This window comes from Scatophagus argus, chromosome 4 (assembly GCF_020382885.2).
Source record: "Scatophagus argus isolate fScaArg1 chromosome 4, fScaArg1.pri, whole genome shotgun sequence".
Lineage (NCBI taxonomy): Eukaryota > Metazoa > Chordata > Actinopteri > Scatophagidae > Scatophagus > Scatophagus argus.
This window is the reverse complement of record NC_058496.1, coordinates 20593892-20650497: the sequence shown is the minus strand read 5'-3', so window position 1 is coordinate 20650497 and position 56606 is coordinate 20593892. Positions and strand designations below refer to the sequence as shown.

Genomic DNA, 56606 nt, shown 5'->3' with positions numbered 1-56606 from the left:
CCTCCAGTTTCTCTCTCTCTCTCTCTCTCTCTCTCTCTCTCTCTCTCTCTATCTCTCTCCCTCTCTCCCTCTCTCCCTCTCTCCCTCTCTCGCCGCCCTCACTTGCTCTCCTTCAGTTTCACCCTAGCAGCAGAGCCCAGCCCGTCCTCTGATTGGTGGACAGACTGCCTTTGTGTGCTATCTCCAGCGTGACGTCTCTCCGGCGAGCTCTGTGTGTGTGTCTTCGTGTGTGTGTACATTTGCTCATGAATGTATATGTTTCAAGAGGAAGCAAGAGAGAGAGTAAGAGAGGGGAGGGAGTGATTGAGGGGGCATTCACATCATGTACGCAGAAGGATAAGAGAGAGAAAACTGAAAGAGGGTGAGGAAGGAGCGATAGCAATCACAGTGTGTGTGTGTGTGTGTGTGTGTGTTAGAGCGTGTGTGCAGTAGACCTATGGCATACTAGCGGGAGAGAGAGAGGGGGAGGGGGGTAGAGCAAGAGAGCAAGCGACAGAGAGAGAGAGAGAGAGAGAGAACGTGCGTACGAGGGCTCATGTAAAACCAGATTAAAAACACAAGATGGCTTCCTGAATGGGCTGCTGGAACACAGACGAGAGAGAGAGAGCGAGAAAGAAGAGTGGAGAGGTAGAGAGAGAGAAAAAGACAGAGCGAGAGAGAAGAAAGGAATAGAGGGATAGAGGTGAAGACAAGAGGGAGCACTATCCTTCTGATGGGGATTCGGCCAGCGGACGGAGGAATACAAACCAAGGCAGCTCAGAGGCTTGGAGGGTAAATATTCATCACTCCAGACTATTTTAGGATTGATGGGGGGTGGAATGGGGTGAAGGGGGTGAGGATGGCGGGACCGGGGAACAGCTTGAGACAAAACACATAATTTAACATTGAGACTGCCAGGGACATATAGACAAGGGGGACATGTTGTGCCAAAAAAAAAAAACATGCTATTGTTTTAAATAATCAGCCTGCTTTAAAGACCAGTTTCCATCTGATCCATCTTACTCGCAGCTAACCTCTCCACTGACACTTGTACACATTCTGCCAGTTTACCCTTTAAAAAAAAAACTGGATTATGCAGACCTGTCTAATGCATATATTAGGAAGGCTGCACCAGGTCAGGATACAGACATTACATAATTGTATAATTGAAATTGAAGCTGCCTTTGCTATCTCTCATTCTCTATCCCAGCAGTAGAGGGAAGTGCCGGCTCGCTGTGTGAGCACAAATCAGAGATTTGTGTGTGCTTTTTGATGATGGCTGAGGATGACAGAAATAATAAGGAGATTTTGTGTTAAAAGGGATGCACATTGTACCTGGTAGTCATGCTGTCCTTAATGACAAGTCTCTTTGAGCAGGCCCTTGTCGCATTATTCTATTGATTGTTATTCTCCCCCTCCCATCTCTCTGTCTCCTTCTCACTACCCCCTCTCTTTCTGTTGAATGGCTGTAAAGGTGGAATATTTTGAAGACGACAGTCGAGGCTGCTTGGCAGACCCTGAACTGGCAGCTAAGGTAAGAGAGAGTGTTGGGTGTTTCTCTGCTGTTAGTGTGTATGTGTGTCACCTCTGTCATTAGTGCATAATCTCTGCCTGTGTTGCTTTGATTCTCAGCTGTTGATTTATCAGTGCTGTGAGGCTCCAGTGAGGTGTAAATGTGGTTGTTAGTCAGCTCACAGACCAGTTCCTTTACTCTCTCTATGTGTCTGTTCACACATGCATTTATAATAATGCAACCTACGCTCTGCTAGTTCTTCATGTAAGTATATGCATATGTATTTGTGTGAATGGGTTTAACCATCGACAACTATTATGCAAACAGAAAAAGCTGTGGCTGTCACCGCTGTGTTGCTGGGATGCTATTTGAGTGTATGCAGCTCTCTTTGGCGAACACACGAGCTCGTTATATTAGCCCTGATATCATTGGTGGGTGAAATAAAGTTTCATTAGACGCTTCCCAGGGTCTGTTCTTCCATATGAGTTGCCCTGCTCGGAAGCTGACTCTATCAAATCAGCTACCTTGACTTTATCTCCAAGCCGCAGTGAGCTGAGCACCTCAGTGATGAAGTGGCGGCATCCTCAGTTTAAAGCGTCCCACGCTGCCCGCTGATTGGTGCCAGAGCTAGGCATGTGTAGATACAAGAGACCAAAGAGTGGAGGAGGGAGGAGGAGGAACCCTGCGTGCTGGCTCAGGAGCCAGGGAGGCCGTCCTCCTTCCCCTTGGTTCTGGAGTCAAATGAGGTAAAGGGAGTAAAAGTTAGTGGGTCACGCATGCGTACGTGTTGGATTGTCGGGCGTAGTAACCTGTGGCCACTGAGAGCTGCTCTGTTGCAGCTTGCCAAGTCGGGGCACACTCGTGTGTTTGTGTGGAAAGGAAATTTGAGTGGCAAAGATTCACAGAGAAAAGGTTTGTTGAGTACCAAAGAAGCTGTCTCAGCTATAAGATTCTTGTGATGTTCTCTCCAAGTGAAAGAACGAAAGCTTTGATCAGATGCGCAGTGAAACATTTCACTTTTATAAACCTAGACATGACTCGGTGACATGTATGCTGGCAGATACACTGAACTGTGTCACTACAGTGGTATGAAATATAGGTTAGTCGTTTAGTTTCAAATGTCATGAATGGGTTTCGCTCCAAGTTACTAGTGAGTACTCAGTAGCTTACCTCTAAGCCTGTTCTAATCCCTGGCCATGTGTAGACAGTCTTTTTCTCTGCAAGATATATACGACCATCTGGTTTGCAGGCAAAATCATCACTGAACTGTCCGTTCGTGAGAAGTACTGGAGTCTAAGTTTAACAAGTTTGTGTTATTTGCCTTTGTGGCTTTCCTGAGCTCCTGTTTGTAGACCGTCATGGTTACTGTGCGTGTCTGTTTCCTTGTCAAACTCGTTCCTGGTCACACAGTGACAAACAGTCTACACCCAACACGCTATGGGGAGTATTTTTGACAATAGTACAGTATCACCAAGGGTTTTCAGGACCAAAACACAACACCAAGATGTTGGGACATATTGTTATTGTGTGACAGTCGAAGTGGTTAAAAGTGACTCGAGGCAGCACCTTCAATGTTTTATTTCAGCTTTTACAACATGGTGTTTGTTTGAAAGTTTTCTTTGCTGTTCAGGAAGCAGAACCGAATCAAGAGTTTACCACAACAGGTTACAAGACAGACAGACTGCACTTGCGTGATTTTCTTTTTCCACGCCCATACACAGGACTTCCTCTTTGCACACGAGATGAACCTCACACAGTGCACTGGTGGGAAAGAGTCAAAAGCAGAGTAGAAATACTCAAACCACTGTGTGCGTGACAGCAGATGGAACATTTGTTAATCACATGTTTAGTCTGGCGTGGAATCCCCAGCCTCGCTCGCAAAGGGTTAACACTGACCTAGTTTCCGTGGTAACACTGAATGTCTGATGACATCACTGCTTTAATTTTAGCTCAAGTCCGGCATCCAAAGTTGGTCACGTGACTAACTAGCCGGCACCAGATGTGTGTATGTGTGTATTTGTGTAGTAGGTGGTTTGTTATATTGTAGAGACTCAGGAAGTGGAGGGTTTGACATCACCTCTTCTGTTCAGCAGTGACTTTCGATGTATTTACCACTCTGTAAGATTTCCACTCAGTCAGTAAAGACCTGCAGCTCTGCTGATCCAACTGGTGATCTTCTGATTGATTAAAATGTGAATAGAATGTGATCAGTACACAATTATACCAGTAGTCATGTTTCCCAAGATGAGACTTCTGCTTAGCACAGCATCTCCCTTTTGATCTTGAAGTCATGTTGTTTTGTCTTTTGATGATGAATGAAGGACACATGGTACTGGATTACATTAAAAAATGATATTTTTATATCTAACAAGACTCTACAACATGATAAAACAACAACAAAATCTAATTTAATCAATTACAAGAAGATTTCCATTTCATTTTTGATACAATTTCTTTCTTGGTCTTGGATGGTATATATCTTGGTGCTGTCATACTGTTGTGTGAACAAAGATTATTTATGTCCAGAAAAACAAAACGAAATGTATTCTGTGCCATTTCCTTTTGCAGTTGTAATAAAGTGACTTTATCAAAGACACTTAAGGGACTTAAAATCATCAGATCCTGTAAATCCTCATGGAATCGCATGTAAAGCTATGATCTATATGGTCACATGCAATTGCTTTACTTGTATGCAATCATTAATATATATGGACTTCATAAGCTCTGCACCTTTTGTCATGTTTCATCTCTAATTAATGACAGTTAGCAGATGTTTGTCTCTCCGCTGTCTGTATTGCTACACTGCTTGTACTCCTGCATTTACCAGTGAACATCATAGTGGACTGAGTCGACTAGGCTGGATCGACACCCAGCACGGCACGAGGAGCTGTTGTTGGTGGCTTGTTGGCATCGTTGGCGGTATATCTGTGTTTGATGTCTGAGGGAGGTTGTCAGCCGCCTGGTGCCGCAGTTAATAAAAAATGAATGGAGAGAGAAGTGGGAGGAGCCTTCAGCTGTTGCTCGAGCTCTTTAACTCTCACCTCTCTGGTGGTTGCTTTGCTGTTCCCACTGGGCAACACAGTTTATACAATCCTGAATCCCACTGCTGCCTGATGCAGCCAGGTTTTATGTAACACAGCAGTTTTCACACCATTGAAACACATACATGAAGATATTAATTTCTGAAACAACAGAAGTGTATTCATGGGAATTCAGAGGAGGTTGAAGTCTCCAAAAAAGGTACAGGACTGCACTAATAAGAGAAGGCTACAAATAGTAGTAGTGCAGAAATGCATGGCAAATACCCAGTTCTCAAAAACTTCAAATTTAAAGGATAAAACATTAACCAGCCATCATCTCTGTGATTGTATATCTGGTTGACTTGGTTGACATGGCTTCTCAGTGCACAGCCAAGTACTGGCCCTTTAAGCCCGGCTACGCCTGACTTGAACATATGGGAAGCTAATCTTAGCCCAAGTCCTGAGAGAGACAAGGCTGGCAACCAGCCACCGTGCAGAGCTGAGGAAGGTTTCTATTGCTTTATCTGTTTTTCTCTCTAAAGTCTGAGCAGTTTCTAACGTAACCCCCTAATATTCTCATCCCATAATCATTCGGGTTGTGATGTATTCTGTTAATGATTACATCATTGTCTGGTGATATCTGACTGCTCAGCTCTTTTTTCATGACTTGGCACACAGTAGCTTGGCAGGTAGTAGTACACAGTGTTCTTTTATTGTTTTAGAATCAACTCTCCTGTTTTCCATTTCCCTTCTGTCTTTTGTCTCAGGCACATTTCTTGTCTTTTGATTACATTCTACTCCTTCTTTTTATGTCCCAAACCCAAAAGTACAAAGAGCTGCCCTTTAAAACCATCTCCTCATCCTCCTCCTCATTATTTTTTAGCAGCTCCACCCTGCCCATCAGCCCCCTCCACTCATCACCACCTTTCCATTTTTTTTTCTCTCCTCCCCCCCAAACCACTCCTCCCTTTCTCTTTGTGAGGAGTGTTGGTGGCGGTGGGGGTCGGCTTTCCCCAGCTGGGCTATTCGTGCCGACTTGCACGTGCCGAAAGTCAGGAGGTATGACTCAGACTGGATACCCTACACTCAGTACTACAATCTATACCCAAACACACCCTGAACCTAACACCATCCTGCCTGGGAGCATGTCGGGGGTGGGGGCAGATGGCAATGAAAGCAAAGACAAAGAGAGAAAACCATCCAAACAGCCGGACGCAAGGATGAAATAATAAGACAATGCCTTGAATATGAACATTATGGTAACAGTATGTTACCCATTATAGACAGATGGAAACATACATTGATACAAATCCTCTCCTTACATGGGATGTGTAATCATTTTTATCACATCATAATTTTAATAAGAGCTTCCAGTAAGATATTAGTTTTATTTGTATAGCCAGGCTGAAACACTTCTGTATTGCTTCTACTTTGTTAAATGTGTGCTCGGTGCAGCTCTGCAGCCTCTTGTCCTGCCCACCAATAAACCCACTGACCCTCAGAGAACAATCCAATACTGTATGCATACTGGCATGTATATGTATGTGTGTGTATGTGTGTGTGTGTGTGGGGGGGGGGATCATTGAAGTGTGCCTCTGCATTTGTTTCAAGTATGCCTTTAGTGCCTTTGCCTCAGTGTGCATGTGATGAGAAACAGGCATGCATGTTTGGGGGGAAGGAAGAGAGAAAGAAAGCAAAAGATAAAAAGACAGAGAGGGAAAAGAGAGGGAGAGGGGGAAGGCGAAAGAGTCACAGAGTGTGTCAGATCAGATGACCTTGATGCCATTAGACTGCAGGGCAGGGCAATATGGATTGGGGGTGGGGGTGTATGGAGGTAGATGGGAGCAGTAGCGTTGGAGGGAGGCGGAGTCAGCTGGCAGGAAGAGGTGGGAGGAGGGGAAAGGACCCTCATGTCAAGACTGAGACGCTCATGTGAGTTGTTTATGGTACAAATCTTCCCACTGAAGAGAGGCGATGAAGGTGCAGAAATGGTGAAATCTCAATAATTCTAATAAAGACTACTTACCTATGGCACTGTATCTTTGAAACAGAACAAGATGTTCTTTTTGGGCTTTCATGTGTTTCACACACAGAGACCTCCCACTACTGATGTGCTGGTAAAATTTTAAAAAGCTTGTTTCAGTGTGTGAGGGTTTTATGTCAGGACTTTGAGAAGAAAAGACAAAAATGACTCAGGCTTAGTCATGCAAGCCAACCCAACACACACTGCTGGGGATGGACTTTTGTTGTCAGTCATCCCTCCTACAACTAAGACCTTTCCTCTGCTCTGCTGAGAAACCGTGAGCAAGAGACAGAGAAGTGAGAGAGATGGAGAGAGATAGACGAGGGCGTGAAACAACTCATTTGGACGGTAATTTGACTAGATTGTGAGATGAAGTGATCGGTGTGAGAACTGAAGTCTCCATCCTCTCAACCTCTCTCTCAATGCCGGGTTACAGCAGGTTTACCGTAAGTGAACGACATACTGGTTCATGTTTTCCGTTTAATTTCCACTGAAAGGTTGAGATATTTTGATTGATGTTTTTCCAGTGTCTCGAGGTCTTTGTGTCATGTGAAGTGAACATGGTGAAGTGAACTAGAAGTTAACTGGGACATAGCTACAGACTGTTTGCCTTCCAGTTATAATGTGATCTGTGACGTCGTCGTGTTGAAGAGTAACCCATTGTGTTCAGGAGGTAATTTCAGGACAGCTCTCCTGGACAAACCTGAATGGCAGCATCATGGTATTGCTTCAGCGCGTGACTGTTATCACACAGAAACATCTTAAAGCCAGGAACATATTTTTGTCTGTTTCTGTCATTGTTGCTTCTCTAATTTCCTTATTCAGTGTTTGTCAAAGATACCCAAAAGTGACTGAGGTTAACACCAGAATGGCTGAGCAATGTTTTACTTGAAATGATGCTTGCTCTTTGCTGATAGTTTTGAGTCATCAGTGGGCACGTGTGTGAATCAAGAGTAGTTGCTATAATTGAGTTTTATCTATCTCCATACAGTAACTTCTGTATCATATATTGCATTTACAGTATTCTTATTGAGCATCTGCATCATGTGTTGGGAACAGCTGAACTGGCTGTTGTCAAGTTTCCTTCTGTTGATGTTTTGGTCAATGTGTACCTGTTTTACTCAGCTTTGTACGTGGACAATGGCAGTCTTACTCATAGCTCTTGTTTTTACTATGGTAGTGAGTTACGTATTCTGCTGATGTACAGTACTCTCCTCTAGGTCACATGTTCAGCTCATGTTTCTCTTCTGTTTTTTGTTTTTTTGGACGTTCATTTAAAAATGGTGAAAGTGCAGAAGCCATGTGATTGTGTCATTCAGTTATAGCCCTGTTTTTATTAGTTTTTATAAGCTGTACTGCTGGTCTGGTAAGGTCTCTTCTTGCCTAGCAACTGTTCTTAAAATTATTTATTTAGCCAAGTGTTGTTTGTTGTTGGTATTGCTGTAGGCATTAAAGTAAATTAAAGTGTGAAAGGTATACATTTTAGATAACAGCACAGCGTCAAAGGATAGATCTCTTTTGTTCATGGGGAACGTTGCATAGGGCATGTGATTCAGGGGTTAAGTCGAGTCTTGAGCTAGAAATGCTGTGTCATTGCAGCCGGGGGAGTGAGCGAGCGCAAGTGAGTCGGGTGAATAAAAGAGCATGTTTTCAAGTGTCCGTTGGTGTGCGGTGTTGGTGATAGAGAGTTGGCGCATGTGCCAGATGACACATATGCCCACCCAGTGGTGGAGGCAAGCGTCCTGGTGGGAAACACTGATGATGACGATGATGATGATGACGTTACAACTACGTCATTGCCACATGTATTTCCTACCTCTCTTGCTCACTGCTTTCCCTCTCACTCATTGGCACTCCCTGGTCATGTGACCTAATGCTCCACTTCTCCTCTCCTTCCCTTAGACAGCTTAGGCTGCGCTGTGTTTCTCTTTGGGATTGACGCTCATCTGTGTGTGTGTATATACGAATATGTGTGGCAACAGAGAGACAGACAGTGTACAATTTGCAGGGCCAGAGAGCGGGTGCGTCAGAAAGTGTTGGGACGTTAGTGCAATAAGCTATGCTAGAAGAAGAAATGGCTCAGGACACAAAACAGAGAGACAAATCGAGAGAGGGAGACAGAGGCAGTTTGAGAAAGCAAGAGAAAATGAGAGACCAAGAAAGACAAAGATAAAGAGAAAGTCAAAGTAAGAGAAGCAGAGAAAGACTACTCAAGTTGATCCAGCCATAGCGCAGTGTAGCCGGAACACGCTCAGTAATATAAGAGAAAAATACTACGCAGGAGCTGACAACGATCTGCATGGGAGAGACGGCCATGTCCCCCCCTCCTCCTCCTCCTGCTGGTTAAATCTGCTCCAATACTCCAGCAATGTTGGACAGAAGAGAAGAGACGCCACAAGGCCGGTCAGCGAGCAAGTGGGCGAGAGGAAGTATCCAGAGATCATGAAGATGTTCGATGAAGATGATGATGATAATGGCAATGACACCCAGGCAGAACAATGGTGAGGAGAGAATAAAGGGGACGTTATCGTATACTGGTGGACAGGAGGAGGACGGAAGTCTTGTGTCCTAAGCGAAGAGCAACGGGTTGATTAATTGTGGTTGCTGTCTTCATTTGGCAACAATCTGCTGATCCTCCCTCTGTTAGTGCCTCTTCTTCTTCTTCTTCTTCTTCTTCTTCATCATCATCTTCCCTCCTGTTACAGAATCAGTCACATGAATAACTGAGAGACTCTCTCTTTCTTTTAACTGTTTTCTCTGCACACATCCCTCTTGTTGTCTCTTGTCTTCCTCCTGCTACTCCTCCTTGCTGATGTGTTATGTTATCCACTTCTTCCTCACCATTTCCCAGCATAATTATCTCACCCTGTCTACATCTGGTAAATGAATGAATGAATATCAAGTGACCCACAGTTTCTTGACGTGAGACACCTCCACTTCATTGGTATCCTTTGGATCTTAAAGGAAGGGCCAGAAAGCCAACTTCCTTTACATCTACCAGCATTTCTCTTTCTTGTCTATTCAGCCCTGCAAGAGGATCTATTGTCAGCCACAGGTTTATGATTGAAGCTTTTTCACTACAGATGAGGAAGAAATGGAGATTGAAGAATCATTAACAGTGGTTTCTCCTTTGGCCCAGGGCTGATCCGAATCTAGACATTCAAACATGGAACAAAATCTCCATAAGGATAACCGGAAGGCGTAAACAAGCAAAGTAACGTTGCTGTTCTTTCTTTCTTTTTCTTTTTCCTGTTGATGCCGATGTGAGTTGAGTCGCTGGTTCGCCTTTGCGCTCGAAAGCAGAGAACCCAATTCTTGGCTTTTGTGGATAAACGAAACACACAACATAACCTAATGTGTAACATCATCTATTGCAGTAGAACAAGCAATGTAGAAGTACGTGGATAGCAGCAGGGAGAGGTTTTCTCATTGGTAAGAGCTCTGCTGCACTGTGCTGTTTCCTAGGCTGCCACTACTAGCGACTATCCCCCACAGCTCTTTCTGTTTCTGCTCACTACACACTCCTCCATTCCATCGTACGTGCCCGCTGTGGCTCAGATAATGGCCTCTCGCTCTGCACACACTGAAGAGAGAGAGGAGAGGAGATGGAGGGAGAGGCTGCGTGAGAGGGAGGGGAATGGAGGGAGGGAGGGAGGGAGAGAGAGCGAGAAGGGGGGAAGGTGGGGACTGCGAAGAGAAGCCGACTGCATGTGTAGCTGAGAGAAAGAAAGAGGATATTGAAAAAGGGAAGGGAGGAGCAGACAGAGATAATGAGAAAGGAAAAAGGAGAGAACAGAAAGCGTCAGCCACAAGAACAGGCAAGAGAATGAGAAATGAGTGTACTAGAGGGAGGTGTGTTGTGCGTGTGTGGCTGGCTGTGTGTACGTGTGTGAATGCATGCATGCGTATTTCGCCGCTCGCTCTGTCTGTGCGCCGCACGGACTGGAAGGAATAAAAAGGAATACAGCTGGCCGAATTGCTTGTGGGGTGCTGTGCCGGCTAGCAAGTCTCATGCTCCTCTCTGTCTCCTCTTCTGCTTTCTGCTCATCGACTGGCAGCTCCGTCTGGACACATAGGACCACGTAAGTATGTGTCGTTGGTCCTCGGACTCTCAGCCGGCTTCGTATTGTCAGGGACTCTGGTTCATGTTCCTGCTCGGTACGGCAGCAAAGGAAGGGGTGGGGGAAGAAGGAGGAGGACAAGAGGGAGGATGGGGAGGGTGCTGTGTATCTGGGATTTAGGTTCAGCTGTCTACTCACAAGCTGAACTTAACCCCCTCACCACCAACACTGGTGGCTTTACATGCTGTGTCTTCCCTCTAGTTTTTCTTTTCTTCTTCTTCTTTTTTTTTTCTTTTCAATGCACTGTCGTTGTTAAAAAGCCTTTGCTTTGCTGTCTTGTTTAAAGTGCTCCCAGACTCAGGAGTCTGGTATACCAGGTTCTGCAACATCTGATCCGGTTAGGTGTGTTGCTTTTTGAGGCACTGTTTTGTGTGTCAAGCTTGTAGAAATGTGTGTGAAATATACTGACACAGTCAGAGAGAAGACAGAGATCGACTCCTGGAAGGACAGTAGGGTCTGTCACAGTGTGAACATTTGTCAGAGCACGTGGGCTCTACAGGTCAAGACATCCAGATAGGTGCAAAGCGCTGCAGGTGTGAGCGAAGCGTTTCCATCCTGGATCGGCACATAGACTGAACATTGACAGAAAAGTCAATCAAGGTTAAGCAAAGCTTAGATCATATGAGGACTCAAAGAACTTTTGTGTTGTCTGCAGTGTGGTCCCTTTGTTACCTGCACTAACAAACAAAGTTAGGTTCTAAGTGTATAGCTTGAGGTGTTTTAAATTCATGTGATATTTTTTGTGGCAGCCCTCTGTATGTAAGTGTGAGAAAAAGAGGAAAAGAGACTGTCACTGTGACTGATTGTGAGTGATTGTGGGATGTTGTGCAGTGTTGCAGTCACTCTGTTTCAACACTGCAGTTCTCATAACAGCCGTGCACAGCTACACTCCCCCCCTTCCTCTTTCCCGTCTGATGCCACTGATAGTGCAGACATGGGGCCTCTCACGTATTGCATGCCGGCTGTTCACTGCCACCCCCAACCAACCCTCGCCTCCAATCGCACACCACCTCTCACCAAAACCACCGCCTCCCTCTGGGACCCCCAGTTGACATTCAGCGCAGAGGGTGGAATTCATAAGACCTGAGTATACTGCCCGTCCAGTAATTAGGCACTTAAAATGCTCAATTCAATAATATTTAAATGATGGGGAAGCTGGACACTGGTCACTTCTACTGTTATACACTGATGGATCTATAGACACGTGCCATGTTCTTGCTTTTTTGAATTGCTTTTGAATTTTGAATCAGGGTTTATGTTGGCGTGTGAGACCAGCAGCCCGCTTAAGGTTAGTTTGTGTGTATATGTAAGGAATTATTTACATCCCCTTTACTCTATCTTATACCAGTTTTGCTAATTCTTCAGCATTCAGCAAAGGATGGTGATTTACAGACAGAATTTTAGTGTCCTTTACAGTTAAGGCTACTGTACCATGAATCAACTGATAGGTGCTTGTTTAGGGTATTTTGTCTGTTTATAGTGCACACAGACCGAAGACTTTGACACTAGAAAGGTTTTTTACAGTATGTTAGCTTCTGTCTATGGGGCTAAAACAAAAAATACAGTGAGTCTGCCATTGTTTTCTTTTCACAGGGGCCATTAGATATGTTGTAATACACTGTTCAGCCACAACATGAACTCTGTCAATGATTTCTGGGCCTACCCTTGAATTATCTTTGTTTGCTGTTCCTCTCTAGACTCATTTGATTATAATCTGTAAGGAGGTAACAAGGCCTGAATACATGCAGAATTTTAGATTTAAATGAATTTGAGCATCATACTTGGCCTTAACATGTCAAGATAATTTAGATTTATAGCCATTTAGACAAATATAACTAACTTTAACTTTCTGCACCTGTTTTCTACACTGTTGTGGTCAAACTTACCCCCCTGGTGCTTTAAGCTTACCAAAATACTGCTTTGCTTTAAAGATGCAATTTGACACAAATCCAGGTGATGTGTTTGCAGTTTTCAGTGTTAACTACTAGTGTGGTAACTGTCCCAGTTTCTATTAAGAGAGGAAGTGAGATATGTGGCTGTGCTGATCGGCTTCTGATATAGGGTTACTGATTGTCTGAGATGTCTGTAAACCTAATGAAATGAGAAAAGACTTTTTTTGTACTTTTTTGTCTTCTACATTTTGTATTCTTCTTCTTAAGCTGTATACTATGATGCAGTGGCCGTAAGGAATACCATATTTAAAAAGAAAAACATCTGTTACAACAATATATCTAAAATACTTGGGTACTTAGTTTGTTACTTTTCCAGCCAAAGGTAGATTCAATTGTGGGGTTTGCCAGGAGCAGCCAGTTGTTGCATATATACACCCATTATTGCATTTCAGTTTGCCCTTTAATGTCTTATTTTGAATGAAAATTTCTTGACTTTGTGGTTATCTCTCCAGTCAGAGTTGCAATCAACATTTTCAAACATTTGGTTTCATTGCAGTTTGCTGCTCAGATCACTTTTCAATATTCAAACGAACCCTTTGGCTCAAAATAAAAACAATAAACTCACTATGAACAATGGTAAAAACATCTCAACACATTCTCTTTCAAAGTTGAAACAGAAGCAGTTGCCACAAAAACTTGACCAAGATGTTAACTCAATCAGTATTCAGTTTTCCCGATGAACGCAGTTCATATAGTTATATTATTACAAGCATGCACATTTTTGAAATATAATGTCTGAGTAAAATGTATAGTTTTACTCTGTTGATACAACTCCCTTTCTTAAGAACCAGTGTTGTAGTTTTAAATTGATGAAAACAAGCACTTCTTGAAGTGGACTCTTTTGATCTCACAGTAGTTTTGAATATTATATATTGCTTTCTTTGCTCCTCACTATGCCCACCTCACAGATCCCCACACAGTCTCCTAATACCATGGGTAACATGTTTTATCTCCCAACTGCTTTGCATAGCCCAACTGATCTGGAGCAAAATGTCCATTTATGAACAACAGTGAAACTGTGTCACATGACCTGTAACTTGCCTGACAAAACACTTGCCTGTTGTGAAATCACTCCACTGAAGCAATAGTCAGTTCAGTTTTCCTTAGCCCTAGTGACCTGACCCTGCAGCACTGTGTGTTCTGTATGTGTAAGAGGTGGGAGGGAAAGCCTGGATAAGAGCTTGGAAGAACTTAATGGAGCCTGATACTATTTTGATGATTCTTATCTATCATTTTATGAAATTATTAGTGAAATACAGATAAAAATAACAATATATTTTATTGTCTCATAGTTATTATTAAACACACATGGGCAACACAAAGGAAAGATTTTACATCATGCCTAATATACAGTGCATTATGTTTTGCATGTCACTTCTGGACTCAAGGGATTCGTGTGACCTCACTGACCTTGCTTCATGTTTGTCTTTCAGACTGTTCGCAAAGTCACTTCAGTGGATGGCCTCAGAAGTGGAGGCCAGATGGAAATTGGGTCACATGACCGCCTCCAGGAAGGCGTACTAAGCCTGGAACTGGCCAATGGGGTGAATTGCTACCCTAATGATGATGAGACATCTATGGAAACAGAGCAGCAGGGCGCAGGACGCGTGCCTCCAAGGCAATGGGTGTCAGGGCATTGCAAGATCAAGGACACCCAACAACAGCAACCATGCTGGACCAGCAGCAGTGGTACACACCCAAGTGAACCTGCCCACCATGCAAACATGGAGGATGCCCAAAATCTGGTGGCTTTTTCTGCTATTGCTGGCTCCTTGCCTCCTTCTTCTTCCTCCTCCTGCCTTGTGCAGCCTAACACAGCCCAACTGTATGAGAAGTTCACCCAGGAGATGGGTTCTGAGGGGTCTCAGGCCAGACTCTCTGCAGGAGCTCCTGAGGGTAGCTGCCAACCTCCAGAAGACCTGAACACCCTACAGACTGCACTGAGCCAAGCCAAACATGGACACAAGCCTCCTAACTGCAACTGTGATGGGCCTGACTGTCCAGACTACCTTGAGTGGCTGGAGAAGAAGATTAAGCTGGCAACCAGTGAGGAACAAGGTACGTGCAAGATGGCTGATGCTCCACAACACTTGCAGCCACACCTACAGCAACCCCATTTGCAGCTTCACCCTCAGCCCTACCACCAGGTGAACGGTGGCCACCGTCTCTCTACTGCATATCCCCAGCAACAACAGGGAACTCTTCCAGACCAAGTGCCCTGCTCCAAACCCCCAATTCCTTGCTCTCCCCAGGTGCTCTCCATAGCCAAGGAAAAGAACATCAGTCTCCAGACAGCCATTGCCATAGAGGCCCTGACCCAGTTATCCGGTACTGGTCCGCAAGCTACCGTCTCTCCAGGCCAAGCCCCCTACAACAGTAACCTCCTTCACCTCCAACATACTCAGAACCTCCCATCTCACCCCCTTAATAGCACTAGCTCGATCCTTTCCTCTCCTGGCACACACCCAACCTCCTCACGTTCTCAGTCCGTCCCTCCAGGGCTACAAACAAGCCAGCAGGCCCAAGTGTCTTCTGAGCACCACAGGCCCCAATCCCAGGGCCAGCCACCACATGCTTCTCCCCTCCCGTCCTCTACCTCTCCCTTCCCAGGTCAGGGAAAGCATCCAGGCATCAGCCCTAGTCCCCAACAGTGGCAGCAGGGCTCAGGCAAGGGCTCTGAACAGATGAACCCTTGGATGTGTAAGAAGTCTGAGCCTCAGTCTCACTATGCAGCTGCACCTCACAGTAGCTCAGACCCCATGTCAGAGCTCAAACAGCTGCTTGGTGACACTAGTGGCAAGTTCAACAATGCTCCTTTCAAGCTTCCAGTCACACAGCAGCTCAGACTGAACCAGAATGGAAGTTTCCAGGCCCAGGACAACCCAGCATTGGCCAGGATAAAGCAAGAATCAGACTCTGGTGAGCACTACCATCGTACTGCCTCGACAGGGCATTATGGTATGGCTAATTGTCAGCAGCAGGGTCACCACTACCCTAGCACTCCCCTGTCTCCTGGCCAAGCGGCCATCAGTCACTCCACTCAGGCAGCTCTGCAACAGCACCTTCACTACAAGAGGAATCTCTTCTCTAACCACTCCCCTGGCTTTGGAGCACCGGGCCCTCGTGCACCTCTGGCTTGCCAAAACTTGAAAAAATGGTGGCCACAGATGGAGGCAGAAGGTTTGCCACATTTTGCCATCAAACAGGAACCCAAGGAACCCAAGAAGAAAAAAAGCAGCCAAGGATCTCCTGTCATAAAAGCTATGAGTGGAATGCTTACAGTCCCTCCTCAGCCCAAACCCAAACAGATAATCATCAAGAAAACCAAGCAGAAAGCCTCCATGCCAACCTTCCTGCCTCAGACACAGATCACCATACAAAAACCACCAGTCCTCATGATGGACAGAGTCCCGGCCCTGACCAGCCTGCAACCAGGTTCTCTGTCTTCTCTGCCCCTCCACAATAACTCCACTCAGGCTGCTGCTGCAGGCCTTACAGCCCCAGCCCAATCTCAGGTATCCATTTCCAACTCCTCAATGACTCCCTCTTCCACTGATTCTGCTTTGTCAGAAAACACTCCTTCCCCCATAGGTCTTCTGCTCCCACCTGTGGCCACTGTAGCCCACGCTAAATCAGAGGGAGTGGGCAGTCTGGCCTCCAGCAACACCAGCACCACCACACCTCTGACCTCCACCTCTTCATCTAGCTCCTCACAGTTACCAAATCTCATCAACATAGATCCGAAGTACGAAGAACTCATCCGCCAGTTTGAAGCTGAATTTGGGGACTCAGACACACCTTCTAGTCAGCCCATGGAGGAAAATGCTACCGCCCCTCAGCTGGGGAATCTGTCCCAGATCAGTCCTCAGGACCTCAGTCCCAAATCATTATCCAAATCCCAGTCGGCTCCCTTAATTCTCACCACTCAAGCCAGCTCCACACCTCATCCAAACAATCATGAGATGGAAGTTAGCAAGGATGAGTCAGGGACCCAAAGTGAAACAACCTTGAATCAGACATCCATAGAAATACCTATGGAGGGGCAGCATGAGGCGCCGCTGCACATGTCTCTGCATCAGGAAGCCATTCTGGACAAGCAGCAGCAGCCCTGTGTAGTAGAGGATACATTCAGCATGCCAGGTTCTCCGCTACCTAAACGCATGAAGATTGAAGCCTCGGGTGATATAGCAGTACTTTCCACCACATGCTATTCTGAGGAGGACACGCCCACTAAGGACAGTCTGCCTTCTTCTCCATCTCTCAGAGGCTTTTTGGAGTCTCCTCTGCGCTACCTGGACAGCCCCACTAAGACGTTACTGGATACCCCCTCCAAGGATCTACAGGCAGAGTTCCCCACTTGCACCTGTGTGGGTGAGTCATTGTGTTGGTGTGTGTGTCTATGTTTGTGTACAAAAGGTGTTCATTAATATTCTTACAAATTTTACATAGCTCCAGATATTTCACAGAGTAGAGGTAAATTTAATTAAGTCTACGAGTGCAGTAAATCTGAACAGTGTGTTAGATAGCGAAGGTTTTATTTCGGAAATGTCTTATAGCAGCAAGGAAGGATGCTCATTTTGCTGGGAAGGCTCTGTTGGAAAACATTTTCTTCATCCAGAGATGTTCATGTCTTGCTCTTCAAATTGAACTGAACATTAATGGACCCATAATTGTAAGTGCTTTACTTACTGACCTGCTTAAGTCCACTATTAGGTTTTTTGTTCTTCCTGTGCACCAGCTTCTCTTTCTGGATGCTTGTTGAATGTGTCCAAGAATGTGTGTGTTACTAGGGTGTGTGGCTGTGACCATCCAGGCTGCAACAGTGTAAGGCATTAAAGGCATAGGGCAGGAACAATAGCAGTAGTGGCAGAAGGAGCCTTTTGTGTGGGTTTAGGTCTGGCAGGCCAGCAGAACAGAGCCTTTGTTAGACAGTAAGGGGTGCAGTCCCATAGTTTGAGTTGTACCCTGCTCAGGTCATTTGTTTACAACAGATTAGGTTGTAAACAGATCCTACTGTAGGGGTCTATGGAAATTTATTGATCTTATTATATACTTACACACATGTAAATATGTAAATAAATAAGAAAATAAATGGAAATAGCAGACAACAAAGTTAGTTTAAGTGGATTTACCTTTCGACAGAGTCTTTATTATTAAAAAAGACCCATCCTGTCTGTCCATGAAGTCATTAATTACTGCCTCAGTAAATAAAATTTTTACTGCTGTAATGGCTATTAGTAAAAGTTCATTAACTTGGTACACCTATCAAGATGTATCATTTCTTGCAGTTGCTGAGTGTTAGATGTAGGGCTGTGAAGGGTTAAGGCCTCGTAAATAGACCCTTGCTGTCCCTAAACATTGAAGAGTGTGTACAGCAGGAGGAGAGCAGCTTTAAGGAAACGCTTGCATGCTGTGTGCTATTACTGATAGTAAAGACCAACAGACAAAAAGTCTTCATAATAAAGCTTGGTTACACACTGCCCCGTCAACTCCCTGTACCATAACACAGTGTTGGGATGAGATTGCCTCCATCACACACACACACACGCATGCACGCACGCACCCACACACACGCACACACACATACACTGTACAGCTATTATGTACACACATACAACCAATTATTTCCACACAAGAATTTAGTATGACTCCTCCACTTCCTGCTCTGAGCCACGCCCTGGTGCCTCTAACAGGGGAATGTGACCTCATATTACCTTTGGATCAGAGACAATGTGGTATATCTACATTTTAGACAATCAGAGCATTTACATTTTCTGCATTTAGCTAATGTTGTTATCAAGAATGTTGGCTACACTATGATAAAGGAAGTGTTGTGTACAGAAGCAAGAGCAACACAGCAACAGAGTATTAGTTGCCATAAAGTCTTGTTTGAAAACATATAGCAAGCTGTTACAAAGCTAGGCAACGCCCAGTCCCTTTGAGTCAAAAATTGAATGTGGGATATATTCGTTTGCACAGTATCACACACATAGATAACCACCAGAGTCATAGGATGTGGTTTGAAATGGTCAATTGGGCTCACACACACTTAAACACACACATATGCATAACATAAACACAGATGTGCACAAAGCATGCACAGACACACCCTTAATCCCTCTTAACACACACAAACTGAGTCATTCATCACTACCTCAAAAAGCTTCTGCTTTGTAGAGTGTCTCCACACATACACACCACACCCTGCAGTCACAGCCCACTGTCTGTGTATCAGGAAGGCATGTATGTTCATGTGTGTTTGTGTGAATTGAACTGAATGTTGCAATCAGTTGCACATTCTCATGCTTATCATAGATGACTTGGCTTGTCCAAAAATACATCAGAACACATGCCTTTGACCCTTTCCAAAACACTACAAAAACTGGGGTGTGATTATATGCAAAGGTACAGCTTCATCATTTACTGAAGCTAAGGTACTTACTGTTAAACATTATCAACTGGAGTGAGACATTTACTCAGTTTGATGAGGCATACATCCTTTAGCTTTAAGCACTATCTAGACTCTAACTTCTCTGCCTCAAGTAGAGACAGAGAATGTATTTATTTGACCAATTCTATGTGCAAAAACATTTATAAAACGTAAGTAGTACCACTGCACATGCACTTGGTGACAGTGCTGAGAATATTGACTCAAAAATTATACATTATACAAAATAAAAACAGATTTTAGGAGATATTTAACAAATTCAGTGTATGATAATGGCTGTGACCATAGCCCATGCAGTGCTAAATTCGATATTTTATTTAAATACAGCAACATGCTGGTAATGTAAGTCAAATTTTGCACCACTTCCTCTCTGAGTGTAAGATAAGGAAGTTACAAATTAATCATAAAGCAATATAAGTGTAATATGAATACTTACATTAGTAATAATAATAGAGCAACCAAACTCAATAAAAGTCTATTTAGATTTACTTGTTATTTGTTGTTATTATTTACGTTGTTGTTGTTATGTTGTTATTATTTACATAATATGCAGTACAACTTTAGTAAGATGATAAATACATTACAATCACCAGATGTGATCTGTTGTATATTGTGAATAATTGTGTACATTTAAGTTTGGAATTTGCCACAGTGCTTTTTCAGGTTCTCATTTGCTGCCTCCTCACCCTCTACTGTCTCTCTTTCTAGAACAAATCGTGGAGAAAGATGAAGGGCCCTACTACAATCACCTGGGATCTGGACCTACTGTATCCTCCATACGAGAACTGATGGAGAAGAGGTGAGCCTTTCTCTCTTCTCTTCTCTTCTCTTCTCTTGTAGTCTCTTCTCTTTTTCTCTTCCTCCTACATGCTCTTGCTTTCTCTGTCTCTCCCTCCTCCTCCTCTTTTTCCTCTCTCTCCACCTTCCCTCCTCCTCACATTTTGTCCTCAGGGAATCTATGACCCAGAATCCAGTAGGAGGAACAGGAAGTAGCATCATCAGTATATCAGAAACATAGCAAGAAGCATAAGAGTAGCAGCGGATAATAGCTGAAAATGAGAAAAAGGGAGGGAGGAGAGGGGAGGAAGAAGGATATATCAAATCACGGAGAGAGAGAGAGAGAGAGAGAGAGAGTGGGAGAGAAAAGATGACAGAGGGATAGTGGAAAGAGGAAAGTACAATTTTAGTGATATGATAGAAGTTGTGCTTTTTTGTGCATAAATATTACGTTGAGTTATTTAGCAGTCCTCTAGTATTAAGGCTGAGCACAGCTGAATTTGCTCTGCCTGAAAGCTCAAATTAGACAAATAATCTTGTTGTCAAATTGAAGGTAAAGTGAGGTGACAGATGACATTTAACATTAGCCATCAAGACCCTAACCTAAATACACTGTGTGACATACACAGTATTAAAAGGAAAGCTTCACCAAACCAAACCAATCATCTGTTGTTGTTTTGTCTGCAATGCATCAGCAGAAATTTTAAGAAAAACACAGATGGGGCTCAGCAGTTTTATATTGATAGGATCAGTATTTATTATGTTAGGAAAGGCACACTAGAAAGTACCCCAGCTGCTAATTAATAAGAGCAGCTACTATTCTATCTTCTATTCTTATAGAATTGTTGTTGGGCTGTCTTACCAAAGCATAGCACAGACGAAAGGCCCTTGTAATTGTTCTGTCTGTTATTTGTAACCACAGAATGCAAAAACTCATCACACTCTGTGTAGTAACCTTCTACAACCGGATGACTCATTGTATTGTGCTTCACATTAACTACACTAAACAGTATATTGAGGCACACATTTGGCTGCTGTTCACTGAGAGTTGGATTTCAATAGGACCAATGAGTCATTAGTCCCTGGAGAGCACATGCTGCATGAGGGGGGATGTTAGGTCAGAGACCACTTTTGTTGTATGAGAGATGACATAAGAGTTAAGACCCCAATGTCCTTAGCTGACCTTTGACCCACCCCTGACCTCAGTAGGCCACTCCTGCAGTGATTCTGCCCACTCCCCTCCCACTCCCTCAGCCACCTCAGGGTGATTCCCATTCAGTAGGAACCCCTGTGTTCACTGTGATCCCAAATCTGCTCAGGACTGGAGTTTTCACAATGGCAGGTATCACGCATGCAGGAGAACTGATATGAGCCATGAGTAGACATCTGAAAAGTTCAGATGACCTCTCCCCATCCCAATACAACCTCTGACCCTTCCCTCCTCCTATGCACCTCCCCACTTTACCAACAAACCTGCAGAAATACACACATGTACCATTAGGACAGCACTCCATTATTTGCTCTGGCAGATGTTAACAGGCACGTGCACGCAATCACTCAAATAGATTAAATGTGTGCACATGAAGCTCAAAGGTCATGCATGCACTTTTGGGCACAAATGCCAGCACATACATGCATCCAAGTACAGTCTCCTTGGCTAGCATTGTTTCGAGGTTAGTGGGTTCAGGTTTACTCTACTGAGATTGTACTTTCAAATATGTAGCACACAACAGATTATGGAGTCCATGTCCATGTCAGATGCATTCTCACCTACCTACTAGAAAAAAGTTGTGTGAGGTGTTGAGCGAACAGGTCTAGGAGGGCTCATCTGTAATGTTGACCATTTTTACACAGATATAAATATTACATCTATTTGCATGCATCCGCAATCAATGAAAGCAACATACCAGCACACGGAAAAAAGTACTGTTGACAGTTAGCTGGCTACCAGGTATAGTTTTTGTGATGAGGACACAACAAACCATGCAAGTATCTGACCCGTCATCTTTTGTTGGTGCCATTTTGTTGAGGTGGACTTGGTGTCTCTTGAGACCCCAACACACAAGGAAGACTACAGCATGTATTCAGGTTTAGGCCATTTGAGTGTCAGCTTTGTGTGTCAGAGCCTTAAAGTCAGGCATGAGGGCTATCTGATCTGAAGAGAAGTCATTCTGTCTCCAAATGCCAACTGTTGAAGTGGATGAACATTAAAATAAATAACTTGTTTCTCCTTCTGTGTAGGTATGGAGAGAAAGGGGATGCCATCCGTATTGAGAAGGTGGTATATACAGGCAGAGAGGGCAAGAGCTCCCGAGGATGTCCTATTGCTAAGTGGGTAAGTAGCATCACATCATATCTGCCTTCATGGGTGTCTGGTTCTATTTTAAAATGGAGGAACAAACAAAACAGAAAAAGAAAGTTGGAATTTTAATGAATTCCCTGCATTTCTACATCATCAAAACTCTTGGATTAGGTCAAAAAACAATCTCCTGCACTAATTTAGGTTAGTTACACTGAGAGAGCTATGAAAACAAAGAATGGATCAAGAATTGTAATTGGTGAATCAGGGCAGGAAGTGATTTTTTTAGAAGGTTTATTTCATATTTGAAATTATATTTGTGAAAGTGTTAAGCAGCATATCCAAAGACAAACCTGGACAAATAATTTATAGTTGAAACAACCTGACAATACATCACAATATGAATTGGAAAATTAAACCCGGTGAAAAATGTACGGCTGCTGTTCTTAATCATCACAAGGTCATCTTAACGGTCTAACAATTGCAATAAAGTAGAAAGAATTTGGATGAATTAAACTGAGCTACAACAACTCTTTAATTCTAATCACACCTGTTTATTTTCCAGGCAGGTGGTAGTTAGTGGTAGCTATTCTCAGAGCACCACTAGCTGGTGTTGTAATGTTGTAATGAGAGGTCTTGAGAAGACATCTAGCCACGTTTGCCCCAGAGTGAGTAAATTGGTAGGAGGTCTCACTCTGTAACAACTGCCGAGCCTCCCCATGCTGTGTCACCTTTCACACATCTGGCTAATGACTTTATGGATTCAAAACAGCCATCCTACTGAGGGAGGATGAGTGTGCATGTGTGTTGGAGACAGGCAGTGAGAGAGTGAGTTTAGAGACAATGAAAGTGAAATGAGAGTATGCTTGCACATATCAAAATGCATGCATTTCCTGATTGAAAAAAAGAACAGCTACTGTGATTAAGAGAAGCAAAATCTTGGATATTTATATTCGTTGGTCACTAGTATATTTTTGTAGTATAGTAAGACCAGTCTTTCGCTGCATGATCTATCCTGATATGTATAATGTGAATTGACTCACAGCTAAATTCATTTCACTTACTCCATTATAAGCAGATTTAGGATTGGTGTCCAGTCACCACAGCAGGTCAGATTTCAGTACAGGTATCAAATATCCTTACAATATGCAGTGTAACCACAAACTGTTGCTGACTGTGTCTTGCTCAGCATTTCAAAGGTATTTGTGTGGGCTGGACATCTAAAGGTGACTGCTTTGTAGGCGCATATTTTTGACACAATTAGACAATCATAGGTTTTCACAATTTTATGGTTCAATGGACATTTTATTTGAGTTATAAGTATGTAATTTTGTATTAAAATCCAAGAAGAATAAAAATTAAGGTGCTGCCGATCAAGAGCCTGATCAAGAGTCTTCAGCTAACCTCTCCTGAATGAGTAAAAGCTAAAATAATGATGAGATCTGTTTCCTGTCAGGTGATCCGTCGTAGCAGCGAGACAGAAAAGCTGCTGTGTCTGGTGCGTCAGCGTGCTGGCCACCACTGTGCCAATGCTGTCATCATCATCCTCATCATGGCCTGGGAAGGTGTCCCAAGGGCCCTGGCTGACATGCTGTACCGCGAGCTCAGTGACAGTCTCACCAAATTTGGCAACCCAACCAGCCGACGCTGTGGCCTCAATGATGAGTGAGTAGTTGATGGGTACACTTTGACACTGGTTTTCCAACATACAAGTTTGTATGTGTGTATCAGTGTTATGTTGCATTGCTGGGCCTTCTCCGCACCTATATGGTTTGTACTTTGTTTGTGGAGGAAGAGTTCTTATTTAAGCACACGCTATTTTATCTCAAGCCATCTTAATCATAACTTTCAGAAAGACCAATGAAAGTATGCTAAGGATATGGTTGGTTTAATAATCACAGTCATATAAAGTGCATATAACTGCATAATCATTCCCCAAGTGGGTTATCTGTGACATGGAAAAGCACACCAGAGACTTTAAGTGACATTCAAACCAAACCAAAGGTGTATCCACAAATGCAATGATGTATGTATGTCACCAACTGTGTACACATTGTCCATGTCATCAATCCCACTCCCACAATTAGCAGAGAATGGACATGAATCTGGCAGTTTTCACCTGGTTTAGACACAACCATCATTCATCGTCTGTGTCTTTGCAGTCTCTGTGTTGTTACTATTTACTGTATAAGCCCATTCATGGAAAGGAAATTTTATCTGTCTGTGTTAGGCATTTATGAATCTAAGGACAAATAAAAAGACTTATTTTAAAAGATTTATTTTATGAAAGTGAAATTTTGCACAGATGTCCTCATTGATATTTCTCTGGAACATTGTTATATTCCACTCAGTCCTGTTAAAATACAGTGTACACATAATGTAAAACATGCACTGGTCACAAATCGTTTATACATTAAGCTGTGAGAGTGCTCACTGTCTCCCCCTGCAGTCGTACCTGTGCATGTCAAGGCAAGGACCCTGAAAAATGTGGCGCTTCCTTCTCCTTTGGATGCTCATGGAGTATGTACTTTAATGGCTGTAAGTACGCCCGAAGCAAGACACCACGCAAGTTCAGGCTGCAAGGAGATCACCCTGAAGAGGTACTCATCTCTTAAATTCAACTTGCTGTATTGCACAATTCAGCAACATATTAACTTTAATTATGAATAGGTTGAATTGCTTTGATCATCTCAAGTAATTTTAAGCTACTGTTTTAGAGCTCTATATCTGTGTGTTTTATTCTGACCTCTGACTTATGATCTGTGTTTTTGCTTGTCGTTTTTGCTTGTCAGGAGGAAAAACTCAGGGACAGATTCCAGCATCTGGCAACTGAGGTGGCTCCTTTGTACAAGAGGTTGGCCCCACAGGCATACAGTAACCAGGTTTGTTGTACAGACAAATAACCCTCAGTGTTGTACGAGGCTTTACACATTAACAACCTCAGGCAGCCACCTACTATATCTGTCATCTTCCTCACACACACAATGAATAGTGCTATACACCAGACCCTCAAGTTTTTCGCAGTCACATAATAGATTCCTGCTTCCTACAATGAAGAACAAGAAACAGAAAAATATCTGCTGGGAGAGAATGACTTCACCAAGCAAGTTATTTTTACAGTATAACCTAGAAAGTGTTGTTTTTGAGAAAAACAAAAACTCAATGTCTGTTTGTGTCTCTATATTGGATGAATGTAAAGAATAAAGTCACATCTGTCCTCTTCCTCAGTGCCAGTCAGAGTCAAAAGCTCCAGACTGCAGGCTGGGTTTGAAGGAAGGCCGTCCGTTCTCTGGAGTCACTGCATGCATGGACTTCTGTGCCCATGCTCACAAGGATCAGCACAACCTCTACAATGGTTGTACAGTGGTAAGATCACTCAACATTCTCCTAAATTTGTGTTTTAAGAGTATGATCAAAGATGTGTGCGAATAGGCTAAATAAGTTAAGTAATCAGTTTCTCTGTTTCTCTTTCTGTTTCTCTCTGATTCTCTTCTTTTTTTTTGAATGTGTTGTTTACACACCTGTAAAGTGTCTTGAGATAACTGTTTTATAAATTGGCACTTTAAATAAAATTGAATTGAATTGAATTGAATTGAATTGAATTGAATTGAATTGAACTGAATTGAATTGAATTGAATTGAGTTGATTTGAATGGAATTGAACTTAATTGAATTGAATCAGTGTTGTTTTGTAGCTTGACACATTTTCTATTCCACTGTCATTTTTCTATCTCTCTCTTTCTTTCTCTCTCTCTCTCTGTTAGGTGTGTACTTTAACTAAGGAGGACAACCGTGAGGTGAACAGGATCCCTGAGGATGAGCAGCTGCATGTGTTGCCTCTTTACAAGATCTCCTTGACTGATGAGTTTGGCAGTGAGGAGGCCCAGCACATGAAGATGCGGACAGGGGCCATCCAGGTGCTTCAGAATTTCCGCCGTGAGGTACGCAAGTTGCCTGAACCTGCCAAGTCCTGTCGACAGCGTAGACTGGAGGCCAAAAAGGCTTCTTCAGAGAAGAAGAAAAATAAACTGATGCAGCAGGCAGGGGAGACGCCAGAGAAAACTGAGGTCAAGGCTGAGGTGTGCATCACTGGTTTCCCTCAACCCCAAGGCAATAAAGGTCAGTCTTTGTGTTCATGTAACTCATAATGTGTGTTGGTGGTTTGATTGTGTTTAAAACATGTTCAGCCTGTAAAGTGATTTATTTTACATTTTTGGGTTTGTAGCCTTATTTGGTTGTGTAACCAATACTAACAGTAACCTGAAACCAATGTGTAACAGGACTCCAATACAAAAGTCCACAGAAGACATAAACACGCATACATTTGAAGTGTAGTGTGTAATTTCCCTTTCCTTTGTTTCAAACATTCAGCAATTATAAAGCAAGAGGTGAAGCCCAACATCAAGAAGGAGCACTTCAACGGATCAGTAGATGGATACCCTGTGCAGGCAGCAGACCCATTCAACAACATCTGTCCACATCCTGCCTACTATGCAAGGGGAGGCCTTCCCCCAACTGGCCAGCCCTCTGCACCAGATCCAGTAAATGGTTACCACCACAATCTGCACAATGGCTACTACAACTACCCCCCCAATGCACTTTTCCCCCGTAAGCTGAGGACCTACGAAGGTCGAAATGGCTCTTTGCCCAAAGCAGGCAGCAAGGCTGAGCAGGTAGACAAGAAGCCTGATATTCAGAGCCTTCAGGCCAGATTGGCGCAGTCCTACCCCAGCTACGTGGAGCATGCCAGCCAACTAAACCACAGCAGTCACGGTCAGCCTGCAGACTACAAACAGTCTCGTCCTTCCTCCGTCTCCTCTGAGACCTCTAACAGAGGCACTCCGGTCATCAAACAGGAACCTATGGATGTGCCAGTATATGAAGGCACAATGCCAAGCCAGGCTGGTGCCAACACACCTAGCACCACCCCACAGCCTGCCGCCTGGCAAGGGCACAAGCTTAATGGAAGTATCATTCCCACCGACTGGGACAGCCATCTGAACCCTAAACAAAGTCCTCAAGCCTCATTGTTGAACCCGGACAAACAGCAGTTTCACCAGCACCCCCAGCAGCAGCAGCCCTCTCCTTACTCCCAGCAGTGGACATCCTACCTTGGCTCAAATGCCCTGATGGTTTCTCCTGCCCCATCACCATCACTACAGGTACCTTCATCTCCATCTCCATCCCCTCACCCAGGCACAGTGCTACCAGGCAACATATTTCAAGGCTCTACACTCTCTGCCACCCCACGCCCAAGCACCCCTCACCCAGGCACACCGCAGCCTGGTAGCTCTCACTCAGGCTCAGTTACACCACAGCCAGGCACCCCAGGCCCAGGTACCCCCAGGCACTGGGCCAGCCCTGCTCCCAGTCCTCAACCGAATGCTTGGGCCATGGGGGCAGTGGCATATAGCCCTGGTTTGAAGCACAGCAATCCTGCAGGGGCCTACCCTGACAAGATCTGGTCCAAGACTGGGGAAAGTCGGTGTTCCACTCCCCTTGGGCTCCAAGAAAAGGCCTGGAAGTCTTGTGGAGGTTCAGTGGCAGGCAATACTCCTTCACCTGCTCCTGAAGGTCGCCTCTTTCCTGATGTCCTGCAGCAGTCAGATCAGGCTTGCTGGAACCCTAGCCGAGCTGAGAGTGACATTGAGAGCACTAAGGGCCGTGAAGAGGATGAGGATGAGGTGTGGTCTGACAGTGAGCACAACTTCCTGGATCCCAACATTGGTGGTGTAGCTGTAGCACCAGCCCATGGCTCCATCCTAATTGAATGTGCTCGTCGGGAATTGCATGCTACCACTCCACTCAAAAAGCCTGATCGATCCCACCCCACCCGCATCTCCCTGGTCTTTTACCAGCACAAGAACCTCAACCAGCCCCAGCATGGCCTGGCTCTATGGGAGGCCAAAATGAAGTTGCTGGCAGAGCGAGCTCTGCAGAGGCAGCAGGAAGCAGCTCTCCTTGGCCTCTCCCAGGATGACATCAAGGCTCTTGGAAAGAAACGCAAGTGGGGACCTGGGGTGGCAGGTGCCAATCCAGGACCTGGGCAATCTAAGGACAAGAGGGAGGGGCCAGTGACGCGGTTAGCCCCCACGTTTCACACAACCTCTATGGTTACTGCGTCTCCCTATGCCTTCACCCGCCTCACTGGGCCCTATAGCCACTTTGTCTGAGGTCAGACAGACACAAACAGACTGATTGCAACAGAATGGTGCAGTGGAGGGCTGGAGAGAACAATGAGCAGGATGAATGTCTCTCAGCCGTCCCACAGTCTGGCATCTCTCCATCCTGCCCCCTCCACAGTCCACTTGGAGGAGGGCACATTTTTATTGTTTTTTACCTCATGTCAGGCAGTGGTTTGGGCTTCAGACACACTGCCTGTGGTGCTCTTCCTCTCTCTGCCCTGGAGAGGAACTCCATTGCTTTTTCTTGTTTATAGAATTTTAATGATTCTAATTATTGCTATTATTATCAATATTATTATGATTGCTATTGTTACTGTCAATGTTGTTATTACAGGTATTATTATAATGAAGACGTGTTTATTTTTTATTATTGCTGTTTTCATTAATGTTATTATTAATGATGTGATTGTTTTTGGTTATATATTTTTTTTTTAAATCAATCAGTCTGAGTCAGTCAGATTCAGACAGTTGCTTTTTCCATGTTTGGAAAACGTGTTTCTGTTTAATCTTCTTTGTTCTTGTCAATCTTCCAGCTGTTTTTGGAGGAGGAGCCATTTTCTGCCTGGCAAGACAGCAAATCAATATAGTAGTGTGTGTGTATATATACATATATATATATATATATATATGCATACATATATCTTAGCTTTATGTTAAGCCTGTCTAGGTATGAATTACAGTTATTATCAACCTGGGCCTCCATTTCCTAGGGACTGTGTTAAAATGTTGCATTGCTCAGGCCAATATTGATTTAGTTGGCCAGCAGCGCTGCACAACACAGCCACACTGTACTGGGTACCTGCAGCATTCATGTTTTTATTTTTTACACATAATTTATGTTTGTCTTTGTGTCGTTTTAGATTTTCCTATTAGCAATCTGTGTACTTAATTGCTGAATAATAGAAGAAAGAAGGAACCCACCAAACAGTATAATCTGTATCAGAATTGTTAGTTGCGTCTGCACTGATACAAACACTGTACCTTTTTGATGTAGCTACTGTAATACATAGAAAACGTAAAAAGATTCTTTAAAATACAGGCTACCTGAAAGAAAGTTGGGATGCTGTGTAAAACAGAAACAAAACATAATAATCTGGTATCTTTTTTTTTTTTAATCTATACTCAGTTCAAAACCGTTTTTCAGTGATTTTTGTAAATATATGTTTGTTCTGAATTATGTCTACATCACATTTCAAATAAGTTGGGAGAGGGGCATCAAAACACCAGGAAAGATGTGAAATGTTCAAAAAACACCTGCACTCCACAGATAAACAGTTTCATCGGTAATAGGTGATAGTGTCATGTGAGGAACATCCTTGATGTAATCGTTCACAAGTGTAAGTGTAAACCACTTGGGGTCAGGAACACTTCGTAAAACCATTGTCATAAACACAGTTTTCTGTGCAAATGATTGCTGATCGAATCAAATTTTTCATTTTCCTTTTACACAGCGTGCCAATTTTTTTGGAATCAGGGTGGTATTACAGGAATACAGTTAAAAGCAGTGCTTGGTGACTGTGCGAGAGAGAGCAGAGCCCCTTGAAGGCTGCAACTAAATTCTAAAGTCATAAACATAAACCAATCATCATGATGCAGAAAGTAGGAAAACAATCCCAGGTTAAAAATACATTGGGAGAAAACATTTCTGCTTCTCTTGTTGTTAGATGATGTGCTCCTCCTCCTCTTCTGCACCCCTTCAGCTTTTGACTGGTGCTCAACTTCCAGCTCTGACTGATTCTCATTCCACTACTCTTCATGGCACTTGATGCTATACTCAGGTGCTCTTTCTCAAATCTGGGTCAACTAGTATTGGCAAGTAAGTATTTTTGTTTTGACCAAAGTGGAGTACTAGAATGATCAGACATTATTTTAAGACCTTTGTCATGTAAAGAAAAGTAGAACGGATTATCTTACAAATGCTTTTTTGTCATGATTGCCTATTTGGAAAACGGTAGGCTACATATCTGCTACTCCCCAGAGGCTAAAATAAGTGATACTGCTTGCAAATGTAATTTGACCCAGATCTGCAATTATTACCACATTAAGATGAAACAAGTGACACACTTTATCTTCCTATCACATTCAAGTAGGGGTGAGCACTTCCCAGTGTAAACTCTAGAGGGCAGCAGTGACTGCCGTTTCAAAGTGGTGTGTACAAACAAACCTACAAGCGCTTGAGATCCATTCAGAAGCAAGTCGAGCTTTACCTTGCTGCTTTATCCATCCATGGCCACAAGAGGGGAATCTCATGCCCTTTTTGCTGATCATGGATGGGCCTCAGCAAAGCAGCTCAAGGAAAAGCTGATCTTTGTCCCATTGAGGCACAAATGTGAATGAAGTCTGGAGATGCTTTTGGGAAGCCCAATCTGGGTTAGAACAGATGGAAACAGTGTTGGGACAGCAGTACTTTTGGTGCTCCTACACACACTCGGTGCTCTCCTATTACACTTGATTTACTGTGAAGGGCCCACTCCTTCCTCTGCATGGTGCTGTCATCTTCGAGCAGAGCGAGGTGCGTCCTTCTGCAGGCACCTTGTCACCACAAAGCCAGCCAATCAAAGGGCTGCCCTGTGGTTGGAACCTCTGTCACTAGGCCCAAGAACCGGTTCCTTTTGGGGAGTTCTTGCAATTTCTTGTGACAAGGCGGTTTTGTCTCAAACAAAGTACACTGTACAGGGCAGAGAAAGCACAGTCATTCATTTTTGGTAACCCTTTCCCAGAGACAACAGTACTGAAAATTGAAGGGAGACCTTGGAAAAATTACTGTAGCTACTGGGAGTTGGCACTAAATGCAAACCCATCAAATCAATGAATCTCTCACTTTGTGTGCACGTGTGTGCACATGTGTGCTTGAGTGTGCGTCTATGTATGCTGGATGTGTGAAAGAGAAGAGTCAAAGAGAGAGACTATTTGACAGCCTGGACAGAGTCCCATGATTCGTTTTTATTTCCTTTATTTGATTCATTCAGTTCAAAAGGTGCAACATGTGTTGAAAGTGAAAATGAGCAACTAATAGAACCCGAACAGGCTGACTCCTGGCTGCTGGGTGGTTGTTCAGGTTGAGGCCCTGGTCATCTGTAAAAGACCCTGTTACCTCTCCCAAAGGTCTCCAGCTCTCTACCTCACGCTGTAGAGACACTGGTCACAATCACAACTTGCTACTGAGGGAAGAGAATTGTGCATATGTCCCTTGTTTGCTCTAGAGCTCCACACTCATTTTAATCTGCTTTCTTTTTTTTTTTTACTCTTATTTATTACTACATGGTGATGATGATAATGATTGTCTTTGATGTTATTGCTTTTTTCATCTTTTTTATATAGCTAATACAAATTGTACATAGAAAAGAAAAGATTTATAAAAGCACTTTTAATCTTGATTTTAATGACTAAAAGAAAGAGCCAATTATTGACAACTTGAAGCTTAGGGTTTTTTTGTTTTTTTTGTTTTGTTTTGTTTTTCTCAAGAGAGAGATAAAAAAATGTAAATATTAAAATATTTAGGTAAGATTATTTAACTGGTGAGGATAGTAACTAAACCATGAATGACAAGGGGGTATTTTGAAGTCTCTGACAGTCCTCAACAACAGTAAACAACACTTGGTCCCAATGTGTTGTGTGTAAATGTGTGCTCAGTAACACTGCTGTTTTGCTTTCATAAGTACTGTACCCCTTGTCAGCATGTAACTGACAGAGAAAAAACAATTCTTTTGCCCAATTACATGACATGAAATTACACTTGACGTTGTGGCGACAGTCAAAATAACTGGAGGATCCCCCATGTTGCAGTTCTCTGAACAAAACCACATATCTACAACTAGCATCAATTTTAGAGTTTTAGAAAGATTTGTTTGAAAATTGTGACATTTTTCAGCAAGAGAGAACCCAAGAGAAATTCTCATTCCAAATTTCATTTTAAGTTTGAATAATACCAAAATTGTAATTATGTGGTACTTGACAGTACTGATGTACTGTCAGTAAGCTAAGAGCAAATCTAAGAAGGAAACCATAAATCCAATTTGTACTGTGTCTTGTTTAAAGTTTGACATTTTTAGGAATATACTTGCTTTCTTGGATGAGGAGGTTGATACCAGTCTCCTGTCAGTCATGTCTAAATATGTAGCTAAAGTCAGCAGCTGCATAGCTCAGCTTAAATTAACTTAAATACTCGAAACACATGGAAACAGCTCACCTGGCTCTGTTAACAGATAAGCTAACTGACACGTTCTATGTTGGTTATTTAATTCCCTCAAAAACCAAAGTCAAGGTGTGGTTATATCTCAGACTGCTCCTTCCAGTTAACCAGGAGGGATTTCTGTAAGTCACTGCATCTTTTCCAGTCTTTATGCTAAGCCAAGACAACCGACTGCTGGCTGTAGCTTCATGTTTAGCATACAGAAAGAAGAGTGGTATTGATCTTCTTATCTTAGTTGTAAAATGTTGAACAGTTCTTTTGGAGTGGAGTTGCTCTTGATAAATTTACCAACAGTTATGGGGGTATTTAGGAACATACTGGGAGCTTCAGAGCCAACATGAGGGAATCAGTGGGCAGTGTTTTAGTGAGCAATAGCCCAGCAATCTTTTGTCAGTTGTGTTTGACTATCAGGTAAGAGACTGCACCCTGCTTGTTTAGATGTATCTATCATTATTATCCACTCTAGTTCTCATAATAGGAAGTATGCACTTGGCATTCATCATGCCCCTGTTTAGTTTGCAGTAGTTAATAATATGATACACAACACATCATGGCCAACAGGTGCAGACTGGTACAGCATCAGGACTGATTTGACTTTTGAATCATAATGGCCCACATAACTCACACACACACACACACACACACACATACACTTGCCTAACAATGGGTGCTGAGGATACAGTGTACATGATAACTTAATAACGTTGTAAATTTCTAAATGTCTCACAAGTTTGGTGGATGGTTCTCATTAGAGGCGTCACCTCCCTTGCACGTACTGAGATGGGGACGGTGGGGCGGGCGGCGGGGGTCAGCTGGTGCTATGATGACACACCTTAAAATTCACTGTGTAAAAAATGTGAGGGATAAATGCTTACCACAAATATTTTTCTGAGCTCTTCGAATGTCAAGAGAACTATACTTTTGATTCAAGCAGTTTCACAGGATTGGAAGCTGCCCTGGTGCTGACTTTATGAAAAGTCTTTTGTTACAACGCTGCAGATTTACATCTCTTTTTGAGGGCGGGGAGCACTCAAACAGTTGATTACATTCTCTATTAATATTCATTCCATATTGTACTTGAACTCATTAAAATTAGGATGAGATACAGAATCATATTATATGAAGACTGTTATCTGAGTTTCTTATTTGGTACAGCACAAGTACCAAAGGCTATTGAAATTATGTTTTGAGTATGTTGTACATGTGGATGGTAACTGAATGCTAAGATATTTGAACAATACAAGAATAGCAATTGTGTACTGCCTCCCTCTTCCTCTCCCTAGCCATGCACTTCCTTTTACTCAACCCTTCTCTTTCTCCGAACACCTTGTATATTTTGTCTTTCTCACAGATACACACACATAGATATACATATGCATCTCACTGGGTATGGCCCACATTTAGAAGTCTGTTGAACACCTCATTTAATGAACACTCTCCAAATCTGGGATAGAGACTTGGACCCTGGCCCATACAAAAAAAAAAATCTAAATGAACCTACACAACTGGCAGCTACATTCCTTTTTGAGTTTTAGGATTGTTCTTGGTTCATTATTTTCATGTCAAGGATGCAGTATGTAAAAAAGTGTTTTTGTTCAGTCTCTCTCTCTTTGTAGCTGTATGGTGTATTATGTGAATACATAGTGTATGTGGTAAAAACTCCACAATATTGTTTTATGTTGCGCGATAAATAAAAACATTGAAGTGAAAATATGTTTTGAGTAAGTGACTCTATTTTCTGATCTTCTTGTCACAGATTGTGATTTTGATTACAGTGGGGTAGTGATGGCCAACCTACCTCCGAGAGTCTGCAATTTGTCCTAAAGGGAGACTAACTCAGACATAATTCTGCTGATTAGTGGCTCCTCTGTGATTACTAACCTCTGGGTGGTCTCATCACAAGGATTTCAGTAGAGGCAGGAACAGAAAGGTCCAGTTAGGCCTAGAAATACTCTGGTTCCACACCAGTCACCAGTCAGTAGTGGGAAAAATGCCAGAGTGACAAGGAGAGCACTGAAGTGAAAACAAACAAGTGGACAAGTGGAGGCCATTTACTTTCAAATTAATAAACTGTACATCAGATTTTTACTATCTCAATGTTTCTTAAGTGTTGCACTGGCAGTGTTGTTAACCTACTTGTCTGTGAGAGTGCCCAGCTCTCACATGATCACATCAGCATTTTCTTTAAGTGCCATAAGTGAAGAAATGACAGAAAGTTTAGATGAACCACTGGGCTTAGAAAAAAATCATTTCCAGCATCTCTCTGATGCAGAATAATAATGCCCTGTTGGGATCTATTTAAATTTGCTGCACAAATTACTCCTTTGTAATCAGATCAGATTCACCAGAGATCTGCCTCCCCAGTATCATATCAGATGATGAAACAGGTTTTATTTTGGGTTGTCATTTGTCATCTAGTGTCTGTAGATATCTGAATTCTGCCTGAATAATTTGGAATGGCAACATTTATTCGGCTTTGCCTCTAATTCTATTCCACAGATTTACCTTCTCTCTGTTCTCCCTGCCCCTTTTGGCTCACTCATGGCACATGCCTGAGGTGCCTATTTTGTAGCTGTCTGTAGCTCTGAAATGTTCAACATCGTTCGCACTTCAAACATATTTTTGTATGGATGTCATTACATACATCACATACACCACATATTTCCACAGTTTGTAGATAAATGTATATTTGGTAGGTAATTATTAGCATTTATTGATCTTTTTTCCTGAGGTTGGTTGTTGTGCTTGTCACAGCCAAAGCATGTCACCACATGCTCAAAACATTCACTCAGCAGTTTGAGGCCCTGTCCAGAATGTCTTCCCAAAGATTTAACTTCTGTCCAAATTTGGCAGTCCATCTTTATCTCTGACAATCCTCTCCTGATCAATCATTTGTCTTTCAGAATACAATCAGGTGCATTGTGGCCACTGTGTAAAGGTTGCCGCCTCTGTAGATGGCTTCTGATGGTGCTGCAACTCAGATCATCAGCCTCTGTGTTCGAGATGCAGTTATACAGTAATCTGAAACACCTGATTTTTCCTGTGAATCCAGCTGCACAGTTACACAGTTGTTTAGGTGTTCAGGGGAGGCTACCTAGGCTCACCAGGAGGTGTGTGTACCCAGTAATAAACCCAGCCTTCCTCAGCAGCTCGCCCAGCCATGAGGCACCCTTCGTCTTGGTGCTGCTTCCAAGGACGCTGGCTATACGACAGCCTAGTAGAACACGTGCAGCAGCTTCAGGTGGACACTAAAGGACCTCGGCCTGCATGTGACATGACAGACATCCAAGCTGTATTTGAAGTCTGAGGTGTACAGAGTGGACAGGATAGTGCACAGCACTGTCCCCTGTGCACCTGGGTTGCTGACTACAGCCCCACATACTGAGGTCTCCCAGTGAGACAGTCTGTAAGACAAGACAAGACAACTTTATTTGTATAGCCCATTTTTACAAGCAGATTGTCTCAAAGATTTACATAACATCATAGCAGCATCCTCTGCCCCTCAACCCTCACATCGACTAAGGAAAAACTTCCAGAAAAACCTTTAACAGGGAAAAAATGGGAGAAACCTCTGGGTGACAAACAGAGGAGAGATCCCTCACCCAGGACGGGCAGACATGCAATGGATGTTGTACAGAATAATGTAATCCATGACACGAGGTGTGAGTCCACTCCCATCACTTTGTCTTTCTGCAGCAAGGGCTGGATGGTGTTGAATGCACTGGAGAAATCAAAAAATAACATAATCCTCACAGCAGGGTCCCCTGAGGGTGGAGCAGGTAGAGAATGGTGTCATCTACCCCCACCCTCTCCTGGTACACTGCAGCGGGTCGAGTGCATAGCCAACCTGAGGTGGTGTAACAGCAGCCGTTCCATGGTCTTCATTACTGTTGATGTCAGGGCGACTGGCCTGAAGTCATTCAGCTGTATGGCATGTGGCTTCTTGGGGACAGGGATTATGAAGGATGTCTTCCACTGCAGAGGGACCACACCCACATTTTTGTCTTGCTCAAAACTCGACACTTTTTCGACACCTCTTTGACATAATTTCTTAAATTCTTAACATTTCCCTTTCTCTTGTATTGTACCTCAATAGAAATTTGACCTGATCAATATATCCCCATATCTGGCTTTTTTTTCATTTTGTTTTTCTCATCTTTCTTTGAATTTTCTTTGAATCAGTGGTAGTGGATGTGTTATGTGCTGTCTCTTTCTTTCCTTGTTTATGCACTGAAACAGATTAACTTCTTATTTGCAGTTAATATCTGAAATGTCTGTATCTGTATCTTTACATGCTTCAAAGTTTTACTAACGCATTTTAAATCAAGATGTCTTGATGTTGAATTTCTGTAAGGTAGATGGAAAGATTGATCCAAAGGTAAAGAACACGAAACCCCCTTTCACCTTTTGTGGAATGCAAGATGTGTACAGGCTTCAGTACATGGTACAAAGTGGATTAAAGCCGGGTGCTACTCTATTCAATGCTTTAAGAACCAATAATGAAATGGCCTTGAAACCTTCTCTATAGCATACAGACCACAGCAGAGACAATATTGGATTGCAGCACAGTGTTTTAGACAGGGACGGTGGAGGTAAGCCAGAGAGGTGAAACTTACAGTAATTGCTCCTGGAAAAAATAAATCAATGGATCAAAACTTCAGCATCTGATAGAGGGAAACGAACAGATTCTGGTTATATTTTATAGGTGTTGGTAAGCTGTCTTAACAGTGAACTTAAAGCAATAATTGGATATTTTGGGCGAAAAAAAGAAATCTCTTTATTTATTTTGCTTTTGAGTTACATTCGAAGATCAAAATGACTCTGATACAGTAAATATGAAGATACAGCCTTTATATGTAGCCTTTGACAGACAGAATTATGTGTAAGTTTTGCCAAAGGGCATGTGCAATACAGAAATATATATATACATAACATATACATAAATATTCAGCCTATTCTTCAAGGATAAGAAGTAGCTTCTTTCCTGTTGCTACATCCAGGGATGAACTGATTTTCTGGATTACATGTATTGGTTTGTGCATCTTCAGCCCTTCTAGCATACTAAGTTCTAATGCATCACAATAGCACATGTTAATGCCTTGAGGCTTCAGCTATCATACTGATGGTATGTGATCCTAAACCTTTTCTACTTCAAAAGACACTTTTCTAATGCAAATTATGCTAATAAAATTGTGTTTTTACTTCTGTAGAAATTTCTGTAAAATACATAAATACAATAGAAATTGAGTTTTCTATTTAAGTCAAATATTGATTTTATTTATTTAAATAAACTTTCAAAACCTACTCCTTTTCTTCAGTGTACCTCCAGATCAGGAGATAAACTCACCTGGAGGTACACTGACCTAAATGAGAAAGTTTTGTAGCATCTTGCAAAAGGGAATCAGAGGTAAGAAAAACCTGTGTCACACTCGACTTTATGTCAACAGCAACAGTGAACAGCCGCTGTGAGCATGGTGCCAAAGTGTTTGGTCCATCCTGTTGGTTCTGCAGAGCAAATCTAGGATCGTCTATAAGTTTTGACAGCGAGCAGTGTTGTCTCCAGTGGTTTTCTTCACCTTTCAGCACAGAAACTGGTCCATGATGACAAACATACAGTTGAAACCAGATGCTTACATACACTTCAGAAAAAAAACACAAAAACTTTTTTTTTCTTTACTGTCAAACATTAAATCAGAGTAAACTTCTTCTGTTTTAGATCAATGAATATTAACACATTTTTTGGATGTGTTGAATGTCAGAATCAAGCGAGGAAGAATTTTAAGGAATTTTCTAAAAATTACTTTCATCTGTCAAAAATTTACATGCACTTCCTTAGTATTTGGTAGAATTGCCCTGAAACTGTGTCACTTGTGCCAAGCATTTCGGGTATCCTTCCACAAGCATTCCACAATAGTTTGCTGGAATTTTGGCCCACTCCTCTTCACAGAACTGCTGTAACTGGGTCATGTTTGTGAACTCGCCTTTTGAGTGCCACCCACAAATATTCTGTGGGATTGAGATCAGGGCTTTGTGTGGCCATTCCAATACCTTGACTTTGTTGTCCTTAAGCCACTTTGTAACTAATGTGGAGATATTCTTGGTCATTGTCCATTTTGAAGACCCATTTGCACCCAAGCTTTAACTTCCTGACTGATGTCTTCAGATGCTGCTTCAATATATCCACATATTTTTTTTTCTTATGATGTCATCTATTTTGTGAAGTGCACCGGTCCCTTCTGCAGCAAAGCAGCCCCACAACATTATACTACCACCCCTTTCACAAGAAAGAGACGCAAGACGCAAGACACTTTTGCTGAAGTTGCTCACTGAACTCAAAAGCTCAACTCAAGACACAAATAAATTTTAGAGGAGGCATTTACCAAGGCAGTGCAGGTGGCAGGCCAATTCAAGAAAAAAAAATATCAAGAAATCAAGACAAACAAATGCAATTAGGAAAGACAAAAATATTCATGTGAGAATTGGCTAAGGGTCAAAATGTTCATTGGGAGGTTACAAAGAAAAAAGGTGCGAGAAGCTAGGCTGCTAAGACGAACTGGCAGGGAGTGAGGTGAGGACAAGACAGACTAAATACATGAGGGGAGGGAGACAATGAGACACAGGTGAAATACATGAGGATGGGATGGGTAATCAGAGTTGGGAGAACCACAAGGACAGGAAGGGAAGTAATCTGAAAATAGATGAGAAGTTAGAATGATGAAAAACAATAGGCCTGCAGGCCTGACACATATCACGTCCTGGATTTTCCCCTGCTCCATGCCTTCCTCATGGTTTACCCCTTCTCCCTGGATTTCATCTCGGCTCAGTTCTCTTGTGTGTCTTCCCTGCCTGCCTGTGCTCAGCTTCCACACCACCACCACTCTGGAGCCCCTGGATACCTCTGTCTTAGTAACCTCTAAACAAGCTAATCACTCTGAAACTGTTTTCCTCTATTTAAATCATATTAAACACTTAATAACCGGCCTCAGTCGTGTATGTGTGTCGTGCATTGTGGGTCCTTTTGTTGTTGGTGAATTCTGCAGTGTTAACACACTGTATTGATATGAATCCCTTAGAATCTTTAAAAGTTGTAAAAAACAAACAAACAAAAAAACAGATTTATGGACATACTATATTAATAACTGGGTTGACAGGAAAACACAGAAAAGGGAGATGCAGAGATGCCCCATGGCTACAACTTAAGTGGGAAGAATATAGCCAACCTGAAGATGTGATGTGAAACTGTAACTGTTCACTATACAGATAAATTTGCTATTGTTAAATTTGGCAAATTCTTCTGCAAAAAGTGTTTCCAGATTGCTGTAGCAAAAAAAATGAATGAATGAGCCTGCCCTCCAGGCTAACATGGGACATGCTAATTGTTTGGTCAGACAATTAAAATCCTATCCCTCCCTATTGACAGGGACTCACATAATATATTTAGGTCAATAAATATATAGCTTACCAGGTTCACCAGTGAACTCCTAATCTTTTTAAACTTCCATGATTTAGCGTGTGGGATCCAACTGAGGGCAGGACCCACATGTAGGGGAAGTCTGGAGTGGAATTGAGATGTGCTTTAAACCTAGCTGGGCCTGAGCAGAAGAAGTTGCAGAAGTCTACTACATGAGGATGACTGGACCTGCAGCAGATGAGGAGAAGTCTGTTTGCAGCACAGTTTTAACAACTTACAGTAGAACTCTGACAAGCTACAGGGAAATGCATATGAACTAATCATTTTACAGGCGATTTTACAGGGATAGACGTTCAGAAGTTTAGATGTTACGACTTTTCTTCACTTAATGGAGTTAAACAGGTTCAAACATCTATGCACTCATTAGTTTAATGTGATTCAATACACAGTGTGAAACTTCATGGCATATACAGATTAGGAAAAACATTTATTACAGAGTAAAATTAGAAATCTATTAAATATGATCATATTAATTGTGACCAGTAACAATTTTAGTTTTTAATAAAGTGGACAGCAAATAATTAACACATTAAAACAAAGTTCAAATATCATTAAACAAAACAAAATAAGACTAAAATATGCTAATGTGAGAAATAAAGTTATACTTTTATTCTTGAACTGGACATCAAGAAATGTCGTCCACATTACACCAGGTCATACTAGAACATCTCCTTACTAAGATAAAAGGAAAACAGGCAGTTTTTTCTCACCACTGTCGCCAAGTGCTTGCTCAAGGGGGAATGTTGGGTTCTCTATATTACAATTTTATTGAAGAGTTTGGTCTAGACCTGCTTTAATTGGGAAGTGCCATGAGATAACTTTTGTTGGGAATTGGCGCTATATAAATAAACCATATTGAATTTGAATTGAATTGACATAAAAGTAAGAGTGTGAACTGTGTATTGCGTAATAGTGATTTTAGAGGAAATGTGTAGTTATGCTTTTGTGTGCATGACCTGAAACTACTCCAAGTCAAACATTTAAGAATAATTGACAGATTAACTATACCTCTGAATTTGACTTTTGTACTCATGTCCCTGTCTGTGTGGATGCCTGACAGTGTGAGGGAAACTACAAGCATAGCTCTGCAAGCTACCAATTAGTTCATACTTGAAGAATTTGAAATACATCCATCCATCCACTTTCTATACCGCTTATCCGTCAGGGTCGCGGGGGAGCTGGAGCCTATCCCAGCTGACTACGGGCGAGAGGCGGGGTTCACCCTGGACTGGTCGCCAGTCAATTGCAGGGCTGACACACAAAGACAGACAACCACATACTCTCACACTCACACCTAGGGGCAATATAGAGTAGCCAATTAACCTAATGTGCATGTTTTTGGTATTGTGGGAGGAAGCCGGAGAAAACCCACGCAGGCACAGGGAGAACATGCAAACTCCACATAGAAGGGCCCACACAAATAAGTAACATACCAGCAAAAAAGTCATTCAGTTGATCTCATTGCAGTACTTGTGAACAGGTCAGGATGTACAAAATTGCTTTTCTTTTATGGCCCACAGTCGTTAGTAGTTCCAGTAGTATGCAGGATTTGTTGATTACTGTTTGTAAACACTATTCAAATGTCCAGTAAGCAAGAGAGATGGTTGATTGTTGAGTATGACCTGAAAATGAGAAGCAGCAATCAGCCATCTTTCTCTAGAATGGTTGAAGCCCACAAACACAGCAACATAAGTATGTAGAGGCAGAGGGCAGAGTCTCTGCAAATGCAGACACCGCATTTCTAGTGGGTCACAAGTGATGAATGAGAGCAATTATTTTCTGTTTTTTGTATGGGAAAAGTCTGCATAGTATACTTCTAACTACTTTAATTACTATGCAAATATAAGTGTAGCTGAACTACCAGAAAGCTATAGCAAAATGTGGTTAAACTACTGGTTTATATACATGTAACTCACTGAGCAACAGCTCCTGTGAAAGGAGATCCAAAAACAATAAAAAGAGTCCAGAAGGTAACCAAAGAAAACCAGGAACAGAGAAAGAAACCCAGACACTGTGGAAATGCAGGACAAGTAAACAGACACAGGAAACACAGACGAACTGAACAAACTGAGGGGTGAGCACAAAGACACGAGGTAGGGAAAATAAACAAGTAACAAGTTTTTAAACTCACTGGGGTTATACAAAAGATGGGGGAAAAAACAGTGACAGAAAATCTAAAGGAATACAAGATACAAAAGAACACTACAAAATGACACATGAACTCAGTAAACTGAAATCGTGACAGTAAAATCAGTTGTGTAACAGTCATATGCTGAATCGCTCTTAGATTTTAGTTCTTACTACTACTGTGAGACTGACTATCTCTCCTGAAACATTGTCAAAGCTTGTATTACCTTCTAAACCAACCTTCTGCCACCTCAATGTCCTTTTAGCTAAACTGTTCAAAGCTCTCTGGCCATTTCTACAGTGCCGAATACAAGTATTCTTAATTTATCATCCGCTGGCTTTAAGACAGCCATGGTTATAAACCTCTACTTAAGAAACCGCACCTTGATAGAGGCTCACTGAATAATTACTGTCCAGTTTATTATTTTAAGAGTATAAAAAGAGGTGTATCTCAGCAATCTTCTGCCCACACACTGAACAGCAATCTCACTGAACCTTTCCAGTCTGCTTAAGGAGGTTTGTCACTTTATTGAAACTGCATTTGCTAAAGTGGCAAATGATCTTTCCCTATTCCCTTCCCTATTGAAAAAATTGCTTTTTTGGCAACTAAATACATGTAGGTAAAAACAACAACAACAACAATAAAAAAAATACATACTAAAAAACAATTGCTTTTTGTGAAGAGTGAAAAGGCAGCCAGATGCAACAAAGGACCCACATCTTTAACATTGGTGCTGGATTATTCACAGAACATTATCTCATAGCGCATCTATTATTATTATCTCATAAGGAGTTCTATATGTGTTGCATAATCTCTGGAAATGACATTGAGCAGTTCAGATTTTCCTCTATAAAAACTCAAGCATTCAGTCTGGATGTCAGACTGAATGCTGTGCTCCAATACTCTCGCTGTGCTGACTTGTCTCCTTGCTGCAAGAAGTAAACCTGCCTTGAACTCCTACGACTCTGTGCATTTTTTAACAGAAATTTCCATAACAACATGACAAAAAAAAGTGCCTGAGTCTGAGGAATGTCTGTGGACGACATTCCTCAGACTCAGGCACTTTTTTACTAACTGAAAAGTCTTGGAAGATGGGAAGCACGCTCTGATGCACTCTGAAGGTTCCATCCCAGTAGATGTGAAAGGTGCAGGGCAGCACTGCTCTGACTGTAGGTGTATATGTGCTGTGGCTGTCATGGAGATGAACCAAGCCAGAACCCATTGCTGTGGCTGCATGTGTCAGAGCACTCAGGCGTGATTCAAGAGGAACTCAGAAAAAAGGGGATGAAAGGTGGATGCCTCCAAAGACTCCATTTACACACAACAATCAGTCTCAACAAGTCACCATTTAGAAGGAAAGGGCTTGTAAATGTGACATTTAGACACCTTCACACTCCCACACAGAGAAGGATGTGGAGACAAGATGCTGTTTGCAGACTGAATCATGCATAATGCAGAATTGTGGTGCTCATGGGTTCATTTCTTCAGATTTTTTCAGAAAAACTATGTATGGGGAAAGCTTTTGAGTGTATGACAGATTGTGCTGTTTTAATGATGTGAGTCTGGACTGCCTATAAACAGAGAGGTTGAAGGCTGTTGGCTCACACAGTGTGTGAACTTTCTGCTTTCTATGGGATGGATATTTGTTTGAAAACAAAACAGTTTGATATGAAAAGTTATATCCAAATACAAATCCCTCAACCTGCCACTATCATCTCTACTTTGTTTCCTCAGTGGTTCCATGCAGAGTACTAGACAGGCCGCAGTCCAAGCAGTAGCTCCTGAAGCACCTTTTACTCTAGTGCCATGCACATTCTGCATTGTGGAGAAACGTTAATATTCAATTAAAAAGGAGCTCCTTTGAGGTTGCGGTTGTGCAGCTGAGAAAGCTGTGACTACGGAGGAAGTAGGGGAGCATGGCATCTGTATTATTGACAGTGATTATAGTGGTTCAGTTTGATTATCAAAAGAGCAGTAAGGGTGCACAGCAAGCTTGTGCCCAGGTGACATGCTGTCTGATGTTTTTTGGACACCAACTTAATAACAAACACCGCTGAGAGGAAATGTTGCATGCCTCAAGGATGTCCCTCTGCTATGCTTCAAGGATGGAAGATTGCTGTAGTCAGATGTTCCTATGAATCATAGACTGGCAAGCTGCAATCCATGTTTGGGAGAAGGTAATGGGAGCGCACAGGGTGACGATTGTGCTGGCAGTCTTGCTGATCTGTTCTTCTTCAGAAGGCACCATAGTCAGACAAGTGACCAGTGTTTTCAGTGGAAAAAGCCAGCAAAAAAATGTTTTTGGTCGTCACCCGCTGTGGTGGGATTCCATTTTTTTCAGTAAGGCACAGGCATTCAAGGGATAAATCTCCTAGCAACAGCTTTTGAGGACAAAGTCTATATGAAATAGAACTCAAACGTGTTTTGCAAAATGTGTGCAGCATGGAAATATTATGCAGAAACACAATAGTTGTGAGAGCTCAACATTCTGCAACCTAACAAAACACACAAGTCAACACAAGTAAGGTATTGTTGAAAACAGCTTAGACACGCTTGTTGCCTCAGTCTGACTGCAGTTACTGAAGTTGGTGCCTGCAGCAGTCACTTCCTGCGTATGCACAGACAGCAGCATGGTGTCAGTCCACAGCATAAATGTAAATTAATTATACATGGACGATATTAATAACTTTGTGAACAAACTGACAGCACCAGCGCTCAGCGCTGTTTTCCTCTGCAAACACTGCTGTTATCATTTTCTGTAAAAATGTGTCCCATGTCTGTTGTGTTGCGTATTTACAACTTTCCCTAAATGTTGCTGTTACATGCAGGCAGGTTTGTGTGTGTGTCTCTTGTTCTCTGTTGTGTTCCACAGGTGTCAGTTGTGAGAGTGGATCCACCTGTGCAGCCGGGCTGTCCTGCTGATTGATTTTTTGGACCTTAAATCTAGCCAATCATCATACAGGGACCTTGACATATATAAGCCAGCACACTTGTCTGCTCTCTCTCTCTCTCTCTCTCTCTCTCTCTCTCTCTCTCTCTCTCTCTCTCTCTCTGGAGTGTTGATTCTTTAGGTTAAGGTATGTGGTGGGAGATTTTAGTGAACTAGGTGAGTTCGGGGTACCCAATACCTTTGTGCAGCACGTAGTAGGTTTTGTTCATACACAGGGTTATTGGTTGGTGCTACCCGCTGTATTTAATTTATTTACTTTTTTTTAGATCAGAGAAAGTTAGGCCTTTTTTTTGTACTTTTTATTCCTAGCAGTAGAGCATAGTCAGGCCTAGCTTTTTGTACTGTTTTTTGATTATTTTGGCACAACCACCATTTGTTTAGGTTTAATTCCTGTTGTTTCTGTTGTATTTAGTTTATGATTGAAATAAAAGCATCTTTGTTTTTCTCCACCACATGGACTCCCTTAAATTGTTTGGTTGTTGTGTTACAGCTTCCAGTATTCCCCTATTCCCCATTTCACCTGAATAGGGGTATAACAGTTGCGCATGCATTTTCAAATTGATGAAGATGTTTTCTTAATTTGCTTCTGTGGCATGTTTTCTTAAATTGCAGTGCACTGAGCTCACTCAGCCACCATAGAAATGTCCAAGATATACATTCTTGTCTGGCAATACAATTGAAATGGTTACGCTGTGGAGGATACTACATGTAATTAATGTCACGTACTCATCAAATTATGGGGCACTACTTTCACTGATTAATTAATCAGGAGAAAATGAATCGGGGAAATTATTCACATCAAATGAATCGTTTTTTTTTTGTCTGAAAGCTGTAAATTCTGATTACAGTCACACCCCTCTCTGTTATAAAGGAAAACACAAATACATTGACTTAAAATACAATATTTGTAGATATTAAAGGATACGAATGAATAAGGACCACAAAGCCTGTATATACACATATACGAGTAGAATGGATGAATAAATTAATACGTGAATGAACAGGTAAATTAACAAGCCACTGATGACAAATAATCTTTATATTATATAACAAAAAAAGTATTGAATGTTACCAAAAATGAGTAGAAAATGCAACAATGTAATTAATTAATTTAAATTAATAAGACAAAATGGATAATTCTTCCTTGTTGAAGGCATTGATGGCAGGCCTCTGAGAAAGCACCAATCATGGCAAAGCAAACTCGGGCTGTTCAAATGATGGCCGCTCTAGGTTCAGTGAGGCGGCTGGGTTAATATTTATCAGGAGGGTGAATCCCAGCTCATCATAGCAGGCACACTTGTTGTGTTCAATGACAGAAGTTTGAATGCCAAAGGCCAAAAAGTCTTAAAGTCAAAAAGTTAATTACAAAAAAATTGCTTGGCTGTGGCTTTTAGCCATCTTTGCAGTCTTTGTTTCTCAGTTCAGAGTTCATCCTGAACTTTCCGCTTCAGCAAAAGTGAAAAGGAAAAGCTCTTCAAAAGTTCATGAGGGGCCCATGGCTGGCAAGGCACATAAAATAAAAGCAGAGAAAAAGAGATAGGAAAAGTCGTCACATGTTATAACGTTTTATGGCACAGGAGGCCTGTTATGGATGAAAGAAGATCCTTGGAACATTTGAGAGACCGCAGTGATTACTAATTAATTAATTAATTCCTTAGCGATGAATGAAAACGTGGCTTCCAGATTTAAAGTCTATAGATTATTTGAAGAACATAAGGCTCATTGCATCATCATACTGTCAGTGTGTGTGACAAGAATAACTTCAACACTACATTTGTAGCCATCAACAACAGAATAATGGAACACAACTAAATGATCATTACATTCAAACCACAGCTTAGGGTATATTGCAAATGTGAGCTCGGAGCAGGTTATGATACTGTGAGTATTTGAATTTGCACATTGACGGAATGGTTGTTACATTTTCTGTATTTTAAAAGACTCAAACAGACATTGAAAACACAATGATGGAATGGAAAGACGAAAACACAACAGTACTGACAATGTTTTAATAAAATAACATTATCTAAGAGGATTCTGTGAAGAGCTGTCACACTTCCTCGCTCCATCTGTTTCCTGTTTACACTGACAGGCAGTGTGCAGTGTGTGTGTTATTTGAAGAAAAAATTAACTCTTTTAGTGACAATTTCCATGGGTCTGTGGAATCCACAACTGATCTTATTATGGGAATAGTGCAAAAATATGAATTTCTTTATTCATTGATAATATGAAAGCTGACCTTTCAGATACATGCTCACTATTTGTGATAATAACAGTCTTATCTAGTCAACTGCACTTATCCACTGATAGCAATTTTCATACAAGTTAAGTTTGGCTCCTCACTATTGCATTTATGTCTGCTGATGTCAATTGCCAGTGGTAGCTTACCAGTTCTTAACTGGGGCTCATAGTGATCTCTGCTTCATCTTGTGTGTTAAATAAGGTTCCAAGTTGAGATCTTCTTTAATTTAAGCACAGTTTCTGAGCTTTGGCTTATTCCAGATCTGTTCTGTCCATTACTCTTTAATGAGTTGCAGCAGTTTTTTTGTTTTTAACACTGCAAACTGCTCCTGAAAATAAAATGTAAAATAGAAAGGCAAAATATAGAATCTTGTGGCCAAGGATAACTGTGTGCCTGATCCCACTTAAAGATCTTTTTGGTCAGCCTTTTATCTGGCAACTGAACAAGTTGGTTCTACAAACAACCAATTACACATATGTGCTCACTACATTTGTACCCCCCAGGAAACACCTCAGGGCACAATTGCAGTACTTTTGGGGGCATCCTCAAAACCCCACACTAAAACTGAGCCAACCACTGAATCTAGTTGACCTGCAGTTCACAGTATTTCACTGTTAGTGTCCAGACAAATTTCTCATATGTGGGACAATAAAAGTTTATCTTATCTTATCTTATCTTAATAGCGAGTCTTAATTTACTACACCATAAACTCATCAGAGCATATAGGGTATATATATGCTAAAGTTCAACTCTGACAGGGGTGGCTGACAGGGGTGGGGTGGGTTGTAACACATCTTTGGACAATGTTACAGCCATCCTCTTGCATAAAACCTTTTTGATTTTTAAGGATTTTTCTGAATGCCAAGGCTGCGGAAAAGAAAGGCCCAAAGGAGTGTCCCCCCACTGTTTTAAAAAAAGAATCTGATGAGGAGGAGCAGGTTACTGGAGCAGCAGAAAAGTAGGACTGGGATTAAATTACTCAGGCTGGGACCATTCATCATTTTTTAAAAACAGTGGTTTGTTTTGAATTCTTACTGCTGGTCACCCACATCAGTACATAGGAAGATGGGATTATCTAAAACAAGGCTTTCCCCAACACACAGAAGCAGCACATAACTGTAATATTAGATTAGAAATGGTTTAAATAAATGAAATCAGATTTAATATCTGGTTGAGCCTCCCTTGGGAGCGATGACCTTAATCAAATGCTTGTACTAGCTATGGATCACACCACATACCAGCTGGAAGGAATTTTTGGCTCTTTCCTCCCAGCTGTATTGGTTCCACCAGGCCCTTTGGATGTTTGCTGTGAATAGCTCACCTGAGGTCCATGCAGAGCATTTTTATTAGGTTGAGGTCTGGGCCTTGACTGGACTAACCCAAAAGGAGAATTTTCTTTTTGTGGAACCACTCTGAGGCATATTTACTTAGGTTTTTAGGGTCATTGTCCTGCTGAAAACCCAGCCTCTTGGGAGCTTCATCTGGTGGACTGGCACCCTGACATTTTCTTGTAAAATTACAAAACTTGTGAAGTCAGCCTACCCTCAATGACAATAGGTTGTGCAGGCCCTGAGGGAGCCAAGCAACACAAAATCAGAATGCTGTTTTCATGACAATATGCCATGGCCTTCTTACCCCTGATGTAGTGCTGTGTTTTCTTCCTAAATAACTCCACCTCAATCTCATCCGTCCACAAAACACTTGCCCACTAGTGTTGTGGGTAGCACAAATCATTGGGCCCTTGCAGAGAGACACTTCTCAGTCACCTCCATTTGTGGAAACCTTTGTCTTACTGTGGATGGGGGAATATCAAATATCTCTGAGAGAACACTGTATTTTTTTATTTTCTATAAATCAGTTGTTATTGATCTAAGATCTTCTGACAGGCATGGTTCATATCATATCATAAGGTGTGCAGTGAATAACAAACTCAAAAAGCTAGAGCTGTTTTTCATAAGTCAAAGTAGCTCGGCAATGCAACTACAATTTAACCCACAAACAGTGAGTTTTTTTGCTTTTCTTTGATGCACTTCACTGGTATGTTTTCCAATATATTCAAGAGCCTTAAATCATTATTTTCTGTGCTGTTCAACAGAATGCTGGAAGAAAATAATTTACATTGCCTGGACTCCAGGAATGCAAATTGCTGACTGAAATCAGCTGTTGTTGAGGTGATTACCCTAGAAGTTCACTTGGTTTTTCCAACCTACACTTTGAATATGTTGATGATGTGTTTTATTCAATACAATAAATTGCATGCTATGAGTTAAACCTCCACTCTGTTTATTTACAAATCATTTCTTGGAAAGCAAACTGGGTATCCTCATGTCTATTTAAATTCTCTAACCCTTGGAGCTTGGTAAATGCATCTGTTTTCTTTGACTGTCTATAGATTGTTGTATTGTGTATGTATTAAAATGATAAAAAATAAAAACAGAATGCAATCATTTGCAATTAAACTGTGTTTATCAACAACAGTTTTACAAAATGTTCTTGAGCTCATATAGTGACATCCTTTATACAATCATGTGTGTCAAAGTGATGAGCTGTGCCCATTCCATTGACTGAGGATGTCTCTTTCATACCCAACCACGATCATGAACACATGCAGAGCACGAATGGATTTTTTTTTTTTACATAGGTGCAGGTGTGGACATTGACACATCTACAAAATCCATATCAAACACAGCACTTGCTGCATGTCAATATTTCTCAGTCTGTTGAACAGATTTACAACCATCAGACTTTACTTCTCAATTCCAGCAAACATTGTTTTGATGTCAAAGAGTCCAACAGATGTAAAGTCACAACATCCCTTCATTATATGTCAAAATCTCAAGGGATAATTTTAAGGGATTGGTGTTTTCAAGGAAAACAGTGTAACCAAATAAACAGAGCTTTGAATCACACTGAAATCTCACTGAAATTACAACTGGACCCAAATCCCAGCCTTCTGTCCTGGCAGGTGCATGTTTAGAGTGGACGATGGTGGTTGCTTCAGTTTCACTCCCTGTGACCTTTGCTAATAACTCCTGTGAGCATTATCTGTCTGTACTTGGAGAGCAATGGGAGGCCCCCAATTTGGGCACTGTCACAGACACCACCCAGTTACCACCCTCAGGGGTTTAGAAAATATAGATGGAGCAAATCAGAGTGGCATTATGGAGTTGAGCACTAGATATCTGCTGGCAAAAAAGAAACCCTTGGAGGAAATTTAGTAAAGTTAATCTTTGTTGTCTTACCAAAGCTCACCTCAAAGATTGGTTCTCTGAAAGGAACATTTGTCAATCATTCCCCCTCCAGGCATGTTCTAGAGTAACATCACTCTGTTGAACATAACCATGTAACACACATTCCTGTCAGTCTGTTGCATGAAATGTAGCATAAATGCTCTAAAATGCAATGTTCCAAATGGTACTAATTAGATCATCGCATCAGTGGCAAAACAGAAATGGTCTCTAATAGCTACATTTTCCTTTAATTTGAGTGTCAAGTTCACAGATAAAGGAGCAGGGAAAACATTCACAGTGCTAAGACAGATGTTGTTATGACACAAGTCATTTTTTGTGAACTATTTAAGGGTGGTGAAAAACACAGTGCAACTGCAGAGATTATAGACAGCAGCTTTCATTCTCAGTGCACATCTCTTTGGCTTTGTCTCAAATTTCTTGTCCATATTTCTACACTTAATGAAGTTTATTTGGAACAGTTTGCATATGTGAATGTTTAGGTAATGAGATACTTGCACTCCAAAACTTATTTTACAGTCCCAAGCCACTGCAGAGAACTTTCATACTATTGACATTTGAGAATTTGCTGGAGAAAAAGCTTTCATCCTCACAAGATATTGTGCCTATTTTATAAAATTCTTCTTCTTCCTCTACAGATCATCACTGACTACATAACTTAAATTACAACAAGCATGTCCACAGATACATCAGCTTTGTCAGGGCTGGAGAGCAGTCACAATCACAGCCCAGAACAGCAGTTGGGTTGCTCACTACAACATCAGATGTGGTGCTTACATTATTCACTTCAAGGCAGGTAATACTATTAGAGCTAACAGTTCCCTGGGAGGACCATACGGAGGAGGCACATGAACAGAAACGGTCCAAGCACCAGAAACTAGTGGACCACTGCCGGAGGAGAGGCTGGAAGGCTTGATGTGAGCCAACTGAAGCAGAATGTAGAGGCTTTGCTGTGTAAGGTGTACACTCTACTTGGCATAACTGGGGTGATGAAAAGAAAAGCCATCAAGTCCACCATAGAGGCTGTGGAGAGGGCCTCCAGATGGCTTTGGATTAAGAGGGGTGACCCATGGGCCAATGCTGCTGCGACACAAGCCAGAACCTGATCAACCATGACTGGGTTGCCTTAGTCAGAGGGTATGATGTTGAAAGACCCAAAACCCTTTGATGACTTCATGAACATCACTGGTGATGTATCTTTGAGTAATTGTTTTTAATTTTTTCAGTTTTAATCCAACTCCCACATTTTCAGTAATGTCCTTTACCTACTGTAATCCAGTTGATACTGCAGGCTACATACATATAATTTAAAAATAGCTCATTTCAAATACCTGTCCACATATTTGTAGCGCAATCACTGAGAGTCTTTCCACCAACTCTGGACAATAAAGTTATCTGTAATGGCAAAACAAGAATGTATTTGCGGGCAAAATACATATATGCTGATGAATGTATTGCAAAAGTTGAATAAAATAATGAAGTATTTTAACTTGTTATTGTCACCTGTTTCTATATTATCTAGAAAAGAAATTCCAAGCCAGTGTGTCACAAGAAATAATGTTGCACTAACCTTGCACTGTGTTTAAAAATCTAAAAGTCCTTATTCTGGTTCAAGATATTAAAGTGGGCAAATGCCTAGAGGCCAAAGACCTGTGTGGCTCCAAAAGCCCCAGGATCACTACATATCAGTTGCCGTTTGTAATTGGCTAAATGTAAATTTGGCACATTGTCTTGACATGTCTTGATGGACCCTTTGTTAAAATCTTGTTTTAAGAGCTCTGTTATTTCAAATTGTGCTCATATGGTGCATATTCTGCTATATTTGTTCATTTAAAGCATACACTTAAACCTTTTCTAAGCTGTAAACTAAATTATAGGACCTGATGAAACACATAATACTGGTGTTAATATTTACATTTCTTTCCAAATGCAGAAAATCATTATTTCTTGAGCTGAAAACAGCTCACAATGTTATCTACTATTTCAAATCATCCCGAATGTTGCAAGGCCAGTTCTGATATGGAGTCAATCATTTAGGACTTTAGGACATTTAGGACATCTACATCAAAAATTTATATAAAAAAAGGGATGTTAAGTTCCCCTAATCAGAGGTGAGCTGCCCAACTGCCCTATGATCCACAACTGAGTGAGAGTCTGTGAAACTGTACTCATTTTCAACCTCTTGAGCCATAAACCTCTGGAAAAAACACCCAAAATAACACACCTAAAATTAATCAGGAATAGCTCATCACCTGTAAGGCTAGTTATATGCATATTTGTGGCATCATTTGAAAGGTAAGAATCTAAGGAATGGTGTAAATGGAGGTGCAGTCAGGAAAGAATAAAATTTTCATCCTCGTCCAGTATATTATTTAAATTTCAAAGGCAACATGAGCATCATAACCAAGATTCCAGAAATACTGTTGCTACTGAATGTCTCCTCCTGGACTCCAACCACAAGTGTAATTATAAATTTGATGAAATACATAAAACAATTTACAAAGATATACCCAGGTTGTTTGCATGTTTTGGTCATGTTTACTGTTATAGTCATGTTGCAAATAACATAAAATACATAACATAAACCTACCCACAAGGTCACAACCCCTACAATAGTGTGTGAAATCCAGAATCTTTATGCAAGGCACAACGACATTTTGTTCAGCAGCTCTTGGTTTGAGGCACGCAGTAAGACGCATAATATAAAAAGGCACGCCTAAGATATATCTGAAAAAGAAATAGATATAAAAAAATAAATAAAAAGTAATAAAAAGTATCCATTTCTTAAGTGTTATGTTGCCACACACCCCGTACAATGATTCTGTGCATATCTCTTTTTTGTTTTTTTTTTTTACTATGCTGGGGATGAAGCGAGCAGAATTTAGGTATGCAGTTACACTTTAAATTAAAACAAGCTAGCAAAACAAATGTCTTTCAGCATAGAAGCACTGCTGGTACCGACTCCCAGGAACTTGGAGATGGCAGGCTTCACACAGAGGGTAGTATGTGGGGGCTCAGTAGGGGCCCAGAAGCAAATGTTTTCCCTAGAGCCCTTAACAGATTAATCCAGCTATGCTCACTGAAATTTTATAGTTTGTGATCACTTCTCCAATATGTAATTCTGGATTAATTATCATGTATCACATCCTTTTGTAGGAGAGATGGTTGAACAATTTAAATGAATGCAAGGCTAATGTGAGTGCACACATTACCGTTCATTCATTTGCTCTGTGTCCTGGGCAAAGCAGGCAATGGAACCAAAAGGGAAATACTTCATTTTCTTCAAGGAAGCCATGGCGCTCAACCTCTATGTAAATGCTATTCAGAGTAGTTCTAACTTAATAATTAGCAGAGTCTCATAACTAAAGAACACCTGGCAAATAGAGGGAGAGCAAATGGCAGCAGCAACAGGGGTGAACAGAGTGTTTGAAAGACACAGCACTGTTGCAAGTGGCTCTAATTTGTCAACTGATGAGATCCAACTGTGCTAACTGAGTCATTGCAGAAAGCACTCTAAACCATCCTTTATATGCTCCCCAATTTCATTGTACTAATGTACACTGTATGACTGTGCAATGACAATAAATAGACTCTAGTCTAAGACTCTTAGACTCTTATTTAGCATTTATGCCTTTACCCTGAGAAAATCTGACATTTGAAATTGAAATTGTTCAGTTAAGATTCGCTGTCCTAAATAATACCTCTTACATGTCTGGTTTTAGGATTTATACATAATTTGTAAGGTGAGGGCTTCAGGGTGGATGCTGAGGAACACTGAGCAGTACTCCTGTGAGCTGGAGCATCTGATTGAGAATCTGTCCAACTGCCACCTCCTCCTGTCCTTCTTCTCCAGTAATGTGTTTTATTTTCTTTCTTTTAATATCAAACCATTTTTTAATTGTTAGGGTGCAGCCCTCTGGTGGACTCAATTCAAGTTGTAGAAAGCTCTGAAGGATGATCAATGGAAACAGGATGCTTCTGAGCTCAATTTTGAGTGTCATGGCAAAGGGTGTGAATACTGTACATGTTATATTTTTTGTTTTTCATTTTGTAATAAATTTGCAAAAATTCAAGCAAACTTGTTTCACTTTGTCATTATGAGGTATTTTGTGTAGAATTTTGAGAGATTTTAATCCATTTTGGAATGAGACTGTAACATAACCAAAATGCGGAAAAAGCAAAGCGGTGTGAATACTTTCCAGATGCACTGTAATTTTAATTCTTTCCCCAATACAAAAATTCCCAGGTTATTATTCTTTTTATTGTGTGTTGTCTTAACTTATATCACTCAGAAATAAAAAATGGGAGATCAGGAATCCTTATTCCTCGAATACCTCAACCCAAATTAAATCTTTGAGAGGTTCCATAAGATGGCTTCACTGAGCCGTTACATCCAGTATACAAGGTCTGTATTGCTTTTTGAAAATAATTAAGGCAAAACCAAAAGAAATAAATGAATAAATAAATAAAAGAAAAATCAATTCAGATATAAAACCATGTGCAACTGCATCAGACACCTTGTATAAATAAATAAAATCCAGCCCCCGTATTAATGAAAGATTATTCTTAATCAATTACCTTTTTACAAATATTAGTGCAAATAATTTGGTATTATTATTTAATAACCTATTTTGTCTTGATGTATATAAATATATTTTATTTATATTTTATTTTCACTTGATTTTAGAATGAGTACTATATTTCCATGATGATGGGAGCAAGAATTTCATCTGATTCTTGAAAAGTGGCAAGTAGAAAAGGGGATAACTCTGCAGTGAATGTTTTACAAAAACCTCTATTAGGTTGTCATTGCCTGTTTTTACACATATACATTTTATTGTATTTTATTGTACTTTTTATTTTATTGTAATTATTGCACATTATGGATGGGATATTGCACATAGAGAGGTATTACACAGGAGGTAAAAGACTGGTGGTTGAGGTGAATGGACTATGGAATCAGTGCATATGAGAATTCAAGGTGGTTATTGCTTTTGGGAAGAAGCTGTTTTTGAATCTATTAGTCCTTGTCCTGATGCACCTGTAGCGCCTCTCTGAGGGCAACAGGTTAAACAGGTTAGAGCCAGGGTGGGAACTGTCCTTGCTGATGATTTTGGCTCTTCTGAGGCAGCGGGAGGTGTAAATGTCCATCAGTGAGGGGAAAGGGCAGCCGATGATCTTTTGTGCTGCCTTTAAAACTCTCTGGAGCCTCTCCCTGTCTGCCACGGTGCAGCTCCTCCATACTGTGATACAGTATGTCAGCGGGCTTTCACTGGATGAGCGGTAGAAGGTCAGCAGGAGGTTGGAGTTCAGATTTTGGATTTTAACAAGTGACAACTGACAACATACATTTATGTCAAATACTGTCAGACCCTCCTTAAAGCACAGACCATTCAAATATTCCTCTGCAAATATTTGTTCTCTTTGGCATGCCTCCACGTCACATCCCTGGCCTTTCTAGATATGAACATCTCAGTACAGTAGACTTGTTTGAGACCATAAACACCAGGAAGTAGTTTATTGATCTAAATTACATGAGAACTAGAGTCATTTTCTCCTAAGCTTACATACACTCGTATTTCTTTTTGAAACCAGTGGAGTTGTCCCTTGTTAGCCATTAGAAAGAAAGCAGGTTTAAGGACCTTCCACAATGACTTCACTTTTTAGACCCAATGGCTCATTTTACTTATTACACTTTCTGTGGTCAGTCCCTATAGAGCCCTGCATTAAAATGTCCAACAGCTAAAATAAATCCTGGTACAAAAATGCTTTTGGTCTACTTAAATTTCATTGCTCATGACAACTGCATCGTGTGAATTTTAATGTAACTTTGATGTAACTAAGAAAAAAAAACCAAATGTGTTTATCAAAGACATATCAAAGTCCCAGTTTGTCACCATGAGTGTGAAAACAGCATCCTGTGCTTTATATTATTATATGCTTCAATTATATTGAATATTGTTCTACAGTCTCCGTAGTCACTGTCAGGATTAATGAATAAAATGATTAAGCTTTGAAACTTCACGATACGATATTAGCCAAGATTCTCATTCCTTTTC

General features: G+C 41.5%; 1 protein-coding gene across 5 annotated transcripts; it reads left to right on the top strand.

Annotated features, from left to right (window-relative positions):
- Positions 1-467: 467 nt before the first annotated feature.
- Positions 468-34221, top strand: tet3 (tet methylcytosine dioxygenase 3). Of its 5 annotated transcripts, XM_046385704.1 has the most exons (11): positions 468-771; positions 1454-1513; positions 14042-16979; positions 19765-19855; positions 22075-22168; positions 23589-23797; positions 24582-24732; positions 24925-25014; positions 25361-25498; positions 25896-26250; positions 26503-34221. In XM_046385704.1, the coding sequence occupies exons 3-11, from the start codon at positions 14090-14092 to the stop codon at positions 28302-28304; spliced, it is 5820 nt and encodes a 1939-aa protein (XP_046241660.1). In that variant the 5' UTR covers positions 468-771; positions 1454-1513; positions 14042-14089; the 3' UTR covers positions 28305-34221. The 5 variants fall into 5 exon arrangements, with proteins under 5 accessions (XP_046241660.1, XP_046241658.1, XP_046241659.1 ...); XM_046385702.1 differs by lacking the exons at positions 468-771; positions 1454-1513 and adding an exon at positions 6478-6981; XM_046385703.1 differs by lacking the exons at positions 468-771; positions 1454-1513 and adding an exon at positions 10206-10617.
- Positions 34222-56606: the final 22385 nt, after the last annotated feature.

Coding starts and splice junctions, on each gene's coding strand:
- tet3 (XM_046385701.1), top strand. CDS start 11,912: ATGTTGGCGTGTGAGACCAGCAGCCCGCTTAAG. Junction 16,980..19,764: donor CCCCACTTGCACCTGTGTGG/GTGAGTCATTGT, acceptor CTCTCTTTCTAG/AACAAATCGTGGAGAAAGAT. Junction 22,169..23,588: donor GATGTCCTATTGCTAAGTGG/GTAAGTAGCATC, acceptor GTTTCCTGTCAG/GTGATCCGTCGTAGCAGCGA.